Source organism: Quercus robur, chromosome 8 (genome assembly GCF_932294415.1).
Source record: "Quercus robur chromosome 8, dhQueRobu3.1, whole genome shotgun sequence".
Classification (NCBI taxonomy): Eukaryota; Viridiplantae; Streptophyta; class Magnoliopsida; order Fagales; family Fagaceae; genus Quercus; species Quercus robur.
Window position 1 is genome coordinate 32,513,547 of NC_065541.1, and position 72,089 is coordinate 32,585,635.

At 35.2% G+C, this 72,089-nt stretch overlaps 4 protein-coding genes across 4 annotated transcripts; 1 reads left to right on the forward strand and 3 right to left on the reverse strand.

The window, feature by feature from the left end:
• Positions 1–20,794: 20,794 nt before the first annotated feature.
• Positions 20,795–21,904, forward strand: LOC126696178 (F-box protein At3g07870-like). The gene has a single exon (XM_050392957.1). The coding sequence runs from the start codon at positions 20,795–20,797 to the stop codon at positions 21,902–21,904; it is 1,110 nt and encodes a 369-aa protein (XP_050248914.1).
• A 2,472-nt stretch (positions 21,905–24,376) lies between these two features.
• On the reverse strand, positions 24,377–27,090 carry LOC126695226 (uncharacterized). The gene is made up of 4 exons (XM_050391896.1): positions 26,768–27,090; positions 25,957–26,038; positions 24,806–24,964; positions 24,377–24,571 (listed from the first exon to the last, which is right to left on the reverse strand). The coding sequence occupies exons 1-4, from the start codon at positions 26,960–26,962 to the stop codon at positions 24,498–24,500; spliced, it is 510 nt and encodes a 169-aa protein (XP_050247853.1). The 5' UTR covers positions 26,963–27,090; the 3' UTR covers positions 24,377–24,497.
• A 3,398-nt stretch (positions 27,091–30,488) lies between these two features.
• LOC126695227 (major latex allergen Hev b 5-like) lies at positions 30,489–32,397 on the reverse strand. Its single transcript, XM_050391897.1, has 2 exons — positions 32,175–32,397; positions 30,489–31,396 (listed from the first exon to the last, which is right to left on the reverse strand). The coding sequence occupies exons 1-2, from the start codon at positions 32,187–32,189 to the stop codon at positions 30,878–30,880; spliced, it is 534 nt and encodes a 177-aa protein (XP_050247854.1). The 5' UTR covers positions 32,190–32,397; the 3' UTR covers positions 30,489–30,877.
• Positions 32,398–66,832: 34,435 nt separating this feature from the next.
• On the reverse strand, positions 66,833–67,633 carry LOC126696179 (uncharacterized). Its single transcript, XM_050392958.1, has one exon. It carries the CDS (start codon positions 67,631–67,633, stop codon positions 66,833–66,835), a length of 801 nt encoding a protein of 266 aa, XP_050248915.1.
• Positions 67,634–72,089: the final 4,456 nt, after the last annotated feature.

Consider the following 72,089-nt stretch of genomic DNA (forward strand, 5'->3'; position numbering starts at 1 on the left):
AGATGCCAATTGAAATATTATAACTTTTCATATTGGATCTACCAAAATTTACCTACTGAAATGTTATAATCCTTCATTTGGAATATATATTAAAGATACTTATTGACCGAAAATGTGCTTATTAACTGAAAAATGTGTTTATTGCATGAAAATACTCCTATTGACTGAAAAGGTACTTATTGAATGAAAAAATTATTATTGGCCAAAAAATTACATATTGAATAAAAACATGTCTATTGAAGGGTCATAATCCTTTGGGTATAAATAGTGGTTCATATTCATTTGATAACTTCTTCTCAAATTCTTCTCTTTCATCTTTCATAGAAACACAAAAACCTATGTCTTCTCCAAAATTCCTATTTGTAAAACCTAATAAACTTTGTTGTGTGTTTCTACAAATAAGGAGTGGTCATCAATATCTCCAACCAAGATAATCTGGACAAAATTGCCAAATGCCCGTTTCGGGCAAACTAATCAGTCTTTTACCCTTCTTCTCAAACTAAATAGGGAAATGCCTCTCTTTTAAAAATCGAGTTTTTCAAAATCGATTTAAGCCCTATAGCGACGTTTTCAAGGACCTATAGTGATGTTTATAAGGACCTATAGTGGCGTTTTGTAACTTGATATCCATGAAATCGAGTTATAGGCAATTCTATTGCCTATAACTCGATTTCATGGATATCAAGTTATAAAACGTCACTATAGGTTCTTAAAACGTCACTATAGGTCCTTAAAAACGTCACTATAGGGCTCCGGAAATTTTTTTTTTTTAACTCGATTTTAAGAAACTCGATTTTCAAAAGAGGGGCATTTCCCTATTTAGTTTGGGAAGAAGGGCAAAAGGCTAATTACTTTGCCCAAAAAGGGCAGAAGCCCATTTTGTCCAAGATAATCTATATTGATTCATTCATAAACTCAACAGGTATATAATAGCCATTTGTAATACACGAGTATTTAAGCACTTGAATAAAATATAAAATATAATATAACCATGCATGGCCAAGAAACTCATCTATTCCTAAACATGTTAAAACAAATATAATATACAATAATCAAAAGACAATCTGCCTGTATATTCATAACAATAAAGAAAACCAATTAGTTCTAAAAGTTCTTAATGGTTACTAACCAAGGAAATCTTCGAAGCAATGCAAATTTCCAAAGCAAATCATCGTCGCAAACGGATATCATACACAAGAGCCAAACCGAAATCATAATACCATGCATAATTCACAAATCCTCTCACTAAATCAAACGCAAGCACCAACGATTGATTTAAATGATTTAAAACACACGCAAAATTTTTTCCAATCATCACAAAATTAAATTATGAACAGGTGATATTTATAAATCTTATGTGAAATGTTAAATGGATATTGAAACTTAGTGGACAAAATGAAAAGGTATAATTGTTTGGTATTTTTAAATATATACGTGGCATTTGAAACTGAATAAGCAAACCACCGAAAAGATACAATTGTTTAGTATTTTAAAGAGAACGTGATAGTAAATTATGTAGCCAAGTGGCACAATGAAGAATGGTCAACAAAAAGTCAAACGTTTCGGCTATTAGTTATTATATAGATTAGCTAATCCTTTGACAAAATACATTTTACTTGTAATTGGGTAGATCAAAGTTGGGTTTAATGTATCAAGAAATATGTTGTTCAAATATATCAAGTGATATCATTAAAGACATGAAGTTTGATCCAAGAAACAAGTAAAGAAAAGTTATTTCATTAAAGCTCGACACTAGCTACTATCGAGAATTAATGAAGAAGCTCAACACAAGCTCGATCTATCGAGAATTACGATTTTAAAATTCTCAGATCTGAAATTTGACCCATAATGACTTCAATTATTAGGGTTTCTCTCTCTACAACCCTAGTCATATATAAGACCTATTTTAAAAGTAATCAAGTACGAGAACAGATACTTAGAACTCATATACTCTATGTGAAGCTACTACATTTGTACACCTTAGAGTTTTGTAACCAAGTGCTTCCTGATCTACAACACTTATGAAGTGAAGAACTTTGTAGCCAACAACAATCAATCAAGTTACTGGAGTTAGTCACATACTGAGATCCATGCAAAGGAGTTAGTCACATATTGGAAATTTGTGCAAAGCGAGGAAATCTTGTAGCGAGGAAGTCCACTACAAGATCAAGTTCAATTGGGTATTAAAGCAAAGGTTCAACTGTAGGTTGGTACTTTGAGATAGGCTAGGGTATTGGTAAGATTCCTCATACTTGTAACCGCTTGATTATTGATTAATGGATTCTTGGGAGTGTTGACCTGAAATTCACCTAGTGGGTTTTTTGCCTTACAAGAGGTTTTTCTCATTTGTCAACAAATCACTGTGTTATTTATTTTTCCGTTGCATATTAGTTATTTGGTATTTGTTGGTACCTCCAAGATTTACATGTAATTTGATCTAATTAATCAATTTGGATAATTGATTTAATTAACCAGGGTCAATCTATTTTAACCCAACAAGTGGTATCAGATCAGGCACACTCTAATTAGATTTTTAATCTTTGCAGTGTGATCCATTGACCCCTATTGTTATGGATCATGGATAATCGTTTCTTATACCTCCTTTATTTGATGGTACTAACTCTGCATACTGGAAAGTACACATGAGAACTTTTTTGCAATCCCTGGATGAAAAGATCTGGTTTGCTGTCGAAGTTGGATGGACCAAATCAACTGAATCGCTAACATCTTAGGATGATGACAAGATCAAAGCTGCAAATTTCAACAGTCGAGAGTTGAATGTCTTGTATAGTGCTATGAATAACGAAGAGTTTAAGAAGATCTCATCCACTAAGAGGGCTAAGGAAGCATGGAAAATCCTTCAAAACACTTATGAAGGTACCAAAGCTGTAAAAGATTCCAAGCTTCAAAGGCTTACCACTAGCTTTGAAGAAATAAGGATAGATGACGATAAGACGTTCGATGAATTCTATGCCAAGTTCAAGGACATAGTGAACTCGGCTTTCAACTTAGGTGAAAAGATTCCAGAACCAAAGATTGTAAAGAAAATCCTCAAATCACTTACAAAGCAGTTTCATGTTAAGATTACCACCATAGAGAATCGAAGGACATTGACACCATTCCTTTGACAGAGCTGATTGGAAATCTACAAACCTATTAATTAGGTTTAGTGAGGATTGGCAAAGGGGGTAAGAGCAAGAACATGGCTCTAATAGCAAAGAATGATGAAGAAGATGCGTTGTCTGAAGATGAAATCTCAAAGTTTAAATCTTACATCACCAAAAAATTCAAGAAGTTCATCAAGAATGCGAATGTTAAGGCAAGTGACAAGGATTGCAAACAATCTAGATTTCCTCAATTTAAATCTCAAGATAGATTTAAGAGAGAATCCAAAGAAATTGGATAAAGTAGCAAAACTCCAGCCGGTCCAAAATGCTATGGTTGTCAAGGGTACGAACATATGAAGCAAAAGTGTCCTACTTATCTCAAATCTACTAGCAAGGGCAATGCATTAGCTACTACCTTGAGTGATACTAAACCAAAAGTAGATTTAGAAGATAGTGATCAAGAAGGAACATTCATGGCCTTCACAGCAACAATTGAATCTCCCAAAGAATCTGAAGAACTAGTTCATGAGGAAGAGGTATTAATGGAGTTGAAATTCGAGAAGATGGATGATAAAGATGACATCCAAACTGCATACACAAAGCTTTACAAGAATTCAGAGAAATATGAAAAGTTTTACAAGCTAGCTACAAGGAAGCTTATTGAAGTGCAGTTGGAACAAGAAAAACTCTCCACTAAAGTCGATGAAGCAAATCAAACCATCAGAGCACTATGGTTTGAGAACAACTTCCTAGCTGAGAAGACTAAGAAACTGGATGCAGAACTTTTCCAAGTAAAGGCTCAACTAGAAAGAGCTTCAAGTGCCAAGTTGGATGAAATGCTAAACTTCCAAAGGGCTGCATCTGATAAAATTGGTCTTGGGTATGATCACTCTCTTTCCTCTTGTAGTACTTCTTCTAGTACTTTACATAATGTCATTTTTGTTCCTCCTGCTTCAAATTCTAAATCCAAGATAAATGAGTGTAAGATAGAAATAGTTAGTGAGGATAAAAATGATAAGGGAAAATCCCTTCTAGGAGTACCTCCTAAAATTGTTATGAAAGAGACAAAGCAGAATAATCATCACTCCAATAATAAGAAGTCTCAACCGAAGAAACCACACTTTTCTCATCACTGTGAAGAATCAGGACACACTCGTCCAAATTGCTATAAGTGGCTTGCTACTCAACGAAGTGATAGTGTGTCATCCTTTGGAAGCCAAAATCAATTTCGAAATTCTTTGGCTCCTCTTGGAGAACTTCTGAAGGCTATTCTTTTTCTAACTTAAATGGGTTCAATCATCATTCTTATCCACCTAAGCAAAGGTCTCAAAAGAAAAAAACTTATCCTCCCTCTAAATCTCCTGTTTGGAAGGAAAAAGACTACTTTAAGGGTCTGTTTGGATAGAACTTATTTTGCTAAAATTGAAAACTGAAAACACTGTAGCAAAATAATTTTTAAATATGTAAATAGTATCGTGGGACCCATTTTTAATGAAAAAGTTGATAAAAAGTAGAGTTTGTGGGACCCGTGAATAGTACATTTATGCACTCAGTTGCAGCTGAAAAAAAAAAGACGCAGCACTTAAACGTGCTATCCAAACATACACTAAGTAATTCATTCACTTATCTTGCATCCCTTATGTGTTTTTGTTTGTTTTAAGTCAGTCTAGTTTTACTTCTTTTTAACATGTTGTTTGTTTGTTTTATTTATTTCTTTCAATAAAATAAAATAAAAAGGGAAAATTGAAAAATACAAAAACAGTGTGGTTTGTGTATACTGGTACTTGTGTACCTTTGGATGATCAACGAAACAAGATTTCTGAAACTTTGTATCACTTGTAGTTTAGATGAGCATCTTCATGCACAACTAAGCAATGTGAGCTTTGTGACTCGTTATGTGATTTATATGATTTGGTTAATCTTTTATCATTCATAACTTTATCACTCTTTTTGATGGGAATGAAAAAAATCATAAGAGAAAAGCATAAATAATCATCTCACCACTAAAACTCGTCAATCATAAAACATTTGTGTGCAACTCATAAAAGACGTGCTCGGTAAGGTGTAACACTTGCATAGTAAAAACAAGATGTTTGGCTAACATAATTGGGTATTTCCTTTTTCTCTCTCATATGTCCATGCATGATATGCCTTTTTATACTTAAAAGAAAAATATACAAAGAACTTGAAAAGCAAAATGAATCAAAATGCTTTTGCATATGGTTGCAAGTGTGTTTCTAAGAGATGTGTGAGCTATATGATGTACCTCAAAGGTGATGGTCCCCATTAAACAGTTATGATTATGTGTGAATGAATCTTGATTCTATTATATCATTATTCTCATATGATGAAAATCTTGTGCTTTCTTGCAAAAGTTTCACACACAACACGCAATTCTTTGCTACTCTTGATACTATTGTACAGGTACAATGTGATTTGACCATCACAAGGAATACATGTGGTAGTATAAGCTTGCTAAATTGTCTTAACCTGTTTTCTGAAAATAAAATTAGATAGACCTGTTTAGTGTTTTGGATCTAGGAATGCATTGCACCTAGAGTTTTTGCTTAACATGCTTATATGATGTTTGGTATGGTATTTATCTTGTTTGTATTCATATCATGTCTTTTTGCTCTTGAAAATTCATGTTTTTGTGCTGCTCAATACTAGCTTGATAGCAGTCTCGATACCTCTAAACACAAGCTTCTTCTATCGAGGTTTTCTGGGTTTTTCTCGATACCTCTCGACACATAACCCGATACATCAAACAATTTTTCTGAACTCTCTGTCTACTCGACACTTGTAAACACTTCATTTTGTACCCCTTACGACTCGAGCCCCCGTTCTCCAATGATACTGAATTCTAAGACCCAAGATTGGTTTAGGGCCCAATCAGAAGTTAAATTGACTTAAGAAGTGTCAAAATGAAATATATATAGCTTTTAATGAGAAAATAAATCTAATTTTGCAAAATAAGGGCAAAGGAAACCCTCGCTATGCGCACGCAAGAATCAACCTACACACATAGCTTTCTGCATGTGCATGCAGGCCCGATCTTGCGCGCACATAGAAAATTCCAGAAACTATACAAGGCAAGTTTTCTACATTAATGTTGAGGTTTGGAATGAATCCCACATCGCCTGGGAGTCATTCCAAACCCCTATTTTCCCACAATAATTAGCCTTAAATGGCATATTTTCAAGACATAAAAATCTCACGAAAAAACACTAAGATTCACTAGAAATAGTGAATCAAGGAGGGAGTTTTTCACAAAACATCCTCAGGTTAATTTTCTTTTCATTAGGGCCTTTTCTGGCCTTGATCTTTGAGTTTAATATTACTAATCATTTTCTTATTGGTTTGTGAATGGATTTGACTAAGAGGAACAATCAAAAATCAAGCTTAAAGAGTTTTTGTTTAAGGTATCTAGCCTAAACTTTTCTTTTCTTTTTCTTTTTCTTTTCTTCTCTTTAATCTTGTTGTCTACTTTAGTTTTTGTTGTTGTATGTTTTAATATGTTTTTGTAGTCTAGGTTTATGTTTTTGTATGCTTTAAAAGCATGTTAGGTTGTTAGAATGTCTGTTTAAGTGTTCTGCTCTATTGTTGTGTTTTTAGGGTTTTCTGGGCAAGAACCTGCATACGCATAATCTTCCTGCACACGTAGGTTTGATTATGTGCATGCAGGGAAGTTCATGCATGCGCATGAACTTGCCCAAAAACACTAATTTTATTTTGTTCTTTTTGCTTCTACTTTCACATGTATGTTTTTTGTTTAGTTTCTTTTCGGTACTTTTATGCCTCCAAAGCTTCTGTTTCACATGTTTGTTTGTTTGTTTTCACATATTAGAATTAGGGTTTATCTTGTGTTTTCTCTACTTTGATGTCATGAACATGCATTCACATGCTCATACATGATGCTATAAGTGCTAAGTTGCTACAAGGTAAGTGAGGTAAGTCATGCATTGGTATGTGCATGCATTTAAATGATCTGATATGCTTGTTTGATGTGTTATTTCATGTCTAAAAGTTTGGGAATACATGTGATGACCTATGTTTGCTTGCATACCTATCTTGCTGCCTTGTTTTGTTGTTGCCTTGTTTGATATGAAATGATGCCATGCTAAATGAATGCTAGGATGTAATGTAATTTTTGATGAAGCATGTTTAAATGTATGATGATTAGGGCATGTGACTTGATGACATGTATGCTAGATGTATGATAGGGGATGCCATGTTAGATGAATGGTAGGCTTTGTCTGTGAGCATGATAGATGTATGGTTTGAGATGTTTGATGCCATGTTGATTGTTAGATGTGTGTGTGTGTGTGTGAGAGAGAGAGAGAGAGAGAGAGATTTAGATACAAGTATTGAGTGTTCCTTTAATAGACTTAAGACATAAGATACAATGATGGGAAGCCAACCCTAGAGTTGGGCGGTTTTAGGTGCCTAACACCTTCCCAAGAATGTACCTTAACTTCGAACCCATATCACTGGTAGTAAGATCAAAAGGTCCTTCCTCGAAAAGGATGTTATATATATGGTTCCTAGGCCATTGCAAAAACTAGATGGCGACTCTTAAGAACAACCCCCTTGCATCCATAACACCTACCTCGATACATCGAAGTTTTAAGCCATCAAGACCTCTTCAATACCTCTCAATCTATCAAGATTTTATTCTTGACACCTCCTCAATACCTCTTCGATCTATCGAGAAGCCAGTTTTGCTTAAACTCAAATATCTCGATCTCACACTCTTATCTCTCAATCCAAACCTTTTCTTTTCATTAAAATCTTTCATCACTTCAAGATTTTGGCCCATTCCAAGCTCCAATCTATTGGTATGTGATCTAAAACTCTTCCTTTTCTCTTTTCTCATGCATTTTGTGACTTAGGTTTTAGATTTTTGGGAAAAATTCAAGTTTTTATGTTTTTGTTGAAATTTTTTTGGTTAGGTTTGTTGTAATGATCTCACATGAACATGTATTGCATTTCATAGTATTATAATCATGTTTTCTTGCATTCTAGGTTGTTCGCTTGACTATGAACTGTGAGTGCTGTAGTTTGGATTGGGTTTTTGCCTATGATGCAGTTTTTTTTGCACGTAACATGCTCATGCATTCCCATGCATTGCTATTTTATTCTTTCTTTCCTAAGTATCTCTTTTGGTTGTGTTTTCTCTTCCTTCTTTCCCTTAGTTTCTTGCTATGGCACGCAAAACTTCTATCCCTTCTAGAAACCCGATCTCTCATCGTGGTTCTTCTTCTTCTTCTTCTTCTATTCCTTCTAGAAATAGGTTCAGTGATTCAGAATCCCAAAAGGATTTTGAGGAGAGCTTCTGTGGTAGAGCAATTCACTCAGAATGCCATGTCGTTTTGTCTGACTTTCTAGACACTCTTCTACCCAATGCGTTTATCTCTCGGGGTTAGGAATCTCTTCGCAAGAAACCCTCTAGATGTCCAAGCATGTTTATACAGGGGTTTTACTCCAACATACATGCTATCAATACCTTTATTTCTCAATTTACTATAGTATTCCAAGAAACACGTATCGTAGTTACATCAAAGCTCATTTTCAATGTAATACATGTCCCTAAGGAAGCTCACCTAAACTACCTTAGTGCACCTCATCTCTGTTCTATCTCTCGAGACAAGCTAGCCTCACGCTTTTGTGAGCATCCTATGTCATGGAATGATACTCTTAACTTCACCATTCATGATTTTGCTAAGGGTCCAAGGATCCTTAATATGGTGATGACCTTTGTTCTCACTCCACGGTCTCACTATAACACCATCACTAAGCCTCGTGCTCATTTTCTATTTTCTCTCTTGGATGGTCTTTCTATAGAATTTCCCTCACATATGATATTATCTATGATAGATATCTATCGAGACACTGCTACACGTGATAAGTTAATCTTTCTTTCAGCTATCACACGCATTCTTACACACATGCACATTCCTATTCCTTTTCCCCTCTCTTTACGATCATGGGTGCTATTAGCAATGAATCAATGCGGAGGAGCGCTGCATAGCTGGTGGCCAAGGCTAAATGGCCTCATCAGGAGTCTACTCCTACTCAGCAGGAAGAGGTTGCTTTCCGAGCTGTAGAGGATGATACCTATGCCTCTCGACCTTTTTCCTTATCTGCTCCACCTTCTTCTTCTGGAGTAGAAGCATCTCTCGCTGCCATCATGGATCAGCTTCAACTCATGTGTACTGATATTGGTAGTCATTTGGACCATCTTACTAATGAGATGTGTTAGATGAACACCAGGATTGGTTGTATCACTCACCTATAGTCTCGCCTCAGTGGCTTCATCCCTTCTCCCGAGTGATCCTTCTGTGGACTCTTCTTTTATTGGAGATGATGATGGTGATGATACTTCTGGCTCTAACTATGATGATGAGATGACACCCTCTCAGTGATTAACCCTTTGTCACTCGTGACAAAAATGGGGAGTAGTTTTGATTATGAGAGATTAGTCTTGTTGTTATGGGGAGAGCTAGACTAGTGATAGTGGGAGAGTGTTTTTGAGCTATGTAGTGAGGTTTCTGTTGTATAGTTCTCATTACATGTACCTTAGTCTTGAAACCTTTTACATACATTGTACTTCTCACATGTATGATGATAAGAACTCTACAACCAATCTCCCTCTATATATATATGATGATGTATGTTATTCACCTTTATCTCACATATGTTTTTCTTTCTTTCTTTCTTTCTTTATACATATATTTCTACTTTATATAACTTATCTATATTTCACACTCGATGCCTTGATGGATCTTGCTTAGTGTTTCAACTAAGACAAGTTGCAAGTCTTTCATACTGCGATCTCTCTTCTTACAAAGTTTTTCAAGAGTTCATTGTATTAGTTAAACTTATGTAATTTTCTATGTAATAATTAGGGAGATTGTTGTTTTATACTTCTCTTATAATTATGCTTGTGGTTTTGCCACGGATTGCCAAAGGGGGAAGATTGTTAGGGTTATATTTTCCATGTAATTGGCTAATACTTTGATAAAATGAACTTTACTTGTAATTAGGTAGATCTAAATTGGGTTTAATGTATCAAGAAGTACGTTATTTAAACATATCAAGTGGTATCATTAAAGACATGAAGTTTGATCCAAGAAACAAGTGAAGAAAAGTTGTTTCATTAAAGCTCGACACTAGCTGCTATTGAGGATTAATGAAGAAGCTCGACACAAGCTCGATCTATCGAGAATTACGATTTCAAAATTCTCAGATCTGAAATTTGGCCCATGATGACTTAAATGATTAAGGTTTCTCTCTCTACAACCCTAGTCATATATAAGGCTTATTTTAATAGTCATCGAGTATGAAAATAGATACTCAAAACTCATATACTCTGTGTGAAGCTACTGCGTTTTTACGCGTTAGGGTTTTGTAACCAAGTGTTTCCTAATCTTCAACACTTATAAAGTGAATAACTTTGTAACCAACAACAATCAATCAAATTGTTGGAGTTAGTCACATATTGGGATCCATACAAAGGAGTTAGTCACAGATTGGAGATTTGTGCAAAGTGAAGAAGTCTACAACAATATCAAGTTCAATTAGGTATTGAAGCAAAGGTTCTAATGCAAGTTGGTATTTTGGGATAGGTTAGGGTAGTGGTAAAATTCCTCCTACTCTCATCTTTAGTAGATAATAAAGATTGTGCCCAAATCTGTATATGAAGCTATGACTTATGAGCTATTGGAATGTTGGTAATAATGTTTTTATTGCCATAAAGCAACCAAGGTGTGGCCTTTATGTGTTATGTGGAATATCCTACATTTGTAATCAAAGAACGTGTTTTTTTTTTTTAAAAAAAAAAACTATTTGTAATAGTTATTTAACTGATTATCCCGTGCATCGCACGAGTTAACGACTAGTTATTATTATTATTATTATTATTGTTATTGTTGTTATTATTATTATTATTATTATTAGGACTCTAAAGGCCTATAAAATGTTTTACGAGGCACATCCATCTAACATAGCAACCAATTATTATGAAAACCACCCTAGATCCTCAATCCATGGTTGAACCATCCCCTAAAGGACATACTCTCCTTCTTTAAGCATCAACCGCAAATAGTAGACTTTGTGTACCCCAACAAATACAATGGAAAGATGTAAACCTTCCTGAACAATGGCAACTACAAGCCATTTCTCCCACACCAAAGATGGAAAACACTGAGCCAGATTTTATAGCTCAAAAGACATATGGTATAGTTATTATTTCCTTCAATAATAATGACAGACATACCAATAGCCTTATTAGACCTAGTAGTTCTTTAGGCAGAGGGACCCCAATGATGTTTACCCCTAGAAGCTCCTTCTCCTCCAGGACGTCTTTCTCTGATTCCAAACCTTTACCTCCTCAAAATCTTCCTCCAATTATATACCTTCCTCCTATAAACACCAAAAGAACCCCAACCCAGGCTGAACCAGCCTATTATCCAATAGAAACCACACAACCTACTCCTAATGTTCACCAACCCCTTTATCAGACCCAACCTCAACCTAACTCTCCTACCCACACAAATATATTAGGATTTACATAACAGGATAGACAAATTAATGTTTTATCTAAAGAATTTGTTTTACATAAAGAATTATTAAAACATGACTATTTAAAACCTGAAAATACTAATAGGAAAAACCAATTTTTTGAATAAGAAAGGAATAATTTAAGAACTAAATATTATGAAATGGTGACAGACTTGCAGACACACTTTAGTTTCTTTGACTTTTTGGACTATCATAACAAAAAGATAAGTGTGATAGAAAAAACATTGTCATGGACGAAGACAGAATCATGAAAAGGTGTACCAAACTTATCCACCCTTTGAATCAATTATATTAAATCAAAATAGTGGAGTCCAAGTGTTGGCTACTCCTATTAAAAGACCTAGTCTAAGTGATGATAATAAGAACCTAGATAGTATAATTCAACAGAATAATTATACTAATATTTATCTAAAATCAATTGGTCAAAAGTTACAAGACATAAAAGACAAAATAACACCCCCCTTCTACTTCCATAAAAAAGGAAAATGCATCTAATACGCCTTTATTTATCCCTCATGAAATATCTCATCACCTTAGATCACCTTTAAAGAGACCTATGATAGAGAAAATGGATAATCTACTTGATGAAATAAATAAGAAGTTAGATTTAATGAAATTAGAGTCACAAAAAGACATGGACCCACTAAAAAACAAAAATAGGACGTTAAATGCAATAGGAAGAACTGAATCTTTAGAGGATGAAGAATCAGACGATAATCAATTGACAGATTTGACGGATTCATCAGATATAGATAATTTAGAATCACAATTTACTGATAAATTACAGATTAATAAATTAACTTTATCATCTTCATCACAAGATTGTAAAAAAGGAAAAATTGAGGAAGCTTACCCCAAAAAGAATTGGTATCCTAAACCTACTCCTGATTTACAATTTGAAGAAAGACATACTTTTGTTAATTCATCTTATTCACCAGATTTAATTTATGAATAGAATATTGATGGAATGTCAGAATATGAAATAATAAATCTTTTACATGAAATGACTTTGCTCACTAATGTTTATAAGAATCATGGAAAACAAGATCACCAGATAGCCCATTTAATTGTCATTGGTTTTACTGGCCAATTGAAAGGTTGGTGGGACCACTATTTAAATAATGATGACAGAAATTAAATATTAACAGCTGTTAAAAGAGAAACGGATGGAAGCGTTATCATGATAGACAAACAGCCTTCACAAGATGCAGTTAATACTTTATTTTTTACTATAACTAAACATTTTGTTGGAGATCCTAATCAATACAAAGAAAGAGCTTCAGATGTTTTAATTAATTTAAGATGTCCACAACTTTCAGACTTTAGATGGTATAAAGATGTTTTTATTTCAAAAGTTTTAAGCCGAAATGACTGTCAACAATCCTACTGGAAAGAAAAATTTGTTGCTGGTCTACCTTATTTCTTTGCTCAAAAAGTTAGACTTGATATAGCTAATAATGATGGTACTATAGACTATCCTAGTTTAACATATGGGGACATAATATCCTCAATCAATAAAACTCGCCTATGGCTATGTAATGATTTAAGATTGAAAAATCAGATAGAGAAAGAAAAAAGATATGCTAAAAAGGAGCTAGGAACATTTTGTGAGCAATAGGGCTTTGAACCATTGACTGCTCCCTCTAGGAAAAGAACAAAAGAAAAGAAAGATGCGGATAGATACAAGAATAATAATAGAAGATATCATAAAGGTAGGACTAAAGAAAAGAAAGAAGAGTCCAAAAGAAAGAAGCGTGATAGATATAAAGAAAGAGACATTAATTGCTTCAAATGTGGGAAAAAGGGACACACTAGTAGATATTGTAACTCTCAAAGAAAGATAAATAAACTTGACATATCAAGAACACACTAGTAGATACTGTAACTTTCAAAGAAAGATAAATAAACTTGACATATCAAGAAAATTTCATTATCTGTTTCATCACTATCTGTTTGTTCTAATATACTCATTAATTTGTCTTTTAACTTTCCTGATATGTCAAGTTTATTTATCTTTCTTTGAAAGTTACAGTATCTACTATTGCGTCCCTTTTTCCCACATTTGAAGCAAATAATGTCTATTTCTTTATATCTATCACGTTTCTTTCTTTTCTTTAGTCCTACCTTTATGATATCTTCTATTATTATTCTTGTATCTATCCGCATCTTTCTTTTCTTTTGTGCTTTTCCTAGAGGGAGCAATCAATGGTTCAAAGCCATATTGCTCACAAAATGTTCCTAGCTCCTTTTTAGCACATCTTTTTTCTTTCCCTGTCTGATTTTTCAATCTTGAATCATTACAAAGCCATAGGCCTTCATGCTCTGTTTGAAATCTTCATTGAGGATTTCTGTTTTGGCAAAATGTGGCCTGTTATTAGCCTTAGGATGGCTATCTTGCTTGCCAAGCAATTGACCGTTAATTTTAAAATTAACAAATAGTGCAAGTATGCCTTTGTTGAAGGCCTTCATGCATCTGTCAAACATATTTAGGTAGTGTAGTTTCAAATGCTACAAAGGGAGTTTAATCAAAGGGGCTTTTCAAAAGCCTTTCTATTTCTGAGAGGGACATAAGATTTTGAGAAGATCTGGGAAGGACATAAATTGCAAAAAATCTTTCTGAAAACAAGCTTTAAATAAACTTTTTTTGAAAATAGATAATATGTATATACATAAGCGCTACTGGGTAGAGTAGTATCATTTACCTTTGGATTTGTAGTAATCTCATCATTATCTGTTATTAGTTCATCAGTACCCATGTCTTTAAATATGGAAATTTCTTTCAACAAATGTATATCTTTGGGGATTGGAGGTAAGATGAACTTAAAGAACACTTCTGTTTCCAAAATATTAGTACATATTCCATTGTCTATCGTGGAGAACGGGTAAAGTAAAGCTAAAAAATGATTCCCTTGAATAACTTTAGAGGACAACTTGTCTGCTAAAAGGAAAGGTGCTCTGAAATTAATTCTATTATTATGTATATATGCCTTAGTTAATTTATTACTTATTTTAAGTCTATCACCATTGGCCTGGGTTAATCTGTTTGTTGTTGATTCATAATATTTGGAAGGTATTAATCCTTGCTGAATGCAATTCATGTTAGCACCTGAATCGACAAGTGCAACAATAGTTAATGAAAATTCTTTATGAACAATCAGAGTTATTTAAGTATACCATTTCTGGAATACCATTCTATCAATTTTATTGAAAAAAAATCATCTTTATAAGAATTTTTATCAATATAATCATGTCTGTCGGGGATAGTGGAGTCTGTCAAAGGTTCATTACAATATTTAATTCTATCCTTGACACTAATTACTTGTGCTACTATTTGTTCAACCATATTTTTTAAAATGAAATTTTCTGATTTCAACTCTTTTAGCTCTTTTCTTAGATCATTAATATCTACTTGTAAATCTGTCACTGTTATAGGTTTACTGGGTTTAAATATGTCAGTAATTTCTACAAAATTATAGGTTGACTTATAATCTTTCAAATCTATTTCGAGTCTGTCAATTTGAGTGAAAGATTCTTTTAATTTAGATAAATAATCTTTTCTGGATTGTAAATCCGAAAGTCTATCTATCAAGTCCATTATTATATCTTCTTGTTTTGTTAAAACACTTATTTTTAGTCTTCTTTTACAATAACAATTATTAGGATTATTACAATTGCATAATTTAACTTTTCCAATATCTGAAGAAATATATGTCAATGAATAGGTGATATCATAATTATCTATCTGGTGAATTTCATTATCTGTTTCATCACTATCTGTCTGTTCTAATATACTCATTAATTTATCTTTCAACTTTCCTAATATGTCAAGTTTATTTATCTTTCTTTGAAAGTTACAGTATCTACTAGTGTGTCCCTTTTTCCCACATTTGAAGCAAATAATGTCTCTCTTTTTATATCTATCACGTTTCTTTCTTTTGGACTCTTCTTTCTTTTCTTTAGTCCTACCTTTATGATATCTTCTATTATTATTCTTGTATCTACCCGCATCTTTCTTTTCGTTTGTTCTTTTCCTAGAGGGAGCAATCAATGGTTCAAAGCCATATTGCTCACAAAATGTTCCTAGCTCCTTTTTAGCATATCTTTTTTCTTTCTCTATCTAATTTTTCAATCTTAAATCATTACATAGCCATAGGCCAATTTTATTGATTGAGGATATTATGTCCCCATGTGTTTAACTAGGATAGTCTATAGTACCATCATTATTAGCTATATCAAGTCTAACTTTTTTAGCAAAGAAATAAGGTAACAAATTTTTCTTTCCAGTAGGATTGTTGATAGTCATTTCGGCTTAAAACTTTTGAAATAAAAACATCTTTATACCATCTAAAGTCTAAAAGTTGTGGACATCTTAAATTAATTAAAACATCTGAAGCTCTTTCTTTGTATTGATTAGGATCTCCAACAAAATGTTTAGTTATAGTAAAAATTAAAGTATTAATTGCATCTTGTGAAGGTTGTCTGTCTATCATGATAATGCTTCCATCCGTTTCTCTTTTAACAGCTGTTAATATTTCATTTTTGTCATCATTATTTAAATAGTGGTCCCACCAGCCTTTCAATTGGCTAATAAAACCAGTGACAATTAAATGGGCTATCTGGTGATCTTGTTTTCCATGATTCTTATAAACATTAGTGAGCAAAGTCATTTCATGTAAAAGATTTATTATTTCATATTTTGACATTCCATCAATATTCCATTCATAAATTAAATCTGGTGAATAAGATGAATTAACAAAAGTATGTCTTTCTTCAAACTGTAAATTAGGAGGAGTAGGTTTAGTATACCAATTATTTTTGGGGTAAGCTTCCTCAATTCTTCCTTTTTTACGATCTTGTGATGAAGATGATAGAGTTAATTTTTTAATCTATAATTCATCAGTAAATTGTGATTCTAAATTATCTATATCTAATGAATCTGTCAAATTTGTCAATTGATTATCGTCTAATTCTTCATCCTCTGAAGATTCAGTTCTTCCTATTGTATTTAACATCCTATTTTTGTTTTTTAGTGGGTCCATGTCTTTTTGTGATTCTAATTTCATTAAATCTAACTTCTTATTTATTTCGTCAAGCAGATTATCTGTTTTCTCTATCATAGATCTCTTTAAAGGTGATCTAAGGTGAGGAGATATTTCATGAGGGATAAATAAAGGGGTATTGGATGCATTTTCTTTTTTTATGGAAGTAGAAGGGGGTGTTATTCTGTCTTTTATATTTTGTAACTTTTGACCAATTGATTTTAGATAAATATTAGTATAATTATTCTGTTGAATTATACTATCTAGGCTCTTATTATCATCACTTAGACTAGGTCTTTTAATAGGAGTAGCCAACACTTGGACTCCACTATTTTGATTTAATATAATTGATTCAAATGGTGGATAAGTTTGGTACACCTTTTCATGATTTTTTTGTTTTCGTCCATGACAATGTTTTTTCTATCACACTTATCTTTTTGTTATGATAGTCCAAAAAGTCAAAGAAACTAAAGTGTGTCTGCAAATCTATCACCATTTCATAATATTTAGTTCTTAAATTATTCCTTTCTTGTTCATTATATTGTTCAAAAAACTGGTTTTTCCTATCAGTATTTTTAGGTTTTAAATAGTCATGTTTTAATAATCCTTTATCTAAAACAAATTCTTTAGATAAAACATTAATTTGTCTATCATGTTCTGTAAATCCTAATATATCTATGTGGGTAGGAGAATCAAGTTGAGGTTGGGGCTGATAAAGGGCTTGGTGAACATTAGGAGTAGGTTGTGTGGTTTCTGCCAAATAATAGGCTGGTTCAGTCTGGGTTAGGGTTCTTTTGGTGTTTATAGGAGGAAGGTGTATAACTGGAGGAAGATTCTGATGAGGTAAATGTCTAGAATCAGAGAAAGATGTCCTAGAGGAGAAGGAGCTTTTAGGGGTAAACATCTTAGGGGTCCTTTTGCCTGAAGAACTACTAGGTCTAATAAGGCTATCGATATGTATGTCATTATTATTGAAGGAAATAATAATTGTACCATCTGTCTTTTGAGCTATGAAATCTTGCTCAGTGTTTTCTATCTTTGGTGTGGGAGCAATAGCCTGTAGTTGCCATTGTTCAGGAAGGTTTATATCTTTCCCTTAGAAAATATTTTAACCTCTCCCTATATTTATATGTAATATATAAAACAGTTCATAAAAAAAAATAATAATAATAAAAAAAATCGACGTGCATCATCCTTCACTCCTCAATGGTGATGAACGCTGTGTACGTGTTCTCAAAGACACCAACTTGCCCTAGAAAGATCACAAGTGTACGAGATGCATTGCAATGATTGATTTGTTGTGCTTATCCTATGTTGAAGTTGTTGGTCGCTTGGTTTATAACAAATTTTGCGTGTATAATCTTTGCACATCACATGGCACAAGTTTGCCTCCCCAGCCCATGATTTATGAATACAAGATGGCTTTTAGGTTTGGATTCCATCCAAAAACCAAGAAATACAAGGTGGTCAGAATAGTAGAAGAAGAATATTTTATAGATAATTGTGAAGTCTCAGTGAATCAACGTTTTGAGGTGTGTAGTCTAGGCACATACATGGAGAATCAAGGTTCTTGCTTCGGATGCAACCCTGTGATAGTATTTGCGGAAGAAATATAAAACAAAATTTATATTTTCATTTAAAGATCGTTGTACCACACAACCATAGGTTCTAAATAGAACAAAATTGCGTACAGTATCACTCAGTAGTTTTGATGGCCAACAACTAATGAGATATATATATATATTTGATGGCCAACAACTAATGAGATATATATATATATATATTTTAAACCCTTTTTTTTATTTAAGACTTCTAAAAATCCAAGAGAGAGATTGGACGTGGGATCCTTAGGAATCCTAATCTTCAGCTGTAGGATTAATCAATAACTTTTTTTAATGTTATTGATTTATCTTGAAATTCTTTCAAAATTATTCTTTAATTTACTCAACCATATCAAGGAAATATTTGAACTTCTACGGATTGCAATAATGTCCATCAACACATTGCAATTGACCCCTGAATATTAGAAAATTACAAATGAGGTCTCATTACTTACAATTTTATATCTATGTTCTTCCACCACACTGTATTCCCACAAGCCACTAGGATTGGATTAATATCTCTGTCATGTCCCTAGCTTATGTAACCCTTAATTTCTTGATTTCATAATTGCTATTAGACTCCAAAATATCTTTGAAAAAACTCTTTTAAATATATATATATATATATATATATACATTTATTTATTTATATACACACAATATTATATATATGAAAAACATTTTTGAAAAATGTCACCGACCAGTTTTGTTTTGAGTCTAACTTCAATATGAAAATCAACTGAATATACTATCTTTTTTAGAGACCGGTGGATTCATTGTTGAGCATTTATCTATTTTACTCATTACACACATAATCTAACGTGTCTATATATAGCCTTTAAAATTGGCATCATCAGTTGACATTATCAAAATTATGTGCATAATAAATAAATATACACAAACCTCTCATATTTAAGGACAATAGAAAAATTGTGATAGAATAACCTTTTAATTAACAGTGATCACTCCATAAGTTGTTCTTGATCGAATCTGATTCAGTATATGTACTTGTTACATTACACCCACTTGTCTGCTTAAAGTCAGTACCTCAATGATGGAGTAAATCATCCTATCATATAGCAGCACAACAAGTGTAGGCTTCAGTGGTAATATTCAATTAATATCCACAGCCTAGAATAATTTAATAATCTATAAAAAAATCATTACTCCCTGTCTTTGATTCCTTAACCATTAATACGATTTTTCAACAGAGGCGACATCACATGCCACATTTAAACAATGAAATATACCTATAAAAATTATATATGTGAAAATAAAATTTTATTATCAAATAAAAAATGCATAGTATTGTTTTTTAGGGCACATAATTAATTCTAACACCCTGTGGGTAAATGTAAAGCTTTGGTTGATGGAGCTCTTCATTAATTAGGCCAAGATAAGCAAAATGGTTCAAGAATCATAGCTTCATTCGATTTAAAAGGACGAAGAATTTTGTGAGATTCCGAGTCCAAATTGCAGCCTAGACGGGCATGATTGCCACTTACTAGTTCTTAGAGGATGTCTCTCTGCGATTGATTATACTAAACTAAATAAGATTGACGTATGGTCAATAAAGAATTACGGTGTGAAGGAGTCTTGGATTAAAGAATACTCCATTGAACCTAAGATTCCATTAAGTGGACCTATTCGGCCTATACTCTACTGCAAAATCGCAAGATTTTGACCGAGTATTACAAATTTGCTTTGTTTTCTTATGATGCAAACACGAAGAGGCTATGCAAGATAAAAATTGACAACCTTCCCCCTTCATTCAAAGCAATTCCTCTTGTTGAAGCTTGAAAGTATCAAATCAATGGAATGTCCTAGTAGCAGTGGATAGTAGAAAACATGTTATGATTTTTTTTTTTTTTTTTTTTTTTTTTTTTTTTTTTTTATGGGAAATCATGTTATGTTTTGATAGTGTATTAGTACAAAAATTATTTGTTGAATGTTCAATTTCTGAGTTTTTAAGTTGTTTTGTTACTGTTTTGTTCTTTTTATAAATATAAGTTCCGAGATTGGAGGTTCTTATCTTATGTATAAAAGAAATTCAAGCTAAGTTATTTAACTTAATATACTAAGCTTCTATTCCCTCTTCCTTGTGTGTGTTTCTTAAATAATAAATAAATATAAACCCTTAAGGAAGCTTTGGTCAAAGGGTTTGATGTAAGATAGAACTTTTTCTTGAATAGAATTAATCTTTTTATTTTATTTTAATTATTTATGTGGCGTGAGGTTAGCATACATAGAAGTCCCTTAATTTGTATGCTTAGAAAAAAGGCCATGCAGAGAGAATAGAGCCCTATGCTTGGCCATCACGCTTAAACCCTATATTTTTTTTAAGAGGTGCTTGGACAACACACTTAAACCCTAAAATTCTCAAATCTCAGTCCTTTCTCTTAAAGCCTTAAACCCTAAGAACCTCTAATTTAATCCTAAAATCACAATATCTCTCTCTCTCATAATGGATTCTCTTCCACTAGAGATCTCTCTAAACATCTTTTCACGACTGCCGTTTGTCTCCCTCATCTACTGCAAGCGTGTATCCAAGTCCTGGCATGCATTGCTGAAGCATCCTCACTTCCCTTACTTGCAAAAAGCCTTTCATGATTTCCAAAACAACTTGTGCCTCATCCTCCATTGCTCTTCTTCTTGTTCACCACACGACCATATTTTTATTGTCAATAGTTGTAGTCATCTCAGCGACCCCGATGAACACTGGAAGGATATCATGGGTATCAACGTGCCGCTGCAAAATCACAAGTTTAACTCTATCGTAAACTGCAATGGTTTGCTGTTCTTGTCCTATATTGAATCTGATAACATCATGATGCATAACAAAGGTTGCGTTTACAATATTCTTGCGGCTAAGTTGACAAATTTGCCAAATTCTCCCACCTTCTTTAAGGAATTCAAGGTGGCATACGGGTTTGGCTTCCATCCAAGAACCAAGGAATACAAGGTAGTGAGAATTGTTGAACAAGAATGTGTAAGATATGATTTTGGACGTTTTGAACTATCTTTAGACCAAACTATTGAGGTGTTTACTCTGGGAACATATGCCTGGAGAACTAGAAGAAATAACCCCTTCTTGCTTCAGATGCAACCTAGTGAGGCATTGGTTAATGGAGCTCTTCATTGGTTAGGCCAAGCCAAGGTAAGCCACTCACAACTCATTATATCCTTCAACTTGGAAAATGAAGGATTTTATCAGATTCCAAACCCAAATTGTAGATTTGATATGCTACAAAGCCATTTGCTATTATTAGGAGGGTGTCTATCTTTGACTGTTCATACTGATAAAAACAATATTGATATTTGGTTGATGAAGAACTATGGAATACAGGGGTCTTGGACTAAAGAATTCACCATCAACTCTGGAAGTCTATCATTAGGATCTATTCGGCCTCTATTCCTCCTGTCAAACGGCAAGGTTTTGATTGAATATGCAAAACAAAGCCTCTTTTTATATGACACAAACAAGAAGATGACCAAGAAAATAAATCTTGGTGACTTCCCGTATTATTTCCAAGCAGTTCCTCATGTCAAACCTATCAATTCAGTAAGGCCTTAGTTCCAAATGTGCACTGTAGGTGTGTAATTCTTTTAATCATATAAAGAATCAAGAAGGAATTAGTTAATCAGATACAATCATACAAGATTAGACAAGTATGGTTCTTGGATTTGGTATCCTGCTAGGTCAGAGGACTTGGTACCCATTCAAAGCAAGTTGAGCTTGGTGGTGATTGGGAGGGAAGACAAGCCGAGTTGATGGAAGCTATTATGGTTCTCTAAAACAATCCCTAGACATGCTTTCTTTGAGCTATTCATAATACACTCACAACTAAAGATCAATTGATGATTTGGGGCATTGTTATGGATACTCAACTTGTTCTCTACAAGTCGAGGATAGAGAGAAGAAACCACTTTTTTATTTTTTATTGCTCTTTCTCAAAAAGGATTTGGAAAACCTTTTTTTTTTTTTTTTTTTTAATTCTCTTTCTCAAAAAGGATTTGGAAAACTCTTGGTATCACAGGATTTAATAAAAAATCCTAAATATCATTGGGTGAATCTCAATTGAAGGGAAAAAGTTTGAAATCCCTTTTATGCATGCTATCATTGCGGTCTACATTTTATCAAGGGAGGATTAATTCTGAGGATGGTATAGTGAGGGTGATAAAAAATAGAGTAGAAAATGGTGGTCAATTTTGTAACTGCTCTTTATTGCTTTTGGGGTATTTCCCTTTTTGTTATCAGACGAAAATCTGATGTATAGGTAGAGTAACTTGAGTTGTTCTTTCTTCATTCAGTATCTATTTTCCTTTTCAGATCCTTTTGATGAAATGCCAATTCATCTGTTTTTGCATTCACCATCGCCCAATTGTTAGTTTGATTAAAGTTACTACAGGAGTTGGAGCGAATTACTTTGTTTCATAGAAATTTAAGCTACAATTGCTGCTAATAATTCCAAATCTCTAGGATTTTTGAATTAGAAGGTGTTTTATGTAAAGAACACAATTAGTATGATCAAATCTCAAACGCCAAGAGCTTTGTATCTCAACTATTACTTTCTAGTGTTTCCAACGAAAACTTCAACCATACAAATAGCCCTTTCCCTAACTATCGAATTATCAAAATATTTGATCAAATCTCAAATTTTGAAACAATCATGCTCTAATGGTAATAAAATAGCTGTATTTAGTATAAGTGCCTATTCAGACAATAATGATCAATATCCAATAAAAGCATGCGATGCCAATAAAGAAGAAGAAGAAGAAGAAAAAAAAGGAGAGAAAATAGTAGGCATGAATTCTTTTAGAAATTTTAAGAATACTTGTATTTTATCACTCAAGAAAGGAGACAAGACAGTAGGTGTTACGGGCACAATAATCTTATTAATTAGTTGATGTTATTTACAAGAAGAATGATCTTTAAATTTTGACTATGAAGGCTCAAATTGTGGGTGTTTTTGGTTTGTTTTTTACTTTTTAATTTCTTAACAGCTCTTAATTTTATGATAAATGCAGTGACTATCATGCCCAACTTGTACGCTCTCTTGCTAAGTTTCTTGTTAAAATCAAGCCCATGAAACGATAAATTTGGATGTTTCTTTGTAGGTTTTGGAATTCAACTTCAATTAAAGAATAACAAGGAGATGTAATTTCCTTTTTATAGGTAGATAGTGGGGAATGGGGGAGGTAAGGCTCAAACCATAGACATGGGGCAACACAAAGAATGTCATTATCGCTAAACTATCACTTGAAACCCAACAAAGAGGTGTATTAACCCTTTAATTATTAGTGTTAGTCCCACATTGATAATATCATGAATCCAATTAGGAATATTAGTCCCACATTGAAAACAAAAGAAGTAGGGAAGTGTGTAAATCCCTATAAATAGAGTGGTGGTGTAGCCTCATCTAGTGGGTGAGAGTAAGAAGACCAAACTTGGTCTTGTGAGAGAATTAAAGATTAATCTTTGTCTAGCGTGTTAGTGTGAGGGCACCCATATTGGGATTTAGGTTAGCTTTTGTGAAAATTTAGTGAGACTTTGTGAGGGCGGTTGTAATCCTTATAATTGATAATAGATTTTGGTTGGCATTGCCAGTGGATGTAGGCATAAAGTTTACCAAACCTCGTTAAATATTGTGTTGTTGTGGTGCTTACAATTTCTTTTCTTTTTTTGCATGTATTTAACAACAGTTCTCTAGTATCTATCATCTCATAACTGGAAAATGTAATACCAATAGCCCAAGGCAACAATGCTTACCCTCATGGTACAGCATACTTAACCAAAGCATTGGTCTCATGGTGCAGCATTCTTAAGCAACAGAAGTTTTAAGTATGATGAAGAATGCCACCATTCTGTAGGACAAAGTCAATTTCTAATCAGATATAGATTTTTTTTTGCTTTGGTGGGGAGTGGGGTGAGGAAGAGTTTCTTTTCTACATAATTTTAATGTTTCCTTTCGTCCTATAGCTGATTTTTAAAATAGAGTTGTTTATGTGTCTAAGTACACTTCTCTATAACACTTTACAAAATATCTACAAGAAATGAGAGACTGGATATATGTTATGAAGGAACATGGTACAGGTTTGTGTGCTACACATTCTCAAAGAAATGATGGAACATTGTTTATGGTCAAATAGCCAAGAAAGTTGATAGTTTACCCCAGACCACCATTGCTTCTTCTCAAGCACTCCAACACATCCTTTTGGCCAGTGAGATATTCGATCAAGCCTTCCAAGTGACAAAAGTAGATTAATATGATGAAAAATATAAGGTACGAGTTGAAAAGTACAGAGAGTTAAGATCTCAATGAATGATTTAAACTTAAACCAATATGCTGATGTGATTCTAAACCACTTATTTATACAGAGGTAGTGGTCTTCCTGATAGCCCAATTGCATATTGTAAAAAGGAACACAGTGACACACACACATAAACATATTAAAATAACAAATCAATTATTACCATTGGTATAATCTCGACAGTCATGGTGGCCAACCCTCAAATCAGTTTTCCAGCTTTTGTTGAATTCACATGCTACATCTATGGCATCAACATTGGGAGATCCAACATACCAGCATTTGCTTCTTGGTAGTTCTCTCAACTTCCTCACAAGAAGAACTCCTAACAGTAGGGGACATATTAAATTTTAGCATTCAGGAATTGAAAGACCAATGTCAAATTGTAGAAACTACCACCAAACTTCTCTTCGATTTTGACTTAAACTTCAGCAAGGGACAAGTTAAGTTTTATTTACACCAAAATGTATTTGGCATACATAGCAAGAAGATGTGTGTGTGTGTGTGTTGAGAACCCAAACGGAAGCAATTTTCTTTAGGAAATATAACAAAATCCTTGGAGCTCAGTTGATGATATCAGTTAGTCAGATGGACAAATTGGTAGAAACTTGCAATAATTAGAAAGGAGCATCTTCCGATCAACATCATATTAATAGTTAGCAACTTTCAAATTCTCTTAGGTAATCTCAAATTTGATTGGACAACAGAAAACAAAATTTAAAAATAAATAAATAAATAGTAAGAGGATTATGGATAGCATTTGACAAGAACTAGTGATGCACTTCAATAGCTTGGTACTTATTCTAGGCAACCCTTGGTGCTGATTCCTAGGTTTTGTTTTCTATGGCTGGGTGCTGATCCCTAAGTCTATTTTTATTTTTCTGTTCTTGTGTTTATTTTTAAATCGCTTGAGAAATTTGTACTGCGTCAACAAGTTATAATAACCAATTACTTGAGGAAAAACAGACTAAAAGTAGATTGAGGCTTCCTTGACCTAGTTTTGGAGTATTACTTTTGACAAGTCCAATGGACCAATAGGACCAGACATAGTTACAGGATTTCAGCCACATAGATTAGACAACAAGTGTTCTTCACCTATTTGTATATTGAAATTTGCATCATGCATGCTACAAATCAGATGAAGTTTCATATTCCAAATTCATATATAAACTTGTTAACATAGTGGCAACTCCAAGAATTTTTTCCAAGGTAGTCATTAATAAACTTAAATTACACAAAATCTAATAAAAGAGAATTTCATACATTAACAAGAACTATTCAGGGATGAAATATCTGGAAGAATATAAAAAAACTCACCAGGTACTGGTCTACCAGCTATGACATCAAGAGCAACATATATATTTTCAGGATCTTTAGGTTGAAAATCAAAAACCAAAGCCTGAAGAAAAAAAAAATCAATCTGATTAGAACTTCTAGATTGCAATATGCAAACAGATTGAAAATTCTAGCCCTAAAACAGACTAACCTGCTAAGAAAATCTCAGTCCACTAAAAGTTTTGGAAACCCTGAACCTATTATCCTCTGGGACTATGCCTTTTGTAAATCCAACTTATACAAGAGGAAGCCAGCTTTTTCCCTTATATATATAATAAGAATAAGAATGCTTCTGAAAAATTAGTGATATATCTTAATATATGCTCTTTAAAAGGAATTCCAGGGTTGAAGTTAAGAAAATGGATATCATTATCATGTCATTGTGCGGGGGTGGGGGGGGTGGAAGAAACTTTCTTAATGTTAGAAAAATATAATGAAGCTAAAAATTCGATCTTTGCAGGATTAGAGTTATATTTAAACTTCAAATCATGCACTCATATAAGAAGGGGATGTTATGATTGTTATCACAAGTGAAAAAATAAATAAAATTAACAATTATTATATCAGAAGCCCATGTGTACATGTACATGTAATGATTGGATAGGAGAGCCTCTGAGCCACATAATTCCTATAACCCATCACAAAAAATAAAAATAAAACAAAATTGCAGTTGATATAACAAACACCCATGAAATGAAAGGCCCAGATAGCCAGGAAAAATTCATTATTTTTACCACCTTAACAGAAAGAAAATAATAAAAAATAAGGTGGGAATTGGAGAGGATAGAAGAACCTGAGAAGGAGGAGGTGGTGAGGAGGGTTTAATGAGGACCATAAAATGGTGCAAATCCCATAGATTGAGAGAGTAAGCAGTAGACATAAGCAACTGGGCTGGTCCTTTTGTGGCCCTTAGAGGCACTGCCATTACATACACTTCATCTCTGCCTTTTGTTATTGCTGATTTTGTTAACAGTGAGACCATAGCCATTTTTGCTTTGCCAGAAATTGAAACGTTGGAGCAGTTGAACTCTCTTTACATTTACATTTGAAAGATTGGGCAGCATATGTTAGCCCAACGGATACTGCTTGTGTATGTACCTCTGTATTGGGCTAGAGTAAACATGGGTAGTTTCTTTCGCAAAGCTTGCTTGGGCTTTTGGGATAAAAACATGATTTCAGTTCCCAAAAAAAAAAAAAAATTGTGAATGTAATAGGGTATGCATATTAACCGTACTTATCCTTAATTTTTGACACAAGTTTCAACTTTCAAGTGAGGAATAATTTTAAATTTTCTTTTGATGACATCGACTAATAAGTCTTTAATGCACAGACCCATGCATCGGTTGAGTTCAAATAAAACCCGAGTTAAGTGTCAAACTTGGGAAGATTGGGTTTACAATTTGTTTTGATGCACCCCTTAACCACCGAGGCAAACCACATCGCAGGGGCTTCATGATTCTAGAACAATTTAATTTGATGAAGAGAGATACTGCAGGCTGACATATAACGCAAGACAAAGCACAGACTACAAATTAGAATTTGGATCACGTTTGAGTTTGAAGCAAGCATGAGCTCAGTTGAAATTGAAATTCACACAATCATAGCATGGAATTCGGTATAGGTCACTTTCTAAGTTACATACCAACTTGGATTTTTATCAAATGATGCTTTGTCTTCAAATTAGAGCAGGGGGGTCATGCCTTGTGACATATCATAATTTTCTCTCAAGGTAAAGAATCTTTTGTAGAAGACGCAAAAGCAAAAAAAGAGGATAAAAATCAAATAACAAGGTCTTTGGTGTCACTTATGATGATGACTGGTTTTTCTTTTCTTTATTTTGATGTTATGTTGGTATTATCACTTCCAAAACTATCACAAATTTTTTTTTTAACTAGTTAAAAGCATCAAAATTTTCACAAGTTATTAAGTTGCCAAATTGCTATTAGACAAATTGTTATTAGACTAATAACACTTTCACGCAAAATTATTATTAACACCACTTTTATAATGCACTCATCACATTAAATCAACGAAAATAAGTTAATAAAATTTGTGACATCATGATTTTGCTTTATTTTTTCTGTCAAAAAATGACATAACTAGTCATAACACGCATATAAAGTATAAAGAAGTAATACATAGTGACTCGCTAAAGGGCTAACTCAATACATTTTGGGACTTACTGCGATAAATTTTAGTTAATTTTATAATATTTAAATATTATGTATTCAACTTTCTTTCTTTTTTTTTTTTTTTTTGGTTGAGATACAAAATTAGTAATATAGTTTTTGAATTTAAGTTTTATTAATATCTCCTTTACCAATTGTTTAAATAATTGATTTTAAATTATTATTCGTACATTCATAACAAATTCATAATAATTTGTTGTTATAAAATAATTTAAAATTTTAATTGTGTTGGATTTTTATTGGTTCAATATTTTAAAGCCTTCTTGAAAATGGGGAAAGAATGCAATACTGAAATTTTTTTCCTTTTTAAAAAACTTAGTTATCATTTTATAATTTTGGTTAAAAAAAAAAATCAAGTCTAGGGTCTTTTGTTTCTTGAATGGACCTTAAAAGTTAAAACCTTTAAAAACATAATTGGGACAAATAAGGGCCCAATGTTGATGTAGGACAAAAGTTACAATTTAATTATTATAATTTATTATTTTTGGTATTTTTTTTTTTTTGATAGGTATTAATTTTGGTATTTAATTTGTAATTTTCGTTATTTTAAATTTAGGGTTATTATTTTCTTATTTTTTAGGTGCTTTTAATACTTTTTAGGTCAAATTTGGTTCTTGTTATGGTTAGGTATCAATTAGGAATTATTTTAGAATATTTTTTTTTGTTTGACAAGTTTTACAAAGCCCTTAAATAAACCCTTAAGTCTGTACACGTTTTTTAACAATTATTTAGTTAATAAAATTCAGACTTTTGTCTTTTTATTTTCTGGTGGATTTTAAACCCTTTCTCCTTGTAGATTCAAGAACCCTTATGGATCGAAGAAACTCTTGTGGATTCGACGTTATTTTCAAAAACAAACGTATTTTGTTTTTTGTTTTCTAGAAGTAGACGTGTTCTACTTTTAACGTCGATTGTACAAACCCTTTCTCCTTGTGGATTCAAGAACCCTTATGGGTTGAAGGAACTCTCATGGATTCGACGTTATTTAAAAAACAAACGTATTTTGTTTCTTGTTTTCTAGAAGTAGACGTGTTCCGCTGTAGCACAATGGCAATTCTTATGATGATGTTCTACTTTTGACGCTTCCACATCCCGCATCAAATACCTAGGCCTAAGTTGTCTAGGCGATTGTACAAGCACTAATGAGCTAGCACATCCATGTGGGAAATGTTAACCAATACTCTTAGGGTATTGGTTTAAAAACTATTTTTAAAAAACATTTTATTGAGAGTTGATAAAATAATAAATGTTGTTGATACTAACATGTGCTCTTAAAACATATATTAGTAAACTATTTTAGGAAACTTTTTATGGAAAAATAAAAAAGTTAACAATTTTTTTTTTTACAATTTTTTTAATTTTTCATAAAATATTTCCAAAAATAAATAACTAATGTGTGCCCTGACCAGACCTTATATATTAAAACCGATGTACGAACTCTGTACTCCATAGACTAGTAATTATTAACTCCCAATCTGGCAAAAGTCTCAAGGTATCACATGTTGCATTTGCTACATCCATGTGCAACCCATATTTCATCCACAAGTTGACAACCATTCCAATTAACTCTTGAGCCCAAATCAAGATCACAATACAACATCAATGATATATAAGGGTAGACTACATTTTTTTTATTTTTATCCTATACACTATATTTCAATTTAATCCATAATCTTTCAATTTTGTCCCTAATCTTTCAGTACCGTGTCAATTTTGTCTTTACCGTTATCTTTTAGATGAAAATTGATAACATGTCTAATAGCCAAAATAAAAAATTAGTTTCTGTTAATATAAGAATAAACTAAAACTTTATTTTGGTCATTTGTCATGTCAGCAATTTTCATCCAAGATATAATGACGTGAACTAAAATGGTATGACACTAAAATGATAGAAACCAAATTAACACATTTAAAAGGTTATGAACAAAATTGAAATATGGTATAAAAGATATAGATCAAATATATAGTTTACCATTTATATAAATACGTGTATATGTTTATCTATATTTATATATTTTGTTAAATTGATGACTGTGAAGGATCTAATCCACCCAAAAAATTTTGAGATTAAGACTTCACTGTTGCTTGGAAAGAAAATGATGCAACTAAGTTTTGTTCGAGAACAATTTATTTAACTTTTTACTGAAAATATTTTTATAGTTTTTTAAATTTTTTTTTTTTTTTTACTTTTTTAAAGTACATGTATATTTTAGCAATTTTTTTTTTTTTAAAAAAAAATCAACAAAAAGTTAAATAAGTTATTCCTAAATCAACACTAAAAAAAGCAGCAAAACTAGATGGGTAAGATTTGGATGAAAAATATCATACAAAGAAAGTAGTAATTATCATATAATTTTATTCAAACCAATTGCATCTTGTAATGAACATACATAAACCTTACATATATATAAATAGGATTCATCACCCTGCTTGGAACCCACAACCACACTCCCCACGTAGCAAACTTCATCATCCGTCAAGCATTTTTCTCCTAGCTAGCTACAGGAGCCGATGCATGTCAGCCACGTGGCAAGTGGGTATTTGTGAGATCCAAGTGGGTCATACATCCATACCTAAGTCAACCTTATTAGACCACTAAACAGCAAGAGAAGAGCCTCATTGAAGTACTTGACAATGCAATCTAAAGATACCCACTAAGACAAAGTCACAACTCACAAACTTTGGCCAATGCTCACAAGTCATCATTGGCCTTATTACTCAGCCTTCTCCACAGGGACTTCTGTATCAACTTTCTCCTCAGTTTCAACTGCCTTCTTTTCTTCTTCCTTAACAGCCTCCTCTTTTGGAACTTCAGTTTCTGGTGCTGGTTTTGCTTCTACTTCTGCTTCTGGCTTTGGTTCTGGTTCTGGTGCTACAGGGGCTTCATCAGTAGTAGCTTCTTTTGTGTCTTCAACAACAGCCTCAGGTACTTCCTTGGGGGCCTCCTCCTCTTCAGTTTTCTCAACTACTTTTGGCTCCTCCTCAGTCACAACCTTGGCCTCTTCTACTACCTCTTTAGTCTCAACTTTGGCTGGGGCTTCAGGTTCAGGTTCTGGGGCCACGACTGCCTCAGACACTTTAGCCACAGTCTCTTCTGCTTCCTTTGCTGGCTCTTCTTTGGTTGGCTCTGGTGCAGGTGGTGCAGTCACTACCTCCTCTGTTGTCTTAGTCTCCTGTACCTTGATTGATTCCTCAGTTGCCTCACTTGGAAGAGCTGTCTTTGCTGATACAACCTGTAGAACCAATACTCAGTAAATTATTAACTTGTGAAATGCTATTTAGGAGGTTTATCTTGAATCTAGAGATGGCTATCAAGAAGTATATATAAAGGTGGCATATGTATGTGTGTGTGTTATGTTGAAGTACTTGGCTTTTGTCATAAGCTCCCTACTAGTAATAGTTTAGCAATTTATTATAACCTAATATAGGCTTCTTAAAGTAGCACCTATATATAGAGAAAATTCATGTGGCAGTGTTTTAAGATATATAGCTTCTAAACTCTTACACACAAATAGAATTCATTGTCCCACTTCTAACGTTTCACTTTTTTACATTAAGCTTGAAAGTTGAAACAGATCACATATAATGATGTTGCATATAACCATATGAGCTACTATATATATATATATATATATATATTCCTTATTCCTAGTAAATAATATTTTTTTTCTCTGCATTAATAGAACTGGTTTTCAAGAAAAACCAAATTGGCTGTCCATAAATTGATGGCCTAAAAACATGTAATTATCATGAATACTGTTTTATGAAATCAATAAAGAAGTCTCAATAGCAGATAGCGATCAGAACCAATGTAGTGATGAGCTTATCACCATAAGCAGTTGGTGTCTCAAAGTGGAAAAGCCATATGGCTTCAATTTTTATTTGTAACTCTTTAGAAAGCCATATCACAAAAGAGTAGATGGAATAACTAAGCAGTTACATAAGCACAAGTGGATTCCATATGAATCCTCAGAGTCAATGAAAAAGCTTAACTACAAGTTGAGATATTACCTCAACAGTGGCCATTTGAACTCCAAGGAAAGTGTAACTGAACTACTAATAATATGATAAACAGAAGCAAGTTAGCTTTAGTACAAGAAGTGGTAAAGAGAAGAAGAAAGAACGCTTGAGATGAAAAAAATGATCAAGAAGAGTGGTTTATATAGAGCAAGTTCAGGCATCAAGTTGAGAAAAGAGGGAGAAAGAGAAAGTGAATGCACTTGAAGAATCTTGGGATTGTGACACCTCATCTCACTGAATTCAAGAATACAAGCATGTTTGGTAATAATGCTAAAGTAAAGTATAGAAATGAGGTTGTACTATTTTTAAAAATATCAATTTGTAATATTTTTTATTGGAAAGGGCACTATAATGGAGGCCATTTTCTATCTAAACCATCATCTTTCTTTTGGCTGTGTGCTCCTGTGCTTTGTGCAGTCCGCATTGTAGGTGACCTTACTATCATTCACTCATGTTAAAGGCTAACCATTCGTTTTCCTTTTCACTAGCCTTTTTACCCACCTATCAATTCCAACTGTGGTACCATTCATTCTACTCATCAATTCTATACCATACAGCAAATATGCTAGACTCTTAAGACCTCAAAATTTTTTCTTCTTAGCAAATGGAAAATATATTTTGCCATACGTATTGTTACAGTTAAAAGCATCAACATTTTTTCCTTCAATCATACTTAATTTTGAAACTAATTCAAAGTTTTCCTTTTTTTTTTTTCTAGATTAGTCTAAAATTGTGGGCGATCAAACCTCGGGCACAAAATTCATATAGGAGATAGAATATCATCAACCCATTAGCCTATTAACCTAACTCAAATCTTTTTTTGTATAACTTTATTTCTCTAAAACCTTTTTCAACCAAATAACTATTCACTTATTATTCTCTAAGTGAGTTCCAAAATTATGTACCTCAAATTATTCTCTAGGCCTTTACCCTTTAGGTTATTGAAATAACTCAAACTCTTTTGGTATAACTTCATCTAAAAACTTTTGAACTATATAACTATTCACTTACTATTCCTTAAGTGAGTTTCATAACTATGTATCTCATGCATTCCCCTACTTTGTCCCCCCTTTTCCTGATTACTAGGCATAGGGCATTGCTTTCCTTTTTCTTTTTCTTTTTCTTTTTTCCTCTCACATTAGGTACATTCATAACTCTTCTTAATTTATCCACCATCCTCTGCTTAAAGGAAAAGAAAATGTCATTTAGTAAAAGGATTATTGGCATAAATTGGTGTATTGCTCTGGTCATCCACTAACATCAAATTAAAAGTTCTGCTTGAGGTGATAGTACCAAATTTTGTCACTTCAACATATCATCTTTTAACATATGATTTTATTTTTTATTTTAATCTCTCTCTTTTTGTGACTCTACTTTTTAGGATTACCTTAAGGTACAGTTTTGTTCTTAAATTAGAAATAGATACTCAAACAATTAACATAGTATTGAAGTCATACATGCATGTACTTAGTTTGTTCAGAATTTTTTTGTATTTTTATATAATAATAGGAATTAATATTTCTATCTACTGTTTCTCAAAAAAAAAATATTTCTATCTACCAATCCTTCTTTTCACATCAGTTATCTATTTCTAAGTTTTTTTGAGAGCAAAGGCAATTCTATTAACTACGTAAAAAAGAATTAAAGCAATTTTATCCTACTTTTGAATATTAGCTGAATTTATAGGTTTTGTATTTTAACCCTTTCATCCCAGCAAAAATAGGCAAAATTTGACAAATCAATGCATGCCTAACTCCCATAAAAAAAAAAAAAAAAAAAAAATGCATGCCTAACAAAATCCAAAAACTACAAAAGGGAATCGAGTATTTTTTTTTTTTTTTTAGGCCGGTGTCAAAGTGTTGGGTCCCACATAACCAATGGGTATAATTTACTTGAAAGAAACGAATAAAATACTGACGTGGCACGATATACGGTCCATCACCCTGTGCCTCATCTGGGGAACCACCTTACTTTGATCTGATCAAAAGCTGGTGGGCCCATGGGATATGCGACGGATTTTGATCCGCATGACTCATGACCCACTTTTCAATAATCTTTTTTTGTGGCTGAATTGTAGGTGAGCCAAAATTATATTTTGGAAATGTTTTCTCGATGGGGAGGAGTAAATCCATTTTGAGAGAGTATAAATGAAACTATTCTCTCATAGCATAGCATGTAAAATTCATATAGGATCCGTATATGTTGTGAGAGAGAAGGTTTGATAAATAAAACTATCTTATAAGTTTTTTTTTCAAAAGCAAAAAAAAGAAAGAGAAAAAGCAAATTTAATAAGTAAAAAATACGTTTGCATTATAAGAGTATTAGTATTGGAGAATGCTAATGTCAAATCTAAGGACAATTTGGCATTTTAAGTCTCAAAATGTTTTGCATCAGAGAATAGTAAACCCAACTATTGCAAATTTTTTTACAATACTGCTACAATACAATTCTAAAGTTAGAAGTGTACTGTAGCAGTATTCTAAAAAAATATATATATATTTTATTCACTTTTTCCTCCGAAATTTCTCTCTCCACTATCTCATTATTTCAGTTCTCTTCTCTCTCTTCCTTCTCTGTTTCTCCATCTGCTTTCTCCTCTCTTCAGACTCAAACACCATTCTCCTCCCAACATCAACATCATACATCACAATGGCTCATTTCTTCTGGTGGGTTACAATCTGGCAGGTTCTGTGGTTGCTTTTTTTTTTTTTTTTTTTGGCGTGGGTGACAGTGTGGGCCAGTGGTGGTTGTGGTTTTTGGCGTGGGTCACTGTGGTGTTTGTGGTTTTTTTTTTTTTTTTTTTGGCTGTGACCGGTGCTTAAAGGGGTTGTGGGTCGTGGTTGGGTCCGGTGTTTGGGTCGTTGGTCGTGGTTGGGTCTGGTATTTGGGTCGTGGTTGGGTTGTGGCTGAAGTGGGTTACTGGTCGTGGATCGGCGAAGCTTCACACGACCTCTCTCTCATCTCTCATCGTGGATTGGCGAGCTGGGTTTGGTTCAGTGGGCTGGGATCGGTTGATGGTGGGTTTGAAATGGTGGATCTATTGATTGGTGGGTAGATCGGTTGGGTTGATCATCGGTAGCTCCGATGGTGGCTTTGATGATGATTTTTTTTAATGGGTTTGCTCCAGTGGGTTTCAAATCGGCAATGTGGGTTTCTGATCGGTAGTTTGGGTTTGCTGATCGGTGGCTTAGGTGGTGGGTGTGGCTGTTGTTGGCTCTAACTGGTTTGATGATTTGTGTGTGTGTGGCTCTATTGATGGTTTGATGGTTTGTGTTTGTGGCTTTGTTGATGGTTTGATGGTTTGTGTTTGTGTTTGTGTGTGTGTGTGGCTTTGTGTGTGTGGTAATGGGTTTGGATAGGTTGATCGGTGTATCATGGGTATGTGTGTGTGGCTCTGTGTGTTGAACCGGCGCTAGAGGTTGAGGAGAAAGAGAGGAAAAAAAATGACTGTTGGAAAGCCCAGGAAAACCAAGTCTGAAAAAAAGTGACGGTTGGAAAGAAATAATAAAGAAAGATTAAAAAATAATATTTTAATAAAAATAGAGTTTTGGGATGCTGGAGGTATTGTAAAATGGGATGGTATAATGATAAAATGGCCTTTTGGAATGGTAAAATAGAGTAGAATTGGAATTTCCCAATGCTAATGCTTAATGTTATTTGAAATCTTTTATGAAAAAAAAAAAATTTTTTTAAAAAATCATTTGCAATCAATTTGAGTTAATGGACCTATCAAGGATAGTAAGGGATGTGTATATAAATATACAAGAGAAGATAAACATTTATGTTTTCCAATTATGATTATGCACTAGTAAATAACTATTGCTTTGTTTATTTTATTATAAAAAAAAAAAAAATCAAATGTAAAATATTTTATATAAACAAAATTTTCAAAAAAAAAATTCATATATTTGGTGTAATATATACATTTTTTCAAGTGCAAACTGCCAAAATAGGTAGCTCAATCATCAAAGCCACAAATGCTGGAGGCTTGGTGACCTGACCAGCAACTCTAACGACTAAACCGTTGACACTAGCCACTAGATAGGAGCCACTTTATTGGAGCTCCTACACCAGCGACACTATCACTAGATTGGGAGGAGAGCCACTGTGTGTTTTTTTTTTTAAATTTTACCAAGTTTTGAATGGTAAAACATTTTACAAAGGATTTTACAGTCAATGGAAAACATTTTCAAATTTGACTAAATTTTACAATAAAACAAACACGGCAAAATGTTGAAAATATTTTTCATAAAACATTTTACAACGAAACAAAAAAGCACAATGTAAATGACAAACTTATTATGAAAATTTAGACAATCCATTTGGAAAAGAAGGAAAAGCGATGAGAATCAATGAATGGCATAAAAGAATGCTCATGCTATTTCATTCTCTCCGAGCATAAGCATTGGTGGTGCTAAATTGCCAAATTTAACAACCAAAATAACAAAAATAGGGCTGCATTAGTGGAGCCATAGCTAAAAATTTTAACTCTTGAGCTACAGTGAACTGCCACTTATGGCAATGCACTGTAGCTCAAATGTTAAACCAATATATTTTATTTTATTTGCTCTCTCCAATTAAATAATATTTATTTCCTCTATTGTTCTCTCTCTCTTTTTTTTTTTTTTTTTCTCATGGCCTCGCTCTCTCTACAATTCAGTCTCACCCTCTCCCCTTTATTTTTTTTTCTCTCTTCCTCCACTTGTCGCCGACCCAAGCCCCAAGCCACCGCCCTTCTCTTCTCCCTTTCATTTTTTTTTTCTTTCTTCCTCCACTCCTCGCTGACCCCAACCCCCCTACCCAGACGACAACCCATCTCTTCCTCCACTCACCGCCGACCCAAGCCCCAAGCTGTCGCCAACTCATCTCTTCCTCCACTTGCTGTTTCTTTTGGTTGTTGTGAATCAAACTGTGGGTTGGGTTGATGTTGATCGAGTTGTGGTGATGGGTTGTTGTAGTGTGGGTCATGTCGTTGATCGTTGATCGGGTTTGTGTGGTTGGGTCGATGGGTCACTGGGTGTGTGTGGTTGGCTCAGTGTGTCACTGGGTGAGGGGTTTGGGTCGCTAGGTTATGACGTGGTGGTGGTCAGTGGTGGTGAATTTGTAGTGGTTGTTTTCTTAAAAAAAAATTATAGTTGAAGTGATTTTTGGTGGGTTTGATATGGAATTGTTTTTGGGAAAATGAGTTTATGGCCGTGGGTTGTGGTGGCTTCAAAGAAGAGAGGAAGAGAAAAAGTGATGAAGAATTTAAAAAATAAAAAATATATATTATTTAAATGAAGTGGTTGCTAAAATAGAATCATTAATATTTGGTGAATTGTAAAGTAAAGTGTTAAAATAGATAAAGTAACTTTTTAAGCTACTAAAAGCTAAAAATATGGCTCCACCAATGTAGATGCTTTAAACATGTATTCTTAAAATGAGTGAAACTCTTATTCTTTTGATGGTCATATACGAACTGAAATATTGATTTTATACTAATTTTCAAAAATGAAGAATAAAAGGGGAAGGGAATAGCAGTGAGATTTCTTTTATTTATTTATTTACATTTCTTATTTTAAAAATTCGCATACATACTATAAAAAGTAGATGATATTCTATTTCATTTCTTTATAATGTATCTATCACATTTCATTTTTTTTTTTTTTTATGGAACATTACATTTCATTTTATTCTTTTATAAACTCAAAAAGACTGTTTAAACTAGAAAGAAAGCATATCGTTAATTCTTTTTCATAGTCGATAGTGTTTGAAGTAGAAAGAAAGCATATCATTAAAAAAAAAATTTCATATTCGTTACCTTCTTGGTCTAATCCTATCGTTCACCAAAAAAAAAAATTTATGTTGTTTTCTTCATTTGTGTTTTGTAAATTAGATGATACGCTGTAATAAGCTTTAACTTTAAAATTTAGTTTGAAGGCGATTTTTTTTTTTTTTTTTTGACTACACAAGTTTGATAATCGAAGTTTATATAGTGATGGTATGACATCTTAACCAACGAAATGATCGAGGTTACCAATGCTTCTCATCTTTTTTTCTTTTTGTGCTTAAAACTGTAACTAAACTGGCTGTTTTTTATTGTGCATTCCTAAACAAATTACATCAGTTAAACCAATCCCTTCAAGGCCTATTACTCAAAGGCAATGTAAACTCAATAACCAAAAATGAAGACTTAAAAATTTGCTTAAATAAATAAAAACCCCCTATTTGTATATGAAATTTATATTGTACAACGAATATATATAACATAATTATCATTCAAGTGAGCCTTATATTCATAGGGCTCACATTTACGTACATATAATAAATTTTTTTTTTTTTGACTCATCACATTTACATAAAATAAAAATCTAGGTACGACTAATCTGATGATATTGTAGATCTCAATTAGCAAACAACTAGACTACTAGTAGCTGAAAGCTCCGTACGCCAGCAGGCCCTGCCTCGGATTCGTGTATACTGTGTTACGTGTAGGCCATGATTGATTTACATGCTGATGCTGTACTACGTGCCGTTCCATTCAAATCCTCATAGTCATTTGGGCAAAAGTTAGAGAAAGTTGTCAAACTTCTAGGTGATCCATGTGACTGGCACCAAAATATATAATTGGTGAACCATAATTCTCGGGATTCACCTAATTATATTACCAATAATATTAGAAATATAAATTTTTTTACAAAAATTTTATAAATTGTTAATATGGTGAGTAATTATTGGTAAATAAAAAAGTAATATTAATGGTGGGTATAAATAAAAACCAATAAAAAATTGGTCATATCAATATTTTGTAAAAATATTGTAAAATAGTTTGTATCTGTAGCATTACTCGTCATATTATTCAATTTCATAATAAATTAATTTATGTTTCGGTTAATTATTTACAGAGTCACAAATCAATAAATTGTGTAATCAAGTATTAAAAGAAATGTATTTGTAGTATTATTGATGTGAAAGTGGTTGTCCTTTATTTATAGTCATCTACTATATCAAACTGACATAAATTGTGATTTTTTTGTGAGTGATTAAAAAAAGTGGTGAATTTTTATGAAAATAATTATATACCACTCATACTCTCAATCTATCAAATTGTTGAAAAAAAAAATTGTAGTTATAGAAAAGTTGATAAAGTTATTATTTTTTATTTTTAAAAATTTTAAAAGTCACTGTTTGGTTGGCGAGAATGACTTTTTGGGGTTTGGGTTGGAGAGGCCTGGGGCGGTGGGACTGGCCCACCAAAATGGAGCCCACAAGAGATACACATCTGCCCTGCAGTGTGCTTGTGCCAATAAGAGAGCGACACATGTCAGGCACATCACCGACCACGTGGTGGGCAGTTGTCTTAAGTGTCTTTGTTGGATGTGATTGATTGGGTTAAAATGTTTAGGGCCAAGTGATTGAATCATAAAACTTTTGACAGATTGGCGAGTAAGGTTGCTCGTGGCACATCAAAATCATCTCATCTTTCAAAAGTCTTTGTGGCCTTTTTTGGAACCAGTTGTTTTTGTTCAACGCCATGGATGATTGTTTCATTTGGGCTACTAGTGGAGGAGGATCAACTTTGCTAATGACTCAGACTATGACAAGCTTTACCCCATCTTCCTTCTCATTAGTCATTTCAGTGGCGGCTACACGAAAGCTTCGAAAAAGAACTTAAATTATTCAAAATTTAATAAAAATAGAACTTTATATATTGAGCATAATAATAATAATAATAAAATAAAATAAATAAACATACACACCTATAAAGTTTTATAATATCATTTTTAAATTTTCTTATTTTGAAATCTTTACATGATAGTTTAATTATCAATGTTGCAAATTACATCTTTTTCAAAGTTTTAGTTCCATAAAAATTTTCTTGAGCTTTTTCTTTTTGTTTGTAAGGACCTAATATATTGTTAAAGGGATCAAAATTTTTAAAAAAAAGTTTGACTACAAATTAAGTTGTAGCCTAAGGCTACAACTCTCATTAAACAAATTAACATGGTTATATATTTTGAAAATTTAAATGTTAAATTGTATGTTCTTTATGTTCTTAAAACATGTGTCAAATTTTATGTCAATCAAAATTATTTAATCTATAAACTTATTTTTTATGTATAATTTTATACAACAAAAATTCAAAATTTAAAGATTTGAGTGATAACATAGTTATTAATATTTGATCTTTTTAAAATTTTGCGAGTACGGAGGATTTAAGAAAAAAATGTAATCAAATGGTGGATTTTCTAGAATTCACATCCAATTAAAAAATAATAATAAGTAGAGCTGTAACCTTAATTTACAACCAAGTTTGTTGATAAATTTTGTCCAAAGTGTAATTATGTTGAGCCTAAAAAAATTTAGGGTGGTCCCAAATATTTTTTAAGGATAAAAATTCATAAATTTTTTAAAATTTACATATAATAATTAATTTTTTTTTCCAAGTCAAGACAGTCCTGTGACCACCCTAGACTTTATGTAGAGCCGCCGGTGAGTCATTTACTCTCGCTTCAACTTAAAAATATATATTATATATTTGTCAGCATCTTTCTTTCTTCCGATATTTATTTTTTTCTCACTAAAATTTGGGTGAATAATAAATGGGGTAAAATACTAATCTGGTCTAAGACATTTTTAAATTGATTAATTTGGTCTTTAAACACAAATGGTGTGTAACGCTAGCTGTTTATCACTCTGACTCTCTCTATTTTGACCATTATATTGATAAATGGCACTACAACTAACTTATATGAAGGCCAATCAAACTATTGGTTCTCAATTGTCCCTCCAACCAAATGGACTTCCGTCACATTATGAAAGTGGCACTGAAGCTCATTCCAGCGCCAAATGTTCACTTCACGCCCGAGAACACCACAGTTCAAAGACCAACTTATCCAACATCCTTTAACACACACATACTGTCTTTCACTTTAGAAAGATACTTTAAACAGTTCTAGTCTCATACCGACAATGGATTACCATAACTGGCCTTATCCACTCTTTTTTTCGAGTGTACCAACCTTTGATCTGCGGCACTCGCATTTAAACAGTCATTGTCTCGAGTCCAAGGTGACTCAACACTACCGCTAACCAGTCCTGACAGCTGCTTACTGCTTCTTTTCTAACCGCTGCTTTCCTTCCCCTATGCTTTCATGCAGAAACCTGACACCGCTCTTTGCTGCTGCTTATTGTCTACTAGCTCTCTTAGCAGCTTCCTGCGTCTACGAGGATTTTCTTACTGCTGCTTTCTTCGTCGACTGACAGCTAACCGGTACATACAACTAGTCTGTACCGCTCTTATAGCCGCTTCAAACCGATGCGAGAGCACTGCCGCTTACTTCCTCTTTGAAAGCTGCTTTTTCTTCTTTCTCTTCCCGGTAAACAATGATTCCCGCTCCTCACTTAAGCAGTGAAGTAGCCGAACCGCTGTAACCATCACCGCTGCTGCTAGAATTGGTTGCGCCACCTCCTCCAGAGGGGGACCAGGCATCTCAGGATGGCACGAGCACGAACTTGATATATTAACCAGCGACCCCAAGGTGTTTCCTTTCCAATCTGGTTCATGGGCTAGGTTCCCTCAGCTACTCAAACAATAGCAGCGACACTCTCCAAAGTAAGCCCTGAAAAGAAAGGTGCTACATTATAGTAACCAGAAAAGGGCCTCGGCCCCAGATGCTATGGAGCACCTTTCCTTCCTTGCCAAGGAAGGGCAGCTGCTCGACCAAGCAACCAATTGCTAATATAGACAAAATTTTTAACTATTTGTTAGTGTTTGAGGGACTAAGTTTGTCAGTTTTGAAATGTTTTGAATTTGATTGGTTTTAGTCCAAATCTCTTTTTACCCTAATAAATTACATAACATGTTACCATGTTACCATTTAGGGATAGAGTAAAAAATCTTCCCTTAAGGGGACCGCAGGACCAAAATTATATCACAAATGAATGAATACACACACATAGAGGAGGATTATACACTATGTATGTTTTTACTATTTTTCTTGAAAAGGTGAGAGAAATTTTTTATATTTCGTGATAAATAACTAAACTAAAATTATAGAAAAATTATTAATTCAAAATTTTTTTTTATAGATTTTTAACATAATAGATTTGTTTATATAAGTCATATGTTATTTAGTAGTCGAAAGATCCGTAAGTTTTATATATATAAAAAAAAATGAAGTTTAAATTGACCACTTATATTGTATTTGTAATATACTTTTAGTTTTATTCGCGTGTTGTGAGATTGTTTTTGTTTTGATGAAATTTTTAATTTTTTAAACATTTGAATTTACTTCAAAAAAAAAAAATTGTATTTACCACTAACAATATAAACAAATTTACGGAATACACCAAATACCTAGTGTGGGGACCGGCCCAAAATAACAGGCTGGCTGGGCCCTAGGCCCGTCCGAGGACTCAACGTGGCCCAAGCAATCCTTATTCAGGCCCACTGGGGCAAAGAGAACATGTTCGAGGAGTAATTTCTCCTTGAATAATGCAAATTCCGGAGCAAAGGTACATCCTAGCCACTATAGTCAATCTTTCCAATATGTAAAAAGGAAGGAAACCCAAAATATCTCAGTAAAGGCTGCCATCACCACATTAAATGCATTACAACTACTATCGTGGCCGCATTAATGAGGAGAAGACCTCTGAATAGTGCTACCTTGACTACCGTAACTCACAAAGAATTGAGAGGGATGTCTGATGGGACAGATGCTCAAGTGGGGGTTTGGATGATCAATAAGTGTAAAGCCCAGATGATATGAAAGGGCCTATATAATATGTAAAAGTACCCCAAGAGAGGGGACGGTGAAAAAGAAAGAGAGAATACTGTAGAGAAGCCACACTGCATTGATCAGGATCTATTAATCAAGTTTTTAGCCTTATCATTTGGGGAGACCTTTCTACGGAGTGGCATTTTCATTCTTGTTTATGTATTCCCTGAACCCATGCATCAAACCGTTTAAACCAACTGAAACCGAGTTTTTCAGCCCATACTCTACAAAAATTCATTGTGTGGGACATTTTGGACCGAGACTTGAGCAACAAGGATTGGGCCACCAAATTGTTCTCCTACACCTAGCATATATAATTATTAATTGACATCTATTTTGGAAACTATCATTACAATCAATTTCTCAAAAACTTGATTTTTTTTTTTTCAATTGACATCTCATGTAACTTTGCATTCTTTAATTACTAGAAAAAGAAAATATAACAAATTGAAGATTTTTTTTTTTTTTTTTTGATAATATAACTATGCATATTGAATACATAGTTCAAAAAGTGCATTGTTGGAATTTGACAATATTAAAACTCCTTAAACAATATTTTAGTACTCATACCAAATAGATTTTTTTGTGTGACCAAATAGATCTTTTATTTTAAATTTGAAAATGAATTATTTATCAACAGACCTTAAATACAATTGTAATGGAATCACTAAAGAATATATAGTCATGTATTCTTTTCACAAAAATAATGATTTTGAGTGGGTTTTTGTATAATTTATATACTCTATTTGTAATATCATTATTTTTATGAGGTACTATAATTTAGTGAAGCCAATTCATAGTTTTTAGAAAGCTAAACTACTAAAAATTTTAATTGTTTTAAAAAAATGTTGGGGCTACTTACCATTCAAACATAGGTCAAAGTTTGATAAAGAATTTTGGATATTGTTTGCTAAAAAAAAATATTTTATTAGAGATCTATATTACATATTATAATGTAATTGAATCTTTACAAGAATCCAATGATGGGACAAGTTTATTGATATATGCTCTGTATGACATAACAATAGGAAAAACTCATAATTGCTACTAAGAAGGCTCCTGTAGTCTCTTATTCACTTAAAATAAATAAATAAATAATTCAAGCGAAAGATAGACTTAGATCAATATTTTTTAATAAAATTTCATATAGCCTATCAACACTTTTAAATTTACAAAATTTAATCTAAAGTGTGAAATGAATTCTCTCAAATGAATTGAAGGGATCGTTTAAGTTATCCCTATATATTTGTACAGTGATTAACTAGTAGCACCAATATTTAAAAAATAAAAAATAAAAAAAATAAAAAATAAAAAAAATAAAAAATAAAAAAAAACCTTTAAAACAAGTAAATTAGGGTGTGTTTCAAATTTAAATTCATACTTTCAAATGTTTTAAATTAAACCTAATTCTTTAATAGACATTTGAATTCAAATTAAAACACAAACTCATTACGCTTAAAGTTGTTAATGAAAAATACTCAGATAAAAAAGACATTATGTCTAAGAGTAAAATAATGTTCACATATAATAGACATAAAAAAGACATTATGTCTTAGAGTAAAATAATGTTCACATATAATAGACATGTGTGTTAAAATAACCACATTTCATTGTTTTTGTTTAAACACACACACACACACACACACACACACACACACACACACACACATATATATATATATATATATATTAATAGGTAAAACTAAGAGAAAATCCAATTAGATTTTAAATTGGAATTCAATTAGAGTCTAATTTTGCGTCACGTGTCCCATCTAATCTAAAATTTTAAATTTTTGTACCAAGTGAATTAATTCAGTGTAAAAATTGGATTTCAATTAGAGTTTAATTTTACGCTACATGTCCCATCTAATCTAAGTTTTTAAATTTGTGCCGAGTGAGTTAATTCAATGTAGAAAACGAAGAGTCTAATATAAATAAATCATAAAAAATAAAAAACTGATCATATATCTAAATGTATATATAAAATTAGAGGAAAAGAGAGTTTGAACAATTTTATATTCATGAGCCATTTTTTGTGTAACTAAAAATAATTCAATTTTATAAGTTATTTATGTAACATACCATGATTATGTACGGTCTTTCAAGGGGAATTAGTGACATGTACAATAAAGACATGGAGATGCATTTATTGTGTGTGAAGATGTAGATTTTTTAATTTTTAATTTTGTTGTTGTTGATAATGTCAAGCAAGCTTAAGTCTATCTGTCATGTATTCCCTCATGTTGTGAATGCCAAAGGTAGAAACACAAGTAGAGAGCCTTTGTTTCATCTTATACAAAAAACACAATATTATGGCTTTTTGTCAAAATATGTAGATCTTTATTTGGTCTTATCAAGAGAAGTTTGTTTTCTTTTCTACTTTTTTTTTTTAAGAAAAATAAATTAGTTTGTTTTCTCTTAATCATCTATAAAATTAAGTAAGATAATTATGAAAAATTTAGCAGTTGCTTATAAACATCATGAAGTTCATGCAAATTAAATTAAAATATAAGCAATTATTAGAAAGCAAGAAAAGTGGTATATATGTTTAAATTGCACAAAAGTTATTAGCGATATTATAAATAATGTAGTCATTCTAAATGTTGATTTTAATTTTGTTTTTGAGTTCCAATTTATAAACAAACTATTTCATTACGTCAATTTCTTTTTAAAAAAGATTATTGTTAACCATAGAGTTTCATAGTGTCCTATTGGTTATACATATGTTAATAACAACAAAAATAATAATAATCAATATTTTTAAGAATATAAATAGAAATAGATATAAATTATAATCTACAAATCCTAAAAAATATTGACAAAATTATTTAATATTTTATTTTTTTATTATTGTTCAATATTTCCGTGCGTAAGCATGGGTTACAAATGCATAGTTTATGATTTAAAATTGAAATATTTTTTAAAGTATGAAGTTAATTTTAAATTTATTAAAGTGTGGGGTTTAATTTTAAACTACCCACTACTAAAATATTATAATTTCCCCAAAAATAAAATAAAACAAACAAACAAACAATGGCATTGAACTTAGTCCAGCCCAAATGAGGAAAAGCCCAAGATCACCATGTCCACTATGGAACAGTTATAGGCCTTGTGAAACAAATAAGCTAGCTACAACTAGAAGAAATAGTGACCCTACAGATCTAGTTTTTTACTTCTAAATCAGCGTAAGCTGCGTCAGGATGGTCCAGTTTCAACGAAAATTTTCGGCCTTGGATTGATTCTGCTACAGTCAGTGGGAATGAATTTTGCTCTGTCTAGCCTTTGAGCATCCGTATTAGTGAAACCATAAATTTAGCAATATAAATCTACAAAAAAAACTACTTTATTTATTTTACCTTCTCACTTTACAATATACCCAACATCAATAAAGTTATATTTTTAGCTATTTGATTAAAATAGTATAAAAAATTCATTAAAAAGCAGTGTGAATACAACCAAAAGAGATTTTTTTTATTAAAAAGCAGTGTGAACACAACAATTTAATAATATATATATATATATATATATATTTTACATATGAGTTATAGTGTACAACCACTTTTGCTATGGAGCCAAAAAATATGACTTTGGCTCCACCAATGTAGCCACATTTTGGTATTTGGTGGTGCTAAAAATAACAATATAGCTTTTTAGCACCACCAAAACTAGCACTCTTCGATGAATGTTTCCTACTCTACAAAGGTAGTGGGGTGAGGATGCATGGGACGAGATTTTTGCCCCGAGTAGGGATAGAATTAGGCTACCTCACCACCCCAAATATATTTACAAAAATATCATTTATTTGATCTATGATCCTTACTTATATTAATAAGTATTAAAATGCTTAGATATTATGACTTTTTTTTTTTAATTATTTTTTTAAATGCTTTGGTTTATGTTAAAGAGTTGCTAAGTAAAAATTAGTTTGATTTGATGTGATCAATTTAAATACAATTTTAAGTATAATTTTATGTTATTGTAATAGGTGTGGAGCGGGGCAAGGCAAGTTAACATGGGATGGGTCTTAGGGGCGGAGTGGGGTGTTGTGGGGTAGGGTAAAAATTGTGTCCTAAAAGCCATATATATTTAAAATTGTGTCCTAAAAGTTGTGACTATGCCAAATGACATTTTTATCTTTGTGAAATGGTTAGACTCTTCTTGCACCAAGTGATTACTTTTAAATAAAAACTTGGATAAATTACATAATTCTTTATAATTTAGGATGGTTTCAAATTAAAGCTTAAAATTTTAAAGGTTTTTAATTAAAAAAAATGAAAATTTTAAATTGTTTCAAATTTATGCCTCAATAATTATCTATTAACTAAAGTAACAAAAATTCACATAAGTTGTGACTAAAACCTATCAATCTAAAAAAATAAAAAATCCTTTTTGGCAAGATTGTAAGATCTCTAATATATATTATATTAGAATTGTAAAATTATATAACAATCAGGCATTTAGTTATTATCATCAAAATGTTTATAAGAAAATTATGTGCTATTATATAAGCTAATTTTTCAAATTATGTCATATTATATGCTATATAATAATAGTTTGTGTTATACACGCTGTGATTGTGTTATTAAGGGTTTTCCTTCCTTTTATTATTATTATTATTATTATTATTATTTGGTTTTTCTCCTAATGTCATATGATTTTAATTTTTTTGAATTAATGACATGTAATTAACTATAAATGTATTAAAGTAATTAACATTGTTGATCCATGTGAAACTCTATTGTTAGTTATTTAAAAAAAAAAAAAAAATGCTAGGCTGATTAAAAAATTAACTCTATAAGTTTGATTGTATACATCATGCTTGCACTCTATGGGGCTAAATATAAGTATTACAAGTCATGGGATATAATTTTTTCATATGACTCATTATAAGTATATTAAAATTTTTACGATAGTATACAATGTACATAACTAAAGTAATTTTTGTTCTTTTATTTATACTGTTATATTTTTATTCAATTTTAATTATATTATTAAAAAAAATTAAATATAATTCTTGATTAAATTGTGTATTGCACATATATAGGAGTACATAAGAAACTTAGAATAGTTAGGGATGGAAATCTAAGAAAACTCAAGATACACAAGAGACTTAGCCTCCGTTTGGATAGCAATGAAAAATGAAAATTATTTTACTATTTAGCTTATTTTTGCTATTATTCATGAGCCTCACTGTACTATTTTAGCTAACTTTTATCTTTATCTATAATACTTAGTAATAAGTTTTCAATTTCAACAAAATAAGCGGTATTTAAACATACTCTTAAAATAGCTAAAACAGCTGTGTGGTCCTCCTGGCCTCCAAGGATTGAGGTGGTGAGATGATGGGAAACAGCTAAACACTATATATTATATTATATAGTAAAATAGCACGTAGTACTGTGGGGTGGACCGTGGACCCAAAGATGGATCACTTTCAAATTTAATTTGTCAACGTTGTTGTTCGATAATCCAACCTTAATTTTGACAACTGTAGTGATTGACAACCGGATTTTGAAACATCCATTCTCTCCAATTTCTAGTAAAAAGAGTGAAAGAAACGCTTTTAGATTTGTTTGCTATTGGCTAGTTATTTAGTTAATACCACGCACATGCATTGCACATTCCAAGTTCAAATCTTCTATTCAAGGGAGTTAATTTCATACCGAAGGCTGTACCGGGTTTGGCTAGCTGAATGATATATTTCAGTACCAGTTAATACTAGTGTATCATTTCGAGTTTACTGCTATTTAAAAAAAATATATATATATACATATATTATTTGTATATATTTTAAAAATAAATAAATATTACTTGTATATTTATAACTGTAAGGACATTTTTTGCTTTACAGCCCAAATGGATGGACAATGGCCCAATGAGCCCAAAACAATGAATTTGTTAGAGAGCGTGCTTGAGACTGAACGTTCGATAAATTAAGAAGATATTGATCACAATAGGCTAGTTATTATTGGAATGACCAAGACAAACAATTTGAACAAGAAAAGTTCTTCTCAGTCGAGTTCGGGGAAGATATGTTCTTATATATTTTTCACCAACTTATACAAAAATTACAGTTCTTGGTTACCCCGTGATTTTTCTCTGGTTTTTCTCCTCCTCCCTTTCTGTAATGGAGTCATTCCCTTTTATATTCCCCTTTTCCTCTTTTATCTCAGCCCTCCACGTGTAGATCAGATTGATAATCTAGATACTTGTCCCATCAGCACCTTCCTGAAGTCTTTGTGGGTAGCTGTAAGGTTGAAAAGTCACTATTCAGGTATCACTTCCACATTAATGCGGGCAGTGGATTAGATGTAAAGCATTCAATGCAATGGTAGCAGCTTTCTTCTCAGATATTTCTCAATTCTTCTTTGTCTTATCTCTTTCTAATGCTTATCCTTCCAAGCACGATTGTCTATTGCCCCGTACTTGATGGGTGGTCGAACTTTAGGCCTCCACACTGTTGGCCAAGGTGGTATCTCTCCTTAGAAGGCATTGCCTGTTCATCATAACCTGACCTCTTCCTCGGCCCAACATCCATCTGCTTTTATTTGTACTTGTTTGTCCTTGGACTATTTGATGTCCTCGGGTGCGGCCTATGGCCCATTATTCTTATCTGGGCCCTTCATCCCTACAATAGTCCTTCGAAATTCTACTCTTTCTCTCCTCATGGAAAAGTGGGATTTCGATTTTAGGCAGTTGTACCTCCCACACTTATGTTATTTCCTCACGTGTAGGTGTCTTTTCACCTGTAAAGGAGCACGCTCCTGACACTTCAACATCTGGGACACCTCAGCATTTACTCCGTACGGTGCCCTGTCCCCCCACATTCTACGGTGTGATGAAGATCATACAGTGGGGATTTTCTGTGGGGATTCAAGCGGGAACTCTCCTGCTTACTTTTCCCACCCCTATATAAATTGCTCGAAGACTCTGGGTGTTCCACTTTTTGAATCTTCAACTCTCAAGAATCAGTCCGAGGAGCCCTTCCATATTTTCGTAAGTTACCTTTAGCCCTCTTTCTCATTTCTAGGACCCTTTCTTCCTCGGCCCCTTAATTTACTCTATATTCTCCTAACACACTTTTCTCGTGTCTAAAATGGGTAGATTCACTAACTTAGTAGATACCCCAAAGGGCATAGAGAACTTTTAGGCCTGTTACCACATACCAGCTAGGGTTTTAATTTGGCATTGCCTTCAAGGGGAATGGCATGCTATGAGATCAGAGGGGGAGGTAGTAATCCCCATGATCGTTTTCATAAAGGCAGGGGGGATGAGGATCCCTATGGGTAAAGTAACTAAGGATTTTTTAGTTGCCCACAGACTCTGTCCAACCCAGTGTGCCCCAAATATGTTTAGGATCCTAGGTAGTGTAGGCGCCCTTAACGAAAAGATGGGTGTGAACCTCACCCATCACCATGTTAATTGGGTATATAAATGTCAACACCTTAAGAGCTAGGGGTATTACCTCACAACTAAGGTTCCTGAAGTTAGGCTCATATCGTGTCTCCCTGATACCAACAAGGGTATGGACCAAGACTTCCTGATTGTCTCTAGGGATTGGCATGATGGACTTCATTGCCTAACATGGGATGGGAAACCAGGTGGGGTACTTAGGCTTAGGACTATTGTTCTAACACTACCTATTTGTCACTAACACTTTCCTATTCCCCTCTTTGCAATTTATGAGTTTACTCTTCCTTATTCAATGATTTCCCACTCTAACAATGATTTTGATTTTGAAATTTTTGCAGATAAGCACTTTAATGCCCCTAACTTCAATTTCATCAAAGAACCTAACCTGACGAGGATACTTTAATCTGAGATCTTCGTACATATTGACGAGCAACTACGAGCAGCTCACCTTATCCTTGGATACAAGCCCATCTCCACTAGTTTCCAAGCCCCCAAGTACGTGATTAAAGCAAAGGACCTCGGCTACACCAAATCAACATTGCAGTGCCCGGCTTCCTCACTGGTCCTCCTCCCGCAGGTACTCAACCAATAGAGTTACCTTCTCAGCGTAGCGTCAAGGAAGTAGCAACCTTCTCCCACTTGGTTCTTGAAGAAGCAGTTAAGGTAGTGGAGGTTTCAGATTCCGAGGAGGATTTTGAAGCTTTTAACCAGCCTCAATCCTTAGACTCTCCAGGTGCCACTTTCAGCCACCTTCCCCCTACTCAAGTCAGCGACATCCAAGAACCTTCTGACATCCCCGACGCTATGGTGCTACAAAGAAAGCCCAAGATGAGCCTGCTCGAGCTCCTCAAGTCCCACGCAGGAGGGTTTATGCTCGAGGTGGCTGTCCAGACTCGACCCTCTACTCCCCTTCTCGTCCACACTCCTCCGTCTGAGCCTACAGAAAAGAAAAGAAAATGGGACAGGAAGGGCAAAGACGTGGTCGATGAGGGAGAAGTTTTCCCCTCTAAAGAGCTCGAGCCCTAAAAGGGGCCAAAATAGCTAAGGGGGAGAAGTCCTCCAACGAGGGGGCAATAATAAAGAGGGGGCCTGATCGTTGCCCCAAGGTCCAAGTTTGGGACCCCCCCTGGTGCTGTATGGAGCTCCTCTTCCCTTGGACCCCTCTATCAGAGACTTCCAAAAGGGAAAGGTAGGCTACGTGGCCAGTGCTCTGGAGCAGCCACTACTACTGCTTCAAGACATGGCCGAATTGAGGACATTGAAGAAACATGAAGTGTTTCTAACCCTAAAAAGGGATTTGACCATGCTAAGTCTTTTTTTTTTTTTTTTTAATAACTTATTACTCCTGCTATTCTTATTCTTAGAGAATTTACCTTAACTTCTCTCTTTTATTTTTTGCAGGTGATCCAAGCAACGCACATCGCCGAGGAGTGGGTAGATGATGCCCACAAGGAAATGAAGGAGGAGGAAGGATGACACATTGCCACTATTAAGGCTTTCACTTTGGCCAAGTAGAGGATTAAAGACCTCAATGTCAAATTGATTGAGGAAAATAGGGACAAGAAGAGTGCTGAGGCCGCTTTAGCTGGGGTTGAGAGGCAAGCCGAGGGCTAGCGCCAGCAATTAAGCGAAGTGGAGGACCAATTAACCATCGCTAAAGGGCAGATAGGTGCTCTAAAGAAGAAACTGGAGAAAGCGAAGGAGACTGCAGCCTGGGCCGAGTAAGAGGGCTACAATATCGGGGTAAAGGAGATTGAGGAAAACCTCAGGGCCTAGGTCACTAGAGTCTATAGAGGCTACTGCCTCCAAGTGTGGAACAAAGCATTGAACCAAACTATGGTGGATGCTTCTTCAACACTAAGGCGGGCAAAAAATGCCTTTTACCCTCCAGCCCTTCATGCAACGGGCCCCTCTAGCTCCTGAGTTGAAGTTGCTCCTAAGGCACTTGTGCCCAGTTAGGCTGCCCTTGCCAGTGCCCTTCTAGCCCCAATTGTCCCTTCCAAAGAGGCTGATCAAGTAGGAGCTATGGACAAGGACAAGGAGCCAACCAAGGACAAAGTTCCTGAGCCAGCCAAGCTTCCACCTGCACCCAAGTATTCCTCCAAGGAGAAGGGAACATCCCAGGGCTAGGTACTGGTACTAGCCATGCTCCCTTTTACCACCAAGGAGGACCCTAAGGGCAAGGGTGCAGCTTAAGCAACAGTGTTTGGGGCTCTGCCCAAACTGCAACAAAGGCCAACCCTCCTCCAAAGTATACCTAGGATTTTTTATACTTTGCTTTTGCCTTTTTATTTTTTTTATTTTTTATTTTTTATGTATTCCCTTTATGTGTATTTATTTTTTATTTTTAAACATGCACTTTCTTTGCCTTTTCAAGGCTTTATTTAATGAAAAGTGCTAAGTTTCTTTACATTTCTAGCGTGTGTATATTAAACAAAATGCTATTTTCATTTTTGAACATAGTTTAATTGATGTGAGCATAATTTATAACCTCTTCTAATTAAGATATAAAATTGCCTTAACCTTGACAAATGTCTATACCTCTTGTAATCTAACCGTTAAATCTCATGCAATTGATAACTTAATAAATTAACTTCCAAACAATGGATAATTGATAATTTGAAATTTAATTTAGAAACACACTTTGTGTACCTGAGATATTTGGCTCAAAATATTATGTGTGATTCAAGACTCCATTCTTTACTCCAAGTAATTGTGAAACATTAATCTATCCAAGGCAGGTAGTTCGAGGAGTCTAACATGACCAGGGCTTCACTTAACACTTCAAGTTGTAGGAGGTTTTAATTTACACAAAGTATGAGGTCTGAGGAACCCAGACACAACCAAGATTTTGTTTAACACTTAGAGGAAAAAGAGGGATAGAAAATGTTAATTTACCCAAAGTATGTGGTCTAAGGAATCATGCATGACTGATGTTTTTTTTAACAATTAAGGAATAGAAAATGTTAATTTACCAAAGGTATGTGGTCCGAGGAACCAAGCATGACCAAGGTTCTGTTTAACACTTAGATAAATAGTTGAAAGTATTAATTTACCTAAGGTATGTGGTCCGAGGAACCAGGCATGACCAAGATTTTGTTTAACACTTAAATGAATAAGAAGTATTAATTTACCCAAGGTATGTGGTCCAAGGAACCATGCATGATTGAGGTTTTGTTTAATACTTAAAGGAATAGAAAGTGTTAATTTATCCAAGATATGTGGTCCGAGGAACCAGGTATGACCAAGGTTTTTTTTTTACAATTAGATAAATAGTTGAAAGTATTAATTGACTCAAGGTATATGGTTCGAGGAACTAGGCATAACCAAAGTTCTGTTTAACACTTTAATGAATAAGAAGTATTAATTTACCCAAGGTATGTGGTCCGAGGAACCATGTATGATCGAGGTTCTGTTTAACACTTAAAGGAATAGAAAGTGTTAATTTACCCAAGGTATGTGGTCCGAAGAACCAGGCATGACCAAGGTTTTATTTAACAATTAGATAAATAGTTGAAAGTATTAATTGACTCAAGATATGTGGTCCGAGGAACTAGGCATGACCAAGGTTCTGTTTAACACTTAAATGAATAAGAAGTATTAATTTACCCAAGGTATGTGGTCTGAGGAACTAGGCATGATCTAGGTTTTGTTTAATACTTAGATGAATAAGAAGTATTAATTTACCCAAGGTATGTGGTCAGAGGAACCAGGCATGACCGAGGTTCTGTTTAACATTTAAATGAACAGTATGCACAACACATAATATTAGAAATAAACAGTGGCATGATTGCCTTTCCTTAATAGTAATACCTTTGTAGGTTATTTACATTCCATGGGCGTGGTACAACATTTTCATCTAAGTCTTCTAAAAAGTAAGCCCCTATACCAGCCACTGAAGTGATACGGTATGGCCTCTTCCAGTTAGGTCATAATTTTCCCCATGATGGATTCTTTGCAGTACCCACGACCTTTCTCAATACCAAATCACTTGGTGCTAATGGCCTCGCCTTCACACCTATATCATATCCCTGCTTAAGCTTCTACTGATAATATGCCAGTTGAACCATGGCAGCTTCTCTTCGTTCATCAACCAAATCTAGGCTTCTCTCTAATAACCTATCATTGTTGTTTAGGGTGAATAAGCTCGTCTTCAACGTTGGAAACCCAGTCTCTAAAAGGATCACAGCCTCGGACCTAAAAGTAATTGAAAAAGGTGTTTCCCTAGTTGACCGACAAGGAGTAGTCTGATATATCCAGAGAACGTGTGGTAGTTCTTCTACCCATCTACCCTTTACCTCGTCAAACCTCTTCTTAAGCCTATTCACTATAACTTTGTTGACTGCCTCCGCCTGCCCATTTCCTTATGGATAAGCTGGAGTTGAATACCTGTTCCCAATGCCCAATTCACAGCAGTATCTCCTGAAGGCTTTACTATCAAACTAGAGCCCATTATCCGAAATGAGGGTATGAGAAATCCCAAACCGAGTAACAATGTTTTTCCACACAAACTTTTTTGCATCCAGGTCTCTAATATTGGATAATGGCTCAGCTTCCACCCACTTCGTGAAGTAATTAGTTCAACCAGAAGCCATCTTTGGTTTCCCATAGCCTTAGGAAATGGTCCTACAATATCCAAGCCCTATTAAGTAAATGGCCATGGACTAGATAGAGGATTGAGTACGCCCCCTGGCTGATGAATGTTTGGAGCAAATCTCTAACACTGATCACACTTTTTTACATACTTTTGTGCCTCTTTCTGCATACTTGGCTACGAATACCCTTGAGTAAGGCCTCTATGTGATAGTGACCTGCCCTCTGTATGACTTCCACATATTCCCTCATGCAATTCTTCCAAAAGTGGCTCCACTGCCTCAAGATGGACATAAAGCAAGTATGGTCTAGAGAAGGAATGTTTGTACAACGTTTACTCCTCGGACAACTAGAAACGAGGAGGTTTCCTCCGTATCTTATCCGCTTCTCCCTTCTCACTAGGCAGAACACCCTTCTTGAGAAATAGAACTAGTGGGCCCATCCAACTAGGTCCAACCATGATATGGTGAACTTCGACCTTCCCCTTCTTCTCCTTGGTAAGCTTATGCAGATCCTCAACAAGTATAACCCGAAGTAGGTCTTGTCCAGAAGAGGTTGCCAAAGTTGCCAAAAAATCAGCATGTGTATTCCCGCTTCTTGGGATTTGTTGTATGGTGAAAAACTCAAAACCTGACTGCAAGTGCCGAGCTTAATACAAATACCATTGCATTCTCAAATCCCTAGCTTCCAACTCTCCTTTTACTTGGCCTACAACCAACCTTGAGTCCGAGAACACTTCCACAGCCTTTCCTCCCATCTTCTAAATCATAGCAATTCCTACTAGTAAGGCCTCATACTCGACTTCATTGTTCATGGCCAAGAAGCCTAACCTTAAAGATTTCTCAATGGTGATCTTGTTTAGGGATACAACAACTAGCCCCACTCTAGATCCCCTTTGATTTGCCGCACCATCAACATATAATTTCTAGGAGGAAGGCCCTTGTAGAGAAATTTCTTTAACTTGCTTTCCTTCTGAGTTATGCTCCTCATCCTCTACCTCTACTGGAGACTTAGTAAACCCTACCACCAAATCTGCAAGAACTTGCCCTTTAATGGAGGTCTGAGGCATATACTTGATGTCAAATGCCGTTGCACATACTAGTATTTGACTAGGAAAAAGGGAAAGCGACTTGTATTGAAATGTATGGTGCCCAAAAAGCCAAAGGCTTATGCTCAAAATTGAAATATAAAAAATTTCAGGCATCGATCTTAAAATGAGATGTATTGTTCAAAAAATGATCAAATGTTATAATTTGTAAAGAAGCCAAATGAAAAGCTTCAAAGATTTGTAATCATTTTCTTGTGGGAGGTCATATATGTTCATTTCTATAATTGAGATAGACCACTTGACCTAGTACCAGTTATGTATGATTTGATTGAATTGATCATTGAAGCTTCACTCTAGACTAAGGACTATTCCACATTTGATACTCACACACATCACACAAGACTTTTGTTCAATGAATGCTTATTTCATTTGTGTGATTGTACATGATCAAATGTAATGTGTATACTCAAATGCTTGTCAATCAAACCCAAAAAGATTTTTGAGTATTTTATATGTTTTTGAAAGTGTTTTTATGCTTTTATGTTTTAAGTTTTTGTTCAAATTGCATTTTTCATGTTCTTCTTCAAAAAATTCTTCAGAGGCATTTTCGCGAGAAGCTCGTGACTAAGCTCTTCCCACGAAAATGGGTTAAGGCAAAACATGAAAACACAAAATTCAGATAGAGACTTTCGCGACTCTCTCGCTACTGTTTCACGAGTAAAGTCTATCCACAAAAAGTTTTGTGCTTCAGATGCATTTTTCGCAAGTAACCCGTGAAAAACAAATGTTTTCAATTTTAAAGGGTTGATGTGACAGATTTTCAAACACATTCCTTTTTCCCTCGTTTTGCATTCCTCGTGCCTCTCTTAAACCCAACTTGATTTTCACTCATAAAACCCAATCAATTTCAAGTACAATCCTGCAAAATTAGTTCTAAGGTATGTTTTCAACAATCTTTTCTTCTTTTTTCTTAGATTATGCAGAAAATTTTCTAGGTTTACTTGATTTGGGTATTTTTGAAAAAGGGGTTGGGAACCTTAATTTTGGTTAAAATTTTTTCAATTTCTTGATTGGGCTTTGCCCCATTTGGTTTGTTTGTGATTGTGTTGGCCCCTTGTAGCAATATTAACATGTATTTAGGCAGATTCATCCATGTTCATGCATTGCCCACATGTTATTTATAGTGTTGCACATCAAGTGTTTGATAAAATGCTAAAGTGGCATTTTGGTGTTGTTTTGGACTCCAATGAGTTCCAAATTTTGGAGTTTACCTTGATTGAACTTGTTTATCGTGTTTGGATCATAGGATTGTGTGTTTTACACACTTTGAGCCCACTTTGTTTAACCATGCCTTGCACATTCATCACAATGCACAACACATGCACACCTGATGCACACACTTGCACAGTTGTCATTTTGTTTTTGCATTTTATTGATGATTACATGGTTTTAGCACTTATACCATGTTCATGTGACACTGTTTTGTTCTTTTTAAGAGTTTGTGCTTATTTTTATGGACTAACTTGACACTTATCAAGTTTGTGTTCTTGCTTTGTGTTTTGCACTTGTTTTCTCTGTTTTGTGTTTATTTGTGCAAATGTCTCCCACTAAGCACTCTGCATCCAAGAAGTCCTCAAAATGTCCACGCATGGACTCAGGCAATTTCAGGTCCATTGAGGTAGACATGGCATATAATGATTGCTACAAAAGAGCAACAATCATTATGGAAAGGATTGTATGATTGGAGACTCTTGAGAACACTTCCATACCTGAAGTGTTCAAGAAGAGAACTTGGACAAAGCTGTTGAATCCAAGTGGCAATGTTTATGAGGAAATCATACGAGAATTCTTCTCCAATGCCACTATGGATGGAGATCACATTAACTATTGGGTGTGACACAAGGAATTTGTTATCATAAGGGACTCCATCCAAGAATTCTTAGAAGTTTGTCCATCTTCTCAACCAATTGTTGTACATTATGATGACAGATTGTCTCTTGAGCTAATGGTGGAGCTTCTTAGTGGCTCGCTCAAGAAGAAGTTGATGAACACCATCCCGTTCAATGCAAAGATGAGGACATTAGCATATGTCATGATCCACAACCTATATCTGGTCACAAACTTGACAACATTGTCCAGGCCAAGGACCATTTTTCTCTATGATCTATACACACATAAAGAGATCGACATATGTAGACACATATACCACCTTATGACCAAGAGCATCACCAAAAGGAACTCCAGGACAATATTTCCCTTCTCCACTCTCATCATGGGTCTCATTGCAAAGACAAGACTAAAGATTCCAAGCGGCCTTACTACCATGCCAAGAGACTATCCCATTAGTGCTAACACACTGACCAGAAGCAGAGCCCAAATCACTGGATCAAAAACCGGTATCTCTCAAATCCCAAGGGATAATGTTGAGGAGGAGGGTGGAGACACTAAGGAAGAGATTGACAAGTTCATCTTAGCACCAGAGAGTTCTGCACAACCATCCTCCCAAGCACAAGCACGGGGACCCAATCGTCTAGATCGCCTCATTGCAAGGGTAGAGCAAATGTATGGCATGCTTGAATCCCATGTGTAACACACCTCCGATCAGTTTGCTTACATCCAAGGCCAAATTACTGCAATATCATCACAGATTGAGGACATGACGACGGAGCAGGGATCCGATTCAGAATCTGAGCAGTTATAGCCTCTTTGGCCATTCCGATCAAAAAGGGGGAGAAAAATTTTAAGGTAGAGAATGCATAGTTTGAGGCGGAGCAGAACACATCATAGATATTGGTTACAGGTATATACATGCAAGTGCTTAACAGCTTCTAGATTAGGTATCAATGAGTTTTACCACTGTTCCCAAACTCACGTTTAAGTCTAGAGTCTGTTTTTGGGGTTTTGTCATGGAATAGCCAAAGGGGGAGATTGTGAAGTTGTGATTTACAACTATTTTGTGTTGGCTTTAATTCCATACCAAATTTGATAGTAATTTTGTTCAATCTTCTGTACCCTGTATTTTATGTGGGATTTCTTTGTAAGGGTTATGTGTGTGAGAGAGTGTGAAGACTCAAGGTAAAGTGAAGAGCAAAGAAGTTTTCGCAGATAGCTCGTGAGAAGCCTTCCCGCGAAGTGAAGCATGTGCTTGGCACATGATTGGAATGCGAAGAGTCATGACAGATGGTGACAGTTGGTTTTCGCGAGTGTCTCACGAGTAAGGCCTTCCTGCGAGTTACCCACGAAACATTCTGTTTTGTCAATCTGTCATATCTAATGCATTAGGTTTCTACACATACTATATACACCCACATTACTCACATATTGAGAGGAGTGCTTTCAAAGAGAAAACCCTAGCCACAACCCTTGAGAGTTAGAGATTGTTATACCCATAATCCTCTTCACAATCCATTGTGGTTTTCCTCAACTCCTACCTCTCCATTTCCAAATCCTTAAGAGGTTGATAGCCCAAACACTTACCACACTCATTCTGAGTGTCAAGTGAGGTTTTGGTGCTACTAGGAAGAATTGGAAGAAGCCAAGCCTTAACAGATGCAATCGGGCGTATTGCTGGATTTGGAAAGCTAGACAAGACACAGTTTCGAGAAGCCTTGTTGGAGTAGGAGCTTGAAGGGCTTAGGTGTATTGGGTAGATTAGGCTTGGAAGATCTCTTGCTATTCATGTATACCAACTTATTGTCTAGTGGATCGATTTACCGCTTGGAGGGCGGCGGAGAGGTTTTTCGCCGAGTACTTCGGTTTCCTCTTCGATAACACATCAGCGTGTTATCTTGTGTCTGCATTCTTATTCCCTACCCTTTTAGCTTTCATTTTACTACTGTGATATGATGAATATGGCTTAGAGTAGTTACTTGGTTTACTCGCTCGCATTTACTCTATTCCGCACTTAGTTTAAGTTTGAGTAAAATCAACCGAGTCATAATTTTAATTTGGGGGTCTAAACAACTCTTGTGTTTTCACACAAATTCGAGCTTTCAAAGTGCAAGGTGGAAAAGACAACCCCCATGGCATGAAGCCAAAGTCTTGCCATGATAGCAATATAGGGAGAATATGTGTCCACCACAATAAAATCTACCTCCACGACCTTTGACCCTGCTTGAACAGGTAATTTGATTTGGCCCCTTGGGATAACCGTCTTCCCTTCAAACCCCACCAGAGTGGAATCATAGTTGACTAAATCCTCGGGCTTCAACTTAAGCCCTTTGTACAGGTCAAGGTACATGATCTTTGCACCACTGCCCTAATCCACCAAGACTCTTCACATGATACCCTCCTATACAGAAGGTAACCACCAAGGCATCATCATGTGGCTAAAAGGTTCCCACCTTATCCTCGTCAGAAAAGCTTAGAGTTAATCAGACTTCCATTCTTCCCCTCTTAGAATCTGGGATCAAATCCTCAACGTGTGGTCTTGCTATGGACATAACCGTTGATGGATATGAACCAATCCGACCTAAGGTAGCAAGAATAACATTGATCGTCCCCAAGGGTGATCTCGAAGAAGCATCCTTTTGATGTGCCGACCTGACTTGGCTCCCCTGCCCATTAGGCTAATATAGGAATTGCTTCAACTTCCAAATTTTGACTAACTGTTCCAGGTGATCACGTAAAGTCCTAAAATCTTCTGTAGTATGTCCTTGGTCCTAATGGTACTAGCAGTGAAGACTTTGATTACGCTTCATGGTGTCTCCCCTCATCTTATTTGGCCACTTAAAGTATGGCTTATTCTTTATCTTCTCCAGGATTTGGTGTATAGGCTCCCTGAATGCCATGTTGACTACCTGGGCAGTAGCAGGCCCAGTAGGTCCAGCAAAATCTCTCCTGGGCCGATTGTTGTTATACCTCTCCAACCTAAAATCTCTTCGATCCTGAGGAAATAACTTCGCCTTCCCCTTTCCTTGTTGTTGATCCTTCTCAACTCATTTATACTTGTCAATTCAGACCATTAGCTTACGCACACTTCGGGCAGGCTTCCTAGTCAAGGACTTCCTCAAAGCATGCTCAGTAGGCAGGTCAACCTTAAACGTCCTTATTGCTACATCATCACAATTTTCATCTATCTCATTAAACATCTCCTAGTACCTATCTAAGTATGTTTTCAGGGTCTCCCCCTCTCGCATATCCATAGACAGCAAGGAGTCTAGAGGACGAGTAACCCTACTACAAGTGACAAATTGGGCCCCAAAAGCCCTGGTAAGCTCTTAAAAGGAGCTAATTGATCATTCCTCCAACCCATCAAACCATCTCATCGCCATTGGCCCTAAACTAGATGGGAATACCTTGCACATTAATGCCTCATTCTTCGAGTGGACAGCCATTCTCTGGTTAAATTGGCTAACGTGCTCCACTAGATCTGTCCTACCATTATACATGGTAAATGTTGGCTAGGTAAACTACCGTGGAAGTTTTCCCCTCTCAATCCTCCATATGAACGGTGATTTTGAAATTTGGCGTAAGGCCTTGCTCATAGCATCATTTTCCAAGCCCCTATGGACCGGGCTTCTACTACTTCACCTTTGATGGCGATCTTCATCATAAGAGAACGACTCATTGGGGGGGATTCCTTGATTTTGGTCTATAATTGTCATCATCATTAGACTAAGACTCCAAGCTTGAAGGAGTCCCCCTCCTTTGCTTACGGCGTAGCTTCCTTCGTAAATGATCTATCTCCAACTGCACGATCCTAGTGTCTTTTCCATGAGACACATGGCTCCCACTTGTGGAATGACTCCTACTAGTATGAGTGGTGTGCACACTAACTTCATGGTCTCTCGTTCGTTCAAGATTAAGAAAATGATCTTGACGTTGGGATCCTACAGATTCTTCACGGTTTGGCCTTGAACCCACCATGATTGAACAAACTCAAGAATGTTCAATTTCCCACAAACGACGCCAATTGTAAGGACAATTTTTGCTCCACAACCTAAATGGATGGACAATGGCCCAATGAGCCCAAAACAATGAATTTGTTAGAGAGTGGGCTTGAGACTGAACGTTCAATGAGTTAGGAAGATATTGATCACAATAGGCTAGTTATTATTGGAATGACCAAGACAAACAATTTGAACAAGAAAAGTTCTTCTTGGTTGAGTCCGAGGAAGATATGTTCTTATATATTTCTCACCGACTTAAACAAAAATTACAGTTCTTGGTTACCCCGTGATTTTTCTCTAGTTTTTCTCCTCCTCCCTTTCTGTAATGGAGTCCTTCCGTTTTATATTCCCCTTTTCCTCTTTCATCTCAACCATTCACGTGTAGATCAGATTGATAATCTAGATACTTGTCCCATCAGAACCTTCCTGAAGTCTTTGTGGGTAGCTACAAGGCTGAAAGTCACTATTTAGGTACCACTTCCACATTAATGCAGTCAGAGGGTTAGATGCAGAGTATTTAATGCGGTGGTAGCAACTTTCTTCTAAGATATTTCTCAATTCTCCTTTGTTTCATCTCTTTCTGATGCTTATCCTTCCAAGCACGATTGTTTGTTGCCCCGTACTTGATGGGTGGTCGGACTTTAGGCCTCCACACTGTTGGCCGAGGTGGTATCTCTCCTTAGAAGACATTACTTGTTCATCATGACTTGACCTCTTCCTCGGCCCAACATCCATCTACCTTCATTTGTACTTGTCTGTCCTTGGACTATTTGATGTCCTCAGGCACGGCCCATGGCCCAAACTTTAATTATTTGGTAAAAGTTAATTTGTTAAGAAATTAAACTTGTTAAGCTTATAAGTTTATTATAAAAAAAAAATAAACAAAGATAAAAGTATAAGGCCAAAAAAAGAAAATAAAAAAGGAGTAGTAGGTGAGAAATAAGATATTATGTGAAAGGGGTTGGTAGAAAAAGATTAAATAATTAGAAAAACTAAAATGGTGGGTGATAAAACCAAAGAACTCAAAAGTTTTCCCATCTTTCAACTACCTTTTGTTAGCTTTTTACTCCACACACGTTAACTTAGGCAATGTTTGGATCCACGTTTCTTCCACGTTTGCGTCTGCGTTTGTTCCCTTTTTTTTTTTTTTTTTTTTTTTTAACGCGTTTTGAGTGTTGCGGTTACTGTTCAATGAACAGTAACCGCAAATGTTGACTTCTGCAGTGAACAGTGCAAATATGCACTGTTCACGGACCCACAAATTTCATTTTTTATCAATTTTTTCATTAAAAATGGGTCCCACAGCACTATTCACACATTTAAAAATTATTTTGCTACAGTGTTTTCAGTTTTCAGTTTTCAGTTTCAGGAAAATAAGTTCTATCCAAACACACCCTTACTGACTAACACAACTTCCTATTTCACACAATTTAAACTTCGAAGACTCTATCTATCTCACGTGACTTGCTCTTCCCACCACACATATTTTTAGATTTTTCTCTCCAACATGGGACTATTTCCCTTCCATTAGCCAAAACATGTTTTTAGATTCGATCTCTCTCTCCCTCTTTCTTAGATTAGGCATTCAACTCCGTTTCACTGCTTCAATGCTACTGCCACTGTTCACTGCCAGCCAAATTCGCTATCACCAGTGTGAGGCCAAGATGAAGAGATCCCAAATCAGTGTGAGGAGGAGAATTTCTGGGTTACTGTGTGTTAAATCGACCTCTTTTTTTTTCTTTTTTTTTCTTTTTTTTCTTTCTTCAGGTCCGGTATCTAATTTCTGGCCGAAACTCGGTATATATCCCGGTACGGTCGAAACGGGTCTGGTATGGCTGGTATTTAAACCTATACAAAACACCACCGTTTCTATACTGGTGTATGCACCGGTACGAAATATACCGGCCGGTACGGTACGGAATCGTCTTTCTTGCTTCTATCTCATATATTGTGCTTCACCCCATGCTCCACTAATAAAAACATGACACTTGGCTTCTTTCATTTATTTTTCTTCAGAACGTTAGCTGAGATAACGCTTATCTCTCCTCCAAAAGATAAAGTCTATAAGTGCTTTGTAATTATGTAAAATATTAACTCTTTCTCTCCCTCATGACGATGCCTTAAATTAAGCAACCCAAAGACGCTCCAACATCACCTCCTCCCCACTGGTGTTTCAGCCACCTTCTCTATTTCAAAAAATTAGAGATTTACCCACACAATAAACTCCAAAATCCCCAAAAGAGAAGAAATTACATTTACCCGAAGCTTCATCCATTGGGTGCACACACCAATTTCCCTTTTTCTTTGGCATTGATTGATTGTGCTGATTGCTGATAAGATTTTAGCAAAAGTTGTTGTTAATACTAAATAGTCAGACCGAATAGAGAAAAAGTAAGTGCAAGTTTTTAATTGAATATGATCGAGGAAAAAATATCTTCAAGGAGGACTGTTAGTCCAGTATTGTATTTAACTATTTACCAACCACCTCCAAACAAAAATAATAATAATTTCCAAAGATTTTCTTTATTTCTTTTGACTCCCATTATATACACTCTCACAAGGTAGAATTTCCCTCTAATGTTTTTTTTACATAGTCTCAATCAACACCGATAACACACATTGAGGAACTTAGAACAGTTTGTAAAAATTAAACACAGCTAAAACACTGGAGTTTCAATGGATAATACACATTCTTGTGATTAGGGTAAGCCACATGTAATTACGTGTGATTAATTATGATTACTTCTTAAAAGATTTAATTATAATCAATAACATGCAATAATCTCATTAGTTTTAGCCCACAACAAGAAATGTACATAAGCATTCGTAGCATTATACTAATAATAAATAATTAGGATTTTAGAATATTATATTAAATAATTATCTTCGAAAATAAGGTGATTATTTGAAATTTAAATTCCTAATTATCCCTTACCATTATCTGACCCAAAAGTGACAGATCATCTAGTCTAAATTCAAAATATCATAAAAGTGGGGAAAAAAAAATGTAAGAGGATACAAAAATAGGGATTAGGAGTTAAATTGCCAAATGCCACTTGTACGTGCAAGTTAGATTTGTGAACTTGTATGAAAAATAGATGAGTTATCTAACAGTACATTTTGATGAAAAAGCTCAAAAATGATAAAAATGAAAGCTTTAACATCATAAGTTGAGAGAAAAGACAGCATTGCAAGGAAAGTAAAGAAAACAAGGAATGTACGTGGAAAACCCTTAAAAAGTGGTGAAAAACCACGGGTGGGTAAGGGGGAATGTCCCTTACTCCTTCAAGCTCTCTATTATGTGAAAAATGAAAGTTTTTCCTTGTACAATGATGGCGTTCTTCCTAAAAGAGAGTCATTTCTCTACCTCACTTCCTTACAAGCTTTCTACTCTCTTTAATGTTCTCTCTTGGTTCTTGCCCTAATGGTCTAGCAACATATTCCTCTTATAGTCCAAAGAATGTTGCCAGGTACAAAAGACAGGTGTCAAACCATGATTCCTCCATTTGAATCCTAATACAGTTGTTGTACTATGTAGTGGCTGAAAGATAGAGAGTGAGCACACCGAAGTCAGGGTAGCAGCGTAGAGAGTGACCCTGCCACTACGTGGGGAGCAATTCTTGGACAAGAAAAGGGACATCAGGGGCATTGAGAGTGATGAGTGTGTCGTTAACAGTGGTTCAACATAAGCACAGCCAATAAAAAGGGGGGATTTCATAGCCTCTGACCACAGGGGGTCACTATCTCCCTTTTATAAGTGCTGAGTGTCCTTGTCAGGTGCAAATCTCACTCTTTCCCAAGATGGTCACGCCGTTGGCATGGATCAAAGATCCTTTACTTCAGCCAATGTTTCCTCTCCTTTGCTCACAGCCATTCCACGCGTAGGGTCCAGATCCAGCCATGTCAGCATTCTCACATGCCTTGGCTGGTGTACTGTACAACACTTTAACCCTAAATCAAAGTCCTAATTGGGTCACAAAATGAGTTACATAGACAAATACAAATCCTCTGTATCACTTTTTGTGTATCACTCTATGTTCCACCAATCACTACTTACCATGTGTATGATTGTTTTCCATTTTAAACTTTAGTTATTTTAGAAGGAAAGTAAAATCAAAACATGGCAAGCAGTGATTAGTGGAACATAGAGTGGTACACAAAAATGGGTACAAAAGATTTGTATTTCCCATAGGCAATATGTGTCTGGGATACAAAAATTCAACATTTTTCCTAATTTTTCTGATATGCACGCTTATCCAATCAATGAGAGATAATTACTAGTATGAGCTAAGATTAATATGGAAAGAAAGAGTTTGATTGAAACTATACTACCTTGAGCTCCCACCTCTATAAATAGAAGGGGATTCCCAATATAAAAGGCATCATTAATTTCTTGTTAATGACATATTTGGAATGCTATATTATGCTTGTGTGTTTGCATGACATAAATCCATGGCCATTAATTCCTAGAAGACCTACTTTGGTCAGCAGCAGTAGATGCCTGATCCTATTACGGAAATGGTAAAGGTTTGGTGCATTGAAAAAAAAAAAAAAACATCAAACTCATGTTCTCATTGATAAAAAACACAAGGGTTTGGTGCATACCTTTTGGTTTCACAATTAAACCCTAGAAGAACCTTGTACAGCAGAAATCAATGAACAAAGTTGCTTTCCATGTCTTTAGGGCAAGAGAAAGCTTAAGGATGAGAGAGAAGATGATGGGTATCTTAGGAATACATGTGTGTGCCTCATTGTCGGATTGTTAATATCATAGTGTTTATCCAGGATATTACTTTTGAATAGGACATGTTGTAAAACCCTAAGGCTAGGATTTCTTTAGACTTCATGGGCTACCCAGATGGGTGCCAAGTTGGGTTTGTCCTTAGCCTAAATGCCAACATATTCCTTTTTTTTTTTTTTTTTGATGGGAAATACTCATACTTCTTAAACTAAACGTTGAAATAAAGATACATCTTTTGCACATGCATGTGCCACTTGACTAGGACACTCCTCCAGCCAAACTACCAAGCTCTCAACCTTTTGAGCATGCTGAGCTAACAAATGGGCAGGGACATTTCCCTGCCTTTTAGTATGTAGAAAATCAAATGTCCTGAAGCACTGAGCTTTCTGCAGCACACCATGTATGATGTTCAGCACTGACAACGCTGCCTCTCCAATGCCGTGAACAACGTTGATTATCAGCTGCGAGTCACCTTCAAACACCACATCCCTGAGTCCCACCTCCTCGGCAAATGTCATCCCAATCTCTAGGGCCTTCGCTTCCATCTCTAACACACCGAGAGGTAAGTCCAACTTCCTGCACATGGCTGCGACCATGTTACCATCCTCGTTATGCATGATCACACCCACACCGAATTGCTTAGATTTTGCGAATAACGCTCCATCTATATTGACTTTGAAGTAACCCGGTAGAGGAGGCTTCCAGATAGCTATGTTTTGGGTGTTCGAACTAGACTGGCTTGGCTTCACATTGGCAGAATGGTAATCCTCCAATAATCTCAGAGCATTTCTCACAATTACCAGCCGAACCTCGTTTCGACTTTTCCAAATGCCCCAATAAATCGAGACCCACCTCTCCAGCATCCCTTGCTGTGTTTCCCAACAAACCCGAAGTCTACTGAAGGTATCCAAGAAACTCCATGACTCTTGAACATTGAAAGGCAGAGAAAGTTTGCAAGAACTCCATACCTCTATACTACGGTTACAAAAACAGAGCAAGTGCATGGTAGTTTCAACATGCCTATCACAGTCTTTGCATATATTGTTGGCCGTGATCTTTCTTCGAAAGAGAGATTCTTTAGTGGCCAAGATACCTTTACAGGCCTTCCAAGCAAAATGCTTGATTTTGTTTGGCAAGTTCATCCTCTACACCCCTCTCCATACTCCGTGCAATTTTGCCAGGTTCAAGCAACTGGCGTTACCACCCTCTGCCTCAATTTCCCTAGCCAGCCTATAAGCACTCTTCACGGTAAATCTTCCTTTCTTATCTTCAGCCCAAACCATTCTGTCAATAGCAACCAAATCATTGATGGGAGTGCTTAGAATCGCCTCTACATCCTGGGGTAAGAAAAGCCTCCTAACTAGCTCTATGTCCCACTCCTTGCTCCCCTCTTTTAGTAATTCATAAACCATTTTAATTTGGTTCCCAGGCCGTTCAGGTGAGACCACCTTATAAGTGCTCCGAGTAGTGAGCCACTGGTCCTGTAACGACCCCACCCCATCTGTGTAGATATTGTCCGCTTTGGGGTCTCATACCCCTCACGGTTTTGTTATCCTCCAAAGCACACAGCAGTGGGGGAAAAAGCCTTTACACATTGAAGGGAGGTCATTCCTTATAAACACAATCTCATGTGCTTCCCTAGGCGATGTGGGATTCCATGGAAGAGGCCTCTACACATTGAAGAGGCCTTTTCCCCTACTGTTGTGTGCTTTGAGGGAAAACAAAACCGTGAGGGGTATGAGGCCCCAAAGCGGACAATATTTACACAGTTGAGGCGAGGTCGTTAGGTCTTGCATTCCAAGGAATCCCACATCACCTAGGAAAGCACATGAGAATGTGTTTATAAGGAATGACCTTCCTTCAATGTGTAGAAGCCTTTTCCCCCACTGCTGTGTGCTTTAAGGGAGAACAAAACCGTGAGGGGTATGAGGCCCCAAAGCAGACAATATTTATACAGTTGGGGTAGGGTCGTTATAGGTCTTGCCAAACACGTATGCGACAACCATCGCCAACCTGCCATCTTAAACCACGTTTTACCAGATGTTAGGCTACCATGATGCTCCTCCAAGCAAAGGAAGCATTCTTACTTACCTTAGCCTCCACAAAGTCCCCATTAGGGAAATATTTAGCCTTGTAGACCCGAGAAAAAAGGGACGATGAATTCGTTTGAAGTCTCCAGCCCTGTTTAGCTAAAAGTGCCAGGTTGAAGGATTTCAGGTCTCTAAAGCCCAGCCCCCCTTCTTCCTTCGAGTGGCACATTCTATCCCAGCTCATCCAAGCCACCTTCTTTTCATTCTTCACTTGTCCCCACCAAAATTGTCTTACCATTCTAGTCATCTCCTCACAAAGCCCGTTGGGGAGCTTGAAACAGCTTATAGTATAAGAAGGAACTGCCTGTGCGACTACCTTGATCAATACCTCTTTCCCTGCATTGGACAGAAGCTTTTCCTTCTAACCCGCTAGCTTGGAAGCCAGTTTTTGTTTCAGCTGTGCAAATGTGTTCTTAGACTTGCCAATCAACGACGAAAGGCCCAGATAGGATTCATGAGGTTTGATAACCTGGGCACCAAACATGGTCTTGATGAATTCCTGTGTGCGTGTAGGTGTATTGCGATTAAAGAAGAGGGCCGACTTGTTCCTACTTAATTGTTGACCCGAGGAAGACTCATAGACTTGCAGAATTCTCTACACTTCAGCCCCTTCCTTCTCTGTTGCTTTGTAAAACATCAAACTATCATCCGCAAAGAATAAGTGTGAAATTCTTGGCCCCCTAGCCGAGGCAGCCACACCATTCAATTCCTTCCTGATCGACGCCTTATGCAATAGAGCCGACAAACGTTCAACACACAGAAGGAAGAGAAAAGGGGAGAAAGTATCCCCTTGTCTAAGGCCTCGGGTAGGAGTGATTAATCCGCAAGGTTGGCCATTAAGTCTAATAGCATATGTAACAGAGGACACACATGCCATTACAATACGAATCCACAGCTCATGAAACCCTAGCTTTTCCATTATTTTTTGTAAACATCCCCACTCCACCCGGTCATAGGCTTTACTCATATCCAGCTTCAAAGCCATTTCACTAACCCTGCCTTTCCTCTTCCTGTGAATATGATTCATTAATTCATGGGCCACAAGGATATTATCAATGATGAGCCAATCCGCTACAAAGGCACTTTGGTTTTCACAAACTATATCCTTCAACACAACCCTCATTCGGTTAGCTACTACCTTGGAGGCAAGCTTATATGCCACATTACATAAACTTATAGGCCTGTAGTCAGTGACTCTAGAGGGGTTTTTTGTCTTAGGAATGAGCACAATGTGGGTTTCATGAAACTTAAGGGGAGCAACACCATGATTAAGAAATTCTAATACAGTTTGTATGACAACAGAATTTATAGTAGGCCAATAATGTTGAAAAAACAATGGAGGCATATCATCAGGACCTGGAGCCTTCAGCGGGTGCATCTGCTTAAGGGCTTTCTCAACCTCGGCAATCCTAAAATCCTGCAATAAGACTTCATTCATTCTGTTATTAACTTTAGGGTGTACAGCATCTAACAATTCTTCACTAACTGTTGGGTTTGAAGAAGTGAAGAGCTCTTGGAAATATTCAACAAGAATATGACCCATGATATCTTCCTCATCTTGCCAGTTACCATTAGAGTCCAAAAGCCAAGTAATGGTGTTCCGTTGATGCCTTTTTGAGGCTTTCTCATGGAAGAATGACGTGTTACTATCTCCTGACTTAAGCCAACAATTCCTTAACCGCTGCTTCCACATCTCTTCCTCTGCGAAAAGCATCCTGTTAAGCTCCCCTTTTATGTCATGTATCTCTTCCATGTTTGCCTCACCCCCTGGTAAGCACTCCAACCATTGAAGCTTCTTAGAGAGTGAAGCTATTTTCCAACCTACATGGCCAAAGTTTGTCCTGTTCCAGCATTGCAGAGAGGACCTACACTCATCCATGCACCGCCCAAATTGATTTTGGCCTCCAAGAATTCGGCCTTTCTCCCAAGCCTCCTTCACTACTCCCTCGCATTCTTCCTCCTTAATCCTCAAAGCCTAGAACCTGAATAACCGTTGCCTTTTTTTGTTCCTACTTTTAGGTGGGAGGGCTTTAAGAATCAGCATGTTATGGTTTGAAGAGCAAGTGGCCACATTGTATAGTCTTACCACAAGAAAAAAAGAAGCCCAGTTTGTGGAGACCAAAGCCCAATCAAGTCTCTCCCGGACCCATCCACGTGCCCCTAACCACCTACTCCAAGTGAATTCTGGGCCTACGAAGCCCATGTCCCTAAGTTTGCTTTTGTTGATAGCTGATAAGAATGCTCTCATCTGCCATTCAGGTCTCTCACCCCCTCCTACCTTTTCTTCCCTATGACATATCTCGTTGAAATCTCCCATGCAAACCCAAGGAAGCTCACACCTAGTGCTCAAATTTACTAATAGCGACCAAGACTCCTCTCTTTTGTTAGTTTCAAGGTGGCCATAGAATCCGATAAAACGCCATTTCTTTTTCCCAGCATCCTTTGTGATAATCACATCTATGTGTCTTGGGGAAAAAGTTTACACCTCCACTAGCAACGACTCCTTCCATAACAGGGCCAAACCCCCACTCCAGTGAACACTAGGAACTATCATGCCTTGGCTTCTTTCCAATTTATGCTTAATCTCAACTGAAAGTTCAATTAGTGTATAAAACACCTTGAACGTTTAGACCCCCAATTTCCAAATTATCAATTCAAGCTTATTATCAAACAATTAATGTGCGGAATATGAACATAAGCATAATACAGAATTGATAAACAATCTAAACCAAATAAAATCACATTCATAGCAGAAATTAAATGACAAAGATTAAGGGAAGAGAGATGCAAACACAAGGACAACACACGATGTGTTATCGAAAAGGAAACCGAAGCCCTCGGTGTAGAAGCCCTCGGTGTAAAACCTCTCTGCGGCCCTCCAAGCGGTAAATAATCCACTAAAGAATGTAGTTGGGATACATGAACAGCAGAAGACCCTCTAAGCCTAATCTACCCAGTGTACCTAAGCCCTCCAAGCTCCTACTCCAACGAGGTTATGCCAAACCTATTTCTTCTTTAGCTTAACGGATTCCGCTATAAACCATAGCATCAACCAATATGAAATTGGTCCCTTCCTAATTGCTTCCCAAACACCAAATGGCCTTCTCACAAATGTGGGTATGGTGAGAAAAAGGTTTTGGTAATGAACCTCTCAAGGATGTAACAATGGAGAGAAAAAGAGTAAAGGAATTTGAAGAGTCTCTATGTGAAGATTGGAGATGAGTAAATCTTGTTTTTCTCTAGGGTTTCTCTCTCAAAATTCTCTTTGGAAGCTCTCTACATTTCGTGGGTATAAGGGTCTATATATAGTAGGGTGAGAAGGAATGCGAAAAGTCAGTTTTTCCCGAACAGGGTGGTTTGGTGACTTGGC

Coding starts and splice junctions, on each gene's coding strand:
- LOC126696178 (XM_050392957.1), top strand. CDS start 20,795: ATGGATTCTCTTCCACTAGAGATCTCTCTAAACATCTTTTCACGACTG.
- LOC126695226 (XM_050391896.1), bottom strand. CDS start 26,962: ATGGCTATGGTCTCACTGTTAACAAAATCAGCAATAACAAAAGGCAGA. Junction 26,039..26,767: donor CACCACCTCCTCCTTCTCAG/GTTCTTCTATCC, acceptor TTTTTTCTTCAG/GCTTTGGTTTTTGATTTTCA. Junction 24,965..25,956: donor AGCTGGTAGACCAGTACCTG/GTGAGTTTTTTT, acceptor CCCTACTGTTAG/GAGTTCTTCTTGTGAGGAAG.
- LOC126696179 (XM_050392958.1), bottom strand. CDS start 67,633: ATGCACTTGCTCTGTTTTTGTAACCGTAGTATAGAGGTATGGAGTTCT.